General features: G+C 45.3%; 1 protein-coding gene and 1 long non-coding RNA gene across 2 annotated transcripts; one reads left to right on the top strand and one right to left on the bottom strand.

Annotated features, from left to right (window-relative positions):
- Positions 1-26983: 26983 nt before the first annotated feature.
- On the bottom strand, positions 26984-42150 carry LOC132341419 (uncharacterized). The gene is made up of 2 exons (XM_059872966.1): positions 41695-42150; positions 26984-27136 (listed from the first exon to the last, which is right to left on the bottom strand). The coding sequence occupies exons 1-2, from the start codon at positions 42148-42150 to the stop codon at positions 26984-26986; spliced, it is 609 nt and encodes a 202-aa protein (XP_059728949.1).
- A 490-nt stretch (positions 42151-42640) lies between these two features.
- LOC132341472 (uncharacterized) lies at positions 42641-51930 on the top strand. The gene is made up of 3 exons (XR_009490230.1): positions 42641-42722; positions 50698-51546; positions 51693-51930. It is a non-coding gene; the product is annotated as an uncharacterized LOC132341472 (long non-coding RNA).
- Positions 51931-72089: the final 20159 nt, after the last annotated feature.

Here is a 72089-nt window from a genome sequence, read left to right as displayed (position 1 = left end):
ACAAACACCTCTGTGCAAAAGGCCAAAATAATTGCCTGGACCTGTGCCTTAGAATTAAAAGAAATCAATATTTACACAGACTCAAGGTATGCATTTGGGGTTGTGCACACACACAGAGCGATCAAGGCATACCAGAAAGTGAGCTCTGAATTAGAAGAAGGAATCAGCTGGTGGACAGAGAGGCAAAAGAAGCAGCTAAAGGTGAGGTAATTGTTAAAGCAGTTGAGGAAATAGCTCGTGTGGTAGCTCTTGGGCCTGTTTGGACAGGACCAGCTGTGCAAAATATACTCTACACTGCAGCTGGGGAGCAGGGCCTCACCTGGAGCCTCTGGCAAAGAACATCAGAAGAAACCTGAGATCAACCATTAGGAATTTGTAGCTGGGATTATCAAGAATCAGAAGCCCACTATACTCCAACTGAAAAAGAGATATTAACACCCTTTGAGGGGGCTTGAGCCACCTCAGAACTTGTTAGGACAGAAACATGTCTGCTCTTGGCACTGTGATTGCCCGTGATACACTGGATGTTCAAAGGAAACATCCCCTCAACACATCACACAACCAGTGGAACATGGAGTAAGTGGATAGCATTGATCACAGACCAAGCTCAACTGGGTAAACCCAACTACCCAGGAATCCTGGAAGATATTATGGACCAGTCAGAGGGCAGAGATTTTGGAGCATTGCCTGAGAAGGTGATTCATGCCCAAGAAGCACCACCATATAACGAGTTACCAGAAAACAATAGAGGCTATGCTCTATTTACTGATGGATCCTGCCATGTGGTAGGAAACCACTAGAGGTGGAAAGCTGCTGTGTAGAGTCCCACATGACAAGTCAGTGAGGCTGCTGAAGGGGAAGGCGAGTCAAGACAATTTGCAGAGGTGAAAGCCATCCAACTAGCCCTAGAGATTGCTGAATGAGAAAAATGGCTTGTACTCTCTACCTCGACTCCTGGATGAGGCTAGTGCCCTATGGTGGTGGCTGTAGCAATGCAAGAAGACCAATTGGCAATGCAGAGGTAAATCCATCTGGTTTGCTGCATTGTGGTAGGACATCACTGTGCGGGTAGAAAACACAACTTTGAAGGTATGTCATGTAGATGCTCAAGTGCTCAAAACTTGTGCCACTGAAGAATATCAAAACAATGAACAGGTAGATAAGGCTGCGAAAACTGAAATAGCTCAGGGAGACTTAGACTGTGCTTTGGTTTAAGACAATTTAAGGGGGCAGACACTCCAAAATTAGTTACCTCCCCTTTTAGTTTTTTACCAATTCCCTTTCACCAATAATGAGAGACAAATGCGAAAAGATGTAAGTGAAAAAAATAACAGTTTGCGACAAAAACAAAACCAGCAACAACCAAGATAACAGTGATAAACACTAGATACAAAGTTGCTGAATCCCATGGACTCCTTGGGAACCAAGAAAACAAGATGGCAGTAAAGCCCCTCCCCCAAGATGGTGTCCTCTGTGGACAACTGCATGGTCCAGGACACAAAGGCAATATGGCAGAGAAGCCCCTTCCCCAAGATGGTGGCATCCATAGATGACCAAGTGGTGCAGAGGCAAAGGCAAAATGGCAGAGAGGCTCCCTTCTCCCAGCTGTGTGGTGGAGAGAGAGAACTAAGGGAAAAAAACCCAACACAGCAGCTGAACCTCCGTGATTAGAAAACTCCCTCTTCTTCCAAACAACAACCAACAGGGAACAAGGATAAAACAAAAGACCCCTGGAATCCAAAAACCATCAAATGCTGCTGAACTGTTTGCTCCATGCCACCATGTGGTGGCAGCCCCATTGACAATGGCAGCTGGAACTGTGTCAGGGGATGGAACTGGGAACTGGGGCAGCTCTGAACTTGTGGCGCCAACTTCTCTGCTGCTTTTTTGGCTGTCTGAACTCAGTTGGTGTCAGTGCTGCAGTTCCGAGTCATTAATTACTGCCTTGTGGGGGGGGAAGAAACAATCCCACTGGGTGCAGAAACCAACAGGCCCAAACCTGCTGGTCCTGTCTTGGTGCTGTGGCTGCAGACAGGTATTTGAAAAATTTGCTCTGAAACAGTTTAGGATTTCAAAATGCAGTTTCTTGTAGACCTGTGTGGATGTGACAGCCTGGTCAGAGAGTGAGAAAAACTAGATAAGTTTTCCCAGGATCAGCTTGTGAGACTTTAGGGAGTTGCAGAGAAACAATGATAGCTTATTATTATAAACAATCTGCAGGTGGTGGTTTCCTACTCTCTGTTTTCCTGTTTTTCTCAAAGATTGTTTATAAGAAAGGTGTTTTTGTTAATTAGCCAATCAGGTGAAATGTATTGATTAATTGACCAATCTGGTCTGTCTGTACCAGAACAGTATATAAAGGAGAGATTTTCAAAGTAAAGCAAGATGCTGTGCAGACCAGCATTCTGGTGAGTCTGTGTCATTTCTTACTCAACAGCGACAGACCTACACCAGACAACTTCCCACAGAACTCAGAAAGAAACAAAAGAAGGCTTCTGCTTCACTCCACCTGGGCTGGTAGAGGTAGCTGTCTTGGCAGGTGGGCAAAAACAAAAGAGAAAGAGGGCTCTGCATGTTATCTGATGCTTAAAGGGACCCTGGCACCCCCTGCCTCTTGCCAACCCCAGGCAAAATACCCTAATTTTGCTTCCAGCTTAAAGGGACAGTAACAATCTTGGGCGGATTGGTGTAGCACAGATATAAAATACAATATGCATTTTTGGGGTTACCCAGGATAGACCAGGAGTGGAAGGGTGAGCTATTTATAGCTCGATGAACCCATGAAACATCAGGACATCTAGAAAGATATGGAACATATAGATGGGCTTGTGATTGAGGGGTGAACCTGACCATGGAGGTCATCACACAGGTTATTCACAAATGTGAAACATATGCTTCAATCAAGGGAACCACATGAGTAAAAATCTTCCGATATAATGAGGCCTGGCAAATTGACTACATTGGACCACTGCCACAAACACTCCAAGGCAAGAGCTGCATACTCACCATGTGTCTTGGTTCAGGGAAAATTTGGGAGAGAACCCCTAAAGGCATTCCTCTAGAAAAGCAGATTCAATTGGCCCCTCCCCCAACCAGTTCAGGAAAAAAATACCTCCTTGGAGAAAACAGGAAAAAACTGTTTATTAAACAATAAAATCCCTTGCTGCTCCAAAAGAGATGACAATCTCAGAAAAGTCCCCTCCCTGGGTTGCAGTTCAGCTCACTCAGTCTCTTATCAGTCCCTTCCGCGCTGGAAATGTTGCAGCCCAGGCACAGCCCAATGGGCCACAGATGCGAGCTGCTGGCACTCTTCTGGGTGTTCAGTCCAGAGCAGGTTTAAACAAGTCCAAAGAAAAAGGAAAAAAACCCCACAGTCCAGGGAACTTCTTTGCTTCAGCTAGCTAAAACTAACTAAAACAAAGGAGAGCTCTGTCCCACTGTCTGTCCATCCGCAGACAACAACAGTCCAGGAGCAGAAATGTGGAGGAGTGAGTGCAGTGTCTGAAAACAAACTGTGCGCTTCTTCTCTCCCCCTTCACTCTCTGGAACAAGTCTTAAAGGTGCAAAACTTATTATTCAGCATAAACAGAACAGATGATTTGGGATAAAAGCATCATACAGTCAACCCAGGACACCATGGTAGAGGACATGACTGGCAGGCTGGAAACATACCCAGTAAACCATGCCACTGCTGGAAACACGATCAGGCTTTAAGAGACACATTTTGTGTTGACATGGTACCCCAGAGAGAATTGAATCAGACAATGCGACCCATTTTCGAGGTAATCTTTTAAACTCTTGGGTGAAGAAACATGGTTTAAATGGATATATCACATCCCTTATCACCCCCAAGCCTCTGGAAAGATTGAGAGTTATAATGGACTGCTGAAGACTGTTAAGAGCATTACTTAATGAGACATGGAAGCATTGGGATGCAAATTTAGCAGAAGCCACTTACCTGGTTAACACTAGGGGATCTGCTAACTGCCCTGGTCCTGCCCAAACTAAACCCCTACTTAATGTGGGAGGAGATAAGGTCCCTGCACTACACATAGGGAAGTGGCTGGGGAAGTTGGTGTGGATTTCTCCTCCTATGGGTAAAGGCAAATCCATTTGCATTTGTGCAATTGTCTTTGCCCAAGGACCTGGGTGTACTTTGTGAGTAATGCAGAAGGATGGGGCCACCCAGTGTGTGCCTCAAAGAGATTTAATCTTGGGGGTGAAATAACCTGTGGTGTAAATTTTATGTTGCAGGAAGTAAAGTAGCAGGAATGGCATGAACTGATGAAGAGTGATTTTTGTGAGGAAATAGGTGAGTGCGAAGATGACCTGAGCTGGGCCGGCTTCAGTGCCCAATGGTCACGTATGCTGCTTCTCCCGTTCTCAGCACCCATCCTCATGGAATGGAGCCCAAGTCATGGTCTGTTTTTGAACACCTAGAGGAAGCCCATGGAATGGAAGGATAATATCTATCTGAAAGGATGGGGGATAGTTAATGAAAATATATAAATTTGTATATTGTCTAGAACAATGGGTAAAGTATGTAGTTTAAGTTGTATGTGTGTGTAAGAAGGGATTTTGGTAATGAGAATTAAATACAGTGGGATGGTTAGAAGATACATGTGTTAAATTATGCGGGATCTGAGTATAATGCAAATGTTATGGAATAAGGGGTGGAGATTTTATTGGGTCTTGCTGAGGTGGAGCTCATTTCCCCACAGCAGCTCTCCCAGTGCTGTGCTTTACATTGGGAGCTGGAAAGGTGTTGAGAACACACCAGTGTTTTGGCTGCTGCTGAGCACTGCTGGCACAGCGTCAACACTGTGTCTCTAACATTCCCCTCCCCCCCGCCATCAAGATGCTGGAAGTGGGCAAGATCCTGGGAGGGTACACAACCAGTCCAGCTGGCCTGAATTAACCAAAGGGATATTCCATACTGTGTGATTTCAGCTCAGATATAAAAGCTAAGGAAAAGAGGAGGAATGGGAGACATTTGTTATTTGCAATGCTTGTATTCTGGAGCAACTGCTACATGTGGTGGTGAAGCCCTGCTTTCTGGGAAGTGGCTGAACATCGCTTGCTGATGGGAAGAAGAGAATAAAATCTTTTGGGTTTTTTCTTTTGCTTGCACATGTGTGAGCTTTGCTTTTGCTTTAGTAAACTGCTTTATCTCAATCCATGATTGGTTTTTTCCCTATTATTTTCTCCTCCTGTCATGCTGAGGAGAGAAGTGATAGAACAGCTTGGTGGGCACCAGGTGTCCAGCCAAGGTCAACCTACCGCAGCAGCATAGGCAGGATACACCTGCATTATTCACGTAAGGTATGATTGTTTCAAACCACAGTACTATTGGTGGAGTCAAGAGGTGATGTGACTCTTATCTGCATTCAAAAGGCATTTCCACAGTTTGCTGTCACTGCCAGATGACTGGGACCCCACGTGTGGATGTGACAGCCTGGTCAGAGAGTGAGAAAATGAGATAAGTTTTCTCACAGTGGACTTGTGAGACTTTTAGGGAGTTGTAGAGAAATGATGATAACTTCTTATTATAAACAACCTGCAGGTGGTGCTTTCCTATTCTGTTTTCCTGCTCTTCTCAAGGATTGTTTGTGAGAAAGGTGTTTTTGTTAATTAGCCAATCAAGTGGAATGTATCAGAACAGTCTATAAAAGAGAAGAGTTTTTCGTATTAAAGCTGCTGTTGTGCAAACCACCATTCTTGGAGTCTGTGCCGCTTTCTTACTCAGTAGCGACACCCAAGTGTCCTTAGCAGTCCACCAGAGCCAGGGCATTGCTTATGATCCTGCATTTGCTGTCAGTGATTAAGTAAGTAACCGTATGTGTGCACTGCTGCTCATCTTTCCTACTGTCCCAATAAAGCTTTCATAGAATCATAGAATGGTTTGGGTTGGAAGGGACCTTAAAGATCATCTAGTTCCAACCCTCTGCCATGGGCCGGGACACCTTGTCAACTAGACCAGGCTGATCAAACCCCATCCTGAACCAGAATATTCTGTTAAAGCCTAGAGAATTAGATATTGGGAAACAAGTTATGAGACTTTTTTAGAAAGCTCAGAAGCTAGGAGTTAGGAATGTAACCAATAGAGGTAGATAGTTTAGTAGAAGGATTAGAAATTGACCAAGATTGATTGTTTACATTTGGTAATACTTTGAGCCAGCCAAAGCGGAACCAATATACATCTGGTAACATTCAAGTGAAATCGATATACATTGGATAACACTCAGAGCCAGCCCAGAGAGACCCATACGTTATGAATTTTGACACTGAAACTAATCAAGACCAGAATGAAGAGACCAGCAGGTCAGGTAATCCTAGCAACATGGAGAAGATAAAAGTTTAGGGGAGAGGAAGACTTCCTCTTCCTTCATCTTTTAAGCCCACAGACCCATTTTATGACCCCCGACTCAATAAAGAAAAAGGACTACGCAGCTGCAATGAGCATGCAAACTCATTATAATACTGAGCAGGGAATGGGCGGTGACAGGTAATAAATATATATAGGCATCTTAGAATATGCATGACTTTTGCAAAGAAATAGAGGGCTAAAAGCTGCAGAGAGACACCCACGCCTTTGGGAGCGATCCCATGTGTCTGCCCAGCGCTGAAATAAACATCCCCTTTTAACCAAACTGGTTGAAAGGTATTTTGTCCTTGCCTTTTGTGCATCAATCCAACCTGGTCTTGAACACTTCCAGGGATGAGGCAGCCACAGCTTCTCTGAGCAACCTTGTCTAGTGTCTCATCACTCTCACAGTAAAGAATTTTTTCCTAATATCTTATCTAAACCTACTCTTTTTCATTTTAAGGCCTTTATCCCTTGTCCCATCACTACATACCCTTGCAAAAGTCTCCTTCCAGTTCTTTTATAGGCCCCCTTTATGTACTGGAAGTCTGCTACAAGGTGTCCCCGGAGCTTTCTTTTCTCCAATGACTTTGTCATTTACAGGAAAGAATCTTTTAGTTCTTAATATAGAACCTGAGGAAGAGGTTTTATAGTGACTTCTCTGAACCAGAGACAAGTTTGATAATAGGATCCATGTTTACCCCTGAAAGAATTTCCTACCAAGGTCGTTGACATAGAAACCAAGAAAGAAAGAAGGATAAATAAGATAAACCGGCATCTGCCTATTCCAATAAGCACTTTGTTTGTCTTTCGTGACCAATGAGTAAAATGTAAACTTATGAGCTTCGTAAGAATGTATAAAAAGCATGCATGCTATAATAAAAACAGTTTGAAGCCTTCTGAAAATGGAATGTGTTGCTTTGTATTGTCTTCGTCTCAACTACGACAACAAATGGTGACCACTGACCGTGAATGCATTTGGGCTGTGAGGCGAGGCACAGCTGGAGACGGGGCCCAGAGCAGCTTTTGAGAGCAGCAGGGAGATGCTGCCAGTCCGGATGAGATTGATTTTAACACCTGGAATAAAGGCGAGCCACTGGGGAAGACAGGGAGCTCCAGTAAAGTGTAAAACAGCGCAGGGAGCTGCTGTAGGTCCGGACCAAACTTTGACACCTGGAATAAAGGTGAGCCACTGGGGAACATAATGGAGAATCAGTTAATAAGGGAAGAGAAACTGTTATAAAGTTCCTCTTCTGAAGAAGAAGGATTTTCAAGTATTTAATTATGCCCTTTGTGGTGTGCTGTTGTGGAAAAATCATAGGACTTTGAAACTGATACCAGTACTGCCCTTAGTGTCAGAGTATGGAAGACAGAACAAGAAATGGGAGTTGATGGGGAACAGCAGAAAGATGGGATTCAGCTTGTGAATGTGTTTTTCCCTGAGGAGTCTGCTGGAGTTGCTTTTGCGGGGATTTCTCCAGCGTCTGTTATCGTGGGAGACAGGCTGGTGGTGCTCCTTGGTGTGTCTCTGAAGGAATGTGTTAAGCCTGTGTGCCTTTCTTTGGCACAGCAATGAATCAAACTGAATGCTAAGTTATAATATGTTACTTCTGCCGAAATGAATTCACAGAAGAGACAAATACAAGAACAAGCTGAGCTGTTTGTCCCCCTACTCCCCCTTGAGTTGTCTGTCCCTCCACTCCCTCCCAAACTGAAGAGATGAATGGATTCATTAACTCTGTATTCTTCGTTTCCTACCAAGCCAGTGATAAGATCTCCTGGAGGAGCCTCTGCCCTTCCCCCTCCCTATCCTGCGCTGAGTGGCTGTTCAGGGCCCCCCTCGAGCGCCCGAGACCCCCTCCCCCCCACCCTTGCTGCTCTTTTGGAGGTTGTGAAAGGAGGGGGCTGTGTCTGCTGCAGTTGGAAGAACTCTGTGGGGGCAGGGCTGGAGCTGTCCTGTGCCATTTCCCTACCCCCCTTCGGCTGATGGCTGCCCTGGGCCCCTCTCAGGACTTTTGAAAGTGTTGGGAGCTGCTCAGAGCTCTGTGTTGCGGCTGCACTTAGAGGAACCTGGACCCTTCCCTCACCAAGGCCCTGATTTGGCCCTATGGCACCTTGGAGCCAATGACTTGATGGGAATAAATATTTTGACAACAATTACAAGCCTTTCCAGCACTGTGAAGCTATTCATTTGTGAACAATTCTCGGGGGGGCCACAAGGCTCCGCAGGGATGAGTAATTTTAACACTAAGGTGTGACAACAATTATGTGTAATTAGGGCTCCAGTGTTATCCAGTACTGAATATCTATGATTTAAAGCTAAAAAGTGTGAAAAATGCATATTATATGATTGGCTCTTTGCAAATATTAAAAGGAATACTATATGTGTTATGCTGGAAAGGTTTGTTGTATTAATTTGTAGTACTGTATTAATCCCTTTTAAGTAGTGTGATAAATATAGTTTTAGGCTATAACATAATATGAAAATAGAAACTATGCGATGCAAGTTACTTTTTCTAACTAGCTCAAGAAATAGAAAAGATAATCAAGAAATTCTTCGCACAGAGATAACAGCAACAAAACACTAAAATCCCAAGAAAAGAATTATTGCCTCCTTATTGAGAAGAACCAAACTTCGAAGAGCTAAAACATTAATTTACAAGATGAGGGGGGAAGTTGACAATAACCAGAAAACACCCTTTTTTTGAAAAGAATTTTTGAATCATGTATGAGATATATGAATATGCAACAAGCTATTGCTTTTAAAAGTTAATCCTTTGATAGTGAGGTGTGCTTTTGTGTGGCAGAGAGCAAAACACACCCAGACATCTGTCATTCTTTGCTTTTTATTGTCCTTTATTGTCCTAACTGTGATTGTCCAAATTCTTATTGCTCTAATTTTTATTACTATTTTTATAACTATTTTATTACTATTAAACTTTTAAAATTTTAAAACAAGTAATTAGCATTTTTCACAATAAGGATTTCATGTAAATAATAATTCTTATAAATGTTGTTGATTGCTATATCTATAGTTGACATAGTAATTATTTGGACAAGATGTATATGTAAAGTGCTTCTTGATGCCTATGGTCCCATAGGACAGGGTTAGAATGCTTTGTTATTGTGAGTGTTCAATCAATGTAAGCTATAGTAATAAGGAGGAGAATAAAGAGAAAAAATGCAGACATTAGATGTGAGACAAACAAGCAATGACAACCTTTTAAATAACATAGCAAAAGTTAAAATAAGAGCAATTGCTGCAAGCTGTAAGCTTGACTCAACAGTAATAACTAACTTAATGAAGTAGACAGACAGCCTGAAATTACAGAGGACTTTCCTAAAGCTAGAGATATTTGCTTAAACTCAGTACTTCGTCTACTGTCAGCAAGTTTTAATGTGTTGAAAAGTTAAGAAATTTAATAAGAAACAATCTTTAGATTCTAGAGTCTGATAAAGCAGAAAAAATCTAAAGGGAACATTACTGAATATTGTAACAATGAAATGCTTAGTTTAAAAAACTATATAATCAGTATATGTGATGTATTGTATTTGATATTTGTATATTATTTAAGGTATTAATGTACATTTAGGCATTTTTGATTCTGATTATTTGGGACAAATTCATTCTATGGTCTCTGTTAGTGAACCCCCTGTTGCTATTCAAAAAGGAATTTGCATTGTTCAACTTGTTCTTTTTGTGAGTTATGTTCCAATTGCAGTGAATCAGAGTTGTGGTACAGGAGGTCTTGGATCTACAGGACCACCTCAAGTATTTTGGACTCAAAAAGTGACAGATCAATGCCCAGAAAGGGAATGCATCATTACAGCCATGGGACATCATCCAGAGACCATAGTGTCAAAAATAGGTTAGAAACTGTTTTAAAATAGTTGATTATTGTTGAGCATGTACTGTTAGTTTGGTTATTATATTGTAAAAAGGGGTTAATAGGGTAGTTATAAGAAATATGGTACTCAAGTACCGTATTGCACCTAAGTGCACCACCCCCCAGGCAAAACGAGCCAGCCTGGACAGTACTGTAATGGGCCAATCAAGTGCCTTAAACCTTCATGCAAATGAAGGATCCAAACAAACCAATCCAGATGGACAAAAAGCAGGATAAAAAGGGGCATCTGACCCACTGAATCTGTGCCACTCCACCTGGAACATCAGAGACATGGCTGCTGAGAAGACCCAGCGCCAGAGCTGCAGCATCCTCAATGGGACCGCTCCTGCTCGACCCGCAGGCCCCCATGCTTTAGGCCTTTTTATTGTAATAAATGCTGAAATCACTTTTAGTACAGGGAGTGTGGTCCCGTTTTTAACAATAGTAACAACAGGTTTGATTAACATGGGAGCAGATGTAACTATAACTTCACAACTATTTTGGCCTCAATCATGGCCTCCCACTCAAGCAGGTTTTGGAATCAGGGGGCTGGGTGGCTCTACTACAGGTGGTCTGTCTGCAATTGTGATTAATGTAAAAAATGCTGATGGCCAAGAAGCTAACATCAGGCCTTATGTTGCCAATGCCTCATGTAATTTATGGGGACGAGATTGTTTATCCTAATGGGGTGTTAAAATTTCTATGGAATTTTAGTAGGGAGCACTGTGATGCAGGGCCTTAAATGTCCAGTTGCAACCTTGACATGGTTGACAGATAAACCTGTGTGAAAACCACATTTACTCTCCTGCGAAAATTTAAATGTTCAATAAAGGACAATAGGAGACAAGGACCATAGAGCAAAGATTATTACAGCTGGGTGCATCTTGGCAGTCAGCCAAGAGCACAGTTATCTTCAGGGATACCCCTTAAATACTTTTTCCATTACATCAGCCTGTTGCATATTCATAGACCCTTATGCATAGTAAACTTTTCCCCCACACTAGTTCCAAGATATATTTAGCATATCTTCTTCTTGGGTCCACCTTTTTAGAGCATGCATATTCCCTGGTTGTGTTTTTAGTCCATTCTTATCACCTCCAATTTTTGGGCCTTGGTCCACACTGTCTTCAGACAGTGAGTGCTGATAGTTGGCATATCTGTAGCAGGTGTCCTCATCCTATGTTCATTGGATATGATCCCATCCAAGGAGGCGTTTTAACACAAGCATACTTATTTCATTACTATGGCTAAGCTTAATTAACAACAGAAATAAAAGCTATATATTTATAACAAAGTTACTTTAACACCACACGTATAGAATCCATTTTAATATTTGGGAAAAGCCAATATTATTATATGTATCTATAACACCTGTCTGGATTGACCAGTGGCCCCTTCCTATTGAACAGCTTACTGCCCTGCAAGCATTAGTAGCAGAACAGCTGCAAGCTGGACATACTGAAGAGTCATTTACCTCATGGAATACCCCTGTTTTGGTGATAAAAAAGAAATCAGGAAAATGGAGACTTTTGCATGATCTACAGCAGATACATGCTGTAATGGCTACAACGGGACCTTTACAACCAGGTCTTTCAACACCTATAATGATTCCACAGGGATGTGAGAAAATTATCTTTGATTTAAAAGATTGCTTTTTACCATTCCATTGGCTGAACAAGATAAGGAAAAAATTGCTTTTACTGTGCCTTCTCTAAATCATGCTGAACTTAATAAAAGATATCAGTGAAGAGTTCTTACTTGAGGAATGAGAAATTTGCCCACTATTTGTTAATGGTTTATGACACAGACCTTATCAAAGGTGCGAGAGCAATTTAGTAATTGCTATTGCTATCATTACATGGATGATATCTTGTTGACTTCTGATAATAAACAACAGTTGGCAGATCTTGAACAATGTGCTGTAACAAATTTGAAAACTTTTGGGTTTAGTTATTGCCCCAGAGAAAGTATGAAAATAGATGCCTTGGAAATATTTGGGGTTGATAATAACCAATACTTGGATTATGTATCAACCTGTAAAATTAGATATTGAATATAAACCTGTTACTGATGTATAAAAATTGGTTGATGCAATAGATTGGATTAGGTCACATTAAGGGATAACTAATCATCAAATGCAATCTTTGTTTGAATTATTGTCAGGGATTGCTTCTTCTACTGATGGGAGATATTTGATTGATGCAGTAAAAAAAAGGGTCATGGACAAAGTTGAATTAGCTTTGACATGCAAGCTTGTTAACAGGATAAATACTTTTGTTGGTGTGTAATTATTTATTTTGAAAGAATAAAAATACCATGTGGAATATCGTGTCAATGGAATGATGATTGGGAAGATAAATTGTATAATTTGGAATGCATATATTTATCTTTCAGATCCCAAAAAACAGCTTCAGGACTTCATAAATTTTTGCAGATATCATTATCGAGGGTTGCAGATGTTGTCATAAAATCTTAGGCCATGATCCTGTAACTATTGTGATATCTGCAAACCAATAGTATTTTGAATGGTGTTTTCGAAATAATAATGAATTGCAATCTTCTTTATCTTATTTTACAGGTTAAATAATGTATCATTTACCTTCTCATCCTAGTTTGACTTTGACTAGGGACATTCCTTTTTAGGGGATACAAATTTGTTCTCCTATTCCACTGGAAGGTACAACAGTTTTTACAGATGGATCAGGGAAAACTGGAAAAGCATGATTCAACAAGGGTCTCCTTAACTGGTCGATGTGGATTCCCTTGTGGCTGCCTTGGCAGTAAAAACAGTACCTAATGTGTTATCTCATCAATTTTTTCACCAAGGTGCTTAGGCACTGCGGCAATAATTTGTCACAAAGTGAAGCAAAATCAATTATTTCTTCTTGTCCTATAACTCATATTTCATAATATTATGGTACCAATCCTAGACACCTAGTCCCTTTGCAAGAATGGCAAACAGATGTTATAAAAATGCCTGAGTTTGGCCCTTTAAAGTCTTTTTATGCTACGATTGACATATTTTCTCATGTCATGGTTGCATTAGCATTGGCAGGTGAAGCAGCTTGGGATGCTATTCGTCATTTTTGCCATGCCTTTTCTATTTTAAGTGTTTCATCGTATGTAAAGACGGATAACTGCCTGGCATATGTCTTTAAAAAAAATTTAAAAATCTGTAGGTGTCGGGGCACCAGTTATTGATGTTTGTGTTATGTTGGGCCCTTCTGGAGGCTCCCTAGATGGGGGAAACCCTCCTGTAGCAGTTCTATGCCAGGTAAAAGGAGACACATGGGACTTTTTTGGTCTTCAGCTTCTTGTTTATTGTCACTAAAGTTTTGCATGCTGTCCACAGCAGGCTCAGCATGCTGGAAAAGCACCACAAAATGGCCCCAAAATGTACAGTTTCAAGGTCTTTTAAAGCTGTCTTATCCAATTAACTCTTAAAATGTACATTATTTCTACTTATCTACCAATGAGTCATCCTTTGACTGTCCATATCACCTCTGCACTGTGCTTTCCTTGACCAATCACCCTGTGCCACCAACACTGCAGAAAATGGAGTAGATGAAGAAGAAGAAGAAGACAGGGACTACACCCAAATTCCTCCATCTTGCTTCCTATCTACACCATACTAAAAATCCCAAAACCTAAATTTCTCACCCAAGCGACATACTATGCTACTCTCTATTATCTATTTCACACTTTGGTAGATTCTAGTCTATCTCAAAGTCTCGGAAGTCCTCTCCATGGGCGAAGGTTAAAGGCAGTGTTTCTCTGGGGGTCAGAACCCCTCAGAGCAGACAGAGAAATATTCCCTGTTCTCTGGATTCCCACATCTAGGTGTTTTTTCGTCCCCGGGGTGTTGATGGTTCCCCATATTTCAATAGGCCAAGTAATTTTTGAACGCGCTCATGATGTTTCAAAGTTCCAGGTTTAAAAATAAAAGGATGAATGTTGGAAGCCAGGACATCTCTCTGGCTGTCTTGGATGGCTCGAGCCCCTGCCCGGGGGCACTCAGAGACCTTGGCACAGAGCCCAAGACACCTGTGACTTTGATTTTGACCCATGGAGCAAATCACCACCTTTATATGAAGAATTACAAGTCAAGAGAGTTGAAGTAGAGTAATAGTTTGTCACGGGGTGAAAAATAGATTTTTGGGGTTTTAGAATGGGGGCTTGGGGTCCCAAGATGGAGGAATTTGGGTGTACCCTGTCCTTTTTCCTTCTTCTTCTTCTTAGCCTCCATGTTCTGGGTGATGCTGGCACTTTTGGATTGGTTTAAGGTAGAAACTCACTGTCTAACATAGGTGATAGGTATTGGGAAGTTATGGTAAATAATGTACACGTAGTTTTTTGTCTAAAAAGATAACACCGCCCCAAGGGCGGCCAGTGTGCCTCAACCCAACCTGCCAGACAGACCTGCAGTGGGTCAGAGAAAGAATGTTATAGATAAGAAATAATAAACAGCCTTGAGAACGAGAACAGAAGAATCCTGACTCCTTATTCGACTGCCGGGCTGAAAAAAAGAGGCTTGTATGTATCTCAGAGTCACTCTGACCAGCAGAGATTCTGAGAGATGAATGTATAGGGAGTTACCTTAAGTGAGATTAGATAAAGCTGTTTATGTGTTAAACTTCTTACATCCTTTACCTGATTAACAATATTCTCCTATAATCTATCATTTTTCTTCTTTGAATTCTAAATAGTCAAATGTTTGTAAAAATATTAAGGTATGGGTTAAAGATTTGATTACTGGAAGGTGGACTGGCTCAGTGGAATTAATAACGTGAAGGAAGGGACATATGTGTTCTGACAGAGAATTGCCCTTGCTGGGTTTTTGCTCATTGTGGTAAGTCTTATCTGGAGTATATAGGAAGGAACAGGATGGGTGGTTCTACAGCTGAAGTAGAATGAGTGGGTGACACTGGCCACTAGGTAGATTGAAGCATGGACCCTCAAAGAACATGCTGTGAAGATGATAATTCAAGGCAGAGCAAATGGGGATATTGACTCATGCTGAAAACTCGAATTTAAATTGGTGGATGTTACCTTTACTTTTGTTCTTGGTGGATGTTACCTTTACTTTTGTTCTTTGCATTTTTCTACAGAGAGGTTGGTAGTGCTAAGTAATGTGTCTTGTACCGTTTCCCTTTGCATGGCACTGACGTTCCCAAAATAGGGGAATTTAATGTACCTAGGGGAGAAGTGTTGCCTTTGTATAGGGGTGCTGAATTAGTAGTTAAGGTTCTGCACTTTGAACAAGTAGGTTAGTTGCCCATTATGATAGCAGCAACCCTTTGTAAAGTTAAGTGGATGCTACTTAGTTCTAAGTGGTGACTAGGCAGAAGACAGTCTCTAATTCTGTGTGGAGAAAAATCTATTCAACTAAAAGTGAAAGTGTCATCCTTCCATAAATGTGTCATTAAGGGACTGTGGGGTCTGCAACAGCATTTGAAAATTAATTTTCTATGTGCCTTGTTGGTACATCATTATTGTTGGTGCATGGTTATGAACATCAGGATTTTGAGGGTATGTGTTGTATGGGCTTGTTAGATCACAGTGGATCAGTTCACGGCAGTTTTGGATTTGAAGGAAGTAGTTAGTATTTTGCAGGTGAATTGTTGGAGCATCGTGGGGTAGGACGGTCGGGACGGACAGAGACGAGACATCTCTGAAGCCAGGTCTTGGAACTTGCGATTTATTGCAAAGGGCGTGGGTGCAGGGGCCCTGCTTGGAGCTGCCAGCCGCAGCTCGGAGCAGGCCTGAGAGAAGTAAAGAGAGTGGTAAAGAGAGAGAAGGCAAGAGCGTGGTAAAGAGGATGAGAGAGTGAGGAAGAGTTAAGAGAGTAAGAGAGCGAGGTTCCCGTTACAATACAATAAATCTTCTTCTGTGTTGAATATTCTAATTCTCACTAACCAATCTAATACAAGATACAAATCCTATAGCATTTACATACAGCCTATAAGAATCATTACATTACCATACTGTGTTACATTTTAAACCCTAAAAACTCCTCTTTGGACCCCTTCTGCTAAGCTAGCAGGGTCTGCTCTGGCCCTTGGACCTGTCTGCAAGCAGAGGGTATTTTTTCATCAAAAGGGGATTACCTTCAGCTGGCCATACCATTGTTTTCCAGTTGTTCAGTAACTGAGGGATCTCAAAGCTTGCTTTCATTTCAATCTCGTTTATAGTTTCTATATTCTCAAAATCTTTTGCCAGGCAATCATATTTATAAGGCTTTCCTGTTTCATCTTCCCCAACATCTCCCCCGTTCTGATGAACAACTAAGATATTAGACACTGTCTTACTCATCATTTTTTGTACACACTGAAGTATACAGGGTACTGCTACTAAAACTACAATGATTACTATTAGAATAATCAAGCCTATTTTACAGAGTTCCTTTAGCCAAGGTGCAAAGCTCCAACCGTCAAACAAACTGTCTAGCCAAGATGGGTCATCTGTTGTAATTTGGTTAGCTAAATCCCTTAGGTTTTGTAGCTGTTTATGAATGGAAACAGAATGATCAGATAAGTTCATACAGCATAATCCTTCAAAATCTTCACAACCATGCCCATGTGCTAGTAAAAGAAAGTCAATGGCAGCTCTGTTTTGTAAAGTGGAATGTGTGACTGCCTCTTCATCTGTCAACAAATCACTGATCACAGTAGAGGTGGCATTTACTTCTTTGCTGAGCCAACACCCTAACCTGTTTAACTGTTTCAATGCAGCTGAAGAACTCCACTGAGGTAGAAAAATGCCTGCAACAATTGATTTTCCAGAGTTCCAAGGGTGAAAATCACTATCACAGTTGCTCTCATATTGATGTCCCCAGGAGGATTTAATCCTTCTACTTTTCTTTTTGACTACCTCTTTGACACTGGGAGCAATTATTCTAAGTTGTCCCAGGGCAGAAGGGCCACCATCTGTTTTTGAGGGTATACCTTGCCAGGCCCAGTCTCCACAGATGAGCCAAATTCCTTTAGGAAATGGAATTGGAAGCTTGTTAAAATGATCTGCATGAGGTTCGTCATATGTAAGAAGCTTAGTTTGATTACACCAAGAAGTCATATTGCTATAAACTGGGTGATATGGGGTAACGTTTAAATGAGGGATGTTTTCTCCTGGGAAATGAAAGAAGTAACAGGTATCCATAGTTAATGAGCCTAGGATTTCTAGCTCTTGAAGGTCAGATTTATCAACTTTAGAATTATCAATATAAATTTGGTGTTTCTGGCTGGGAGTTGGAGATACATGATGATCATCATATGGCCAATATTTATCAAGAGTAACATTATCAAAACCTTTTGGAAAAGGTACTCCAACTAAACAGGCTGAAAAAGATTTTTCAGGGCTTGTGTCAAATAGACATGGTATCGGAGCCTGTAGACTTGGCTAAAGCAACCCAGACATTCGACTTTGGTTGATTTACAGGTAAAGCTTCACTACAAAAACTAAAACAATAGAATAAAAGCAACATGCACTCGTGCAAATGATAAAACTCCATTATTTTCTTGAGTTGTTTCTGGCAGATCACTTTCTCCTGATGACTCTGCGCAGTTCAGGTCTGGGTGCTTTAATGCGGCCTCCAATGAGTTTCAGGGTGTCCCTGGCGGGCTGCAATGGGGTCCGGATAGCGCAGTCCTGTTCAGCACAGCCTGTCCGAGTTCCCAAACAGCTCCCAGCCGCAGGCCACCTTAGCAAGCTTAGGTGATATCAGCTCTAGTGATTATCAGCTCATTTTGTGATTTCAGCTCTTTGCTTGATATGCACCTTAAGGCAGCCACAGGGAGAGAGAGGAGAAGTGCTGTGTGAGGTTCCACAGGGATATCTTTATTGAAGTCTTCTGCGAAGGTTCTCAGGGACAGCTCTTCTGCCAAGATGGGCAAACAGTAGGGGTTTTTATAGGATGCAGGGGTTTTAGAAATTGTCCAATAGTAAGGGTCAAAGAGAAAGTGACCTTTAGTCTTACAGAGAGATAAGCAAGTGACCGAAGGCAGAAAAAGGGGCTTCTAAGGTCCAGTCATCATGAATCGGCATTTCCTATCTTAGGCTGCTGACCGCCAGGGAGTCATTGCAGGCTCTGGGCTGGCTACAACTCCACTTTCTGCATTTAGAAAAAGGTGTTCCCTATAGTTCTTTTAAAACAATGAACAAGGCATGAGAACATAGCTAATACAATGACAATTACAAGGAAAATCCACAATATTCCCTTAACCAAAGATGCAACCCATCCTGTTAATCCCCATTGACCAAAAAGGTCATTGACCCTGCCTGGGTAATTTTCTACTTTTAAGCCCTTCACAAGTTCTTTCAGTTTCTGGATGATCGCATGGATGGCTTCCGAGTATGAAGAGAGATTGAAGCAGCACATCCCTTCGAAGTCTTGGCAGCTGTGTCCATGGGCAAGCAGCAGGAAGTCAATTTCTGCTTGACTTTGGAGTGAAGCATGTTTTGTGGTTTCTTCTTCCTTTAAGAGATAGCTCAGGGCAGCAGATGTAGCATTGGCTTGCTTACTGAGCCAGCACCAGAGGTGATTTATTTCACCGAGGGCTTTAGCTGCAGCTACCCATGGTGAGAATAGGGAGACAGCAATCTTTTTTGGTTTGTTCCAATCGTATAATTCGGGATCACAATTTTCATCAAATTCCATGTAGGATCTTTTGTGGCGCTTTAATTCACTTTCTTTTTTCCAGTTATGTATCAGGGTGATATTTGGAGTGAGGGTAGAAAGTTTTCCAAGGGTACAGGGACCTCCCTGTAGTCGGGAGGGGATCCCAGCCCATACTCTGTCACCACAGATGAGAAATGTTCCCTTGGGTAATACTTTAGGGTGGAGAGAGGATACAGATATCACACGAGCAGTGTAATTACACCAGTGGGGATAGTAATAGGCTTTGTTAATTCGTGATATGTTTTTTCAGTATGTGTTTTTTGTCTGGTCACTTTCTTGCCAATTGTTTTTCGGACGTCTAAAGTAAAATTTGACACAGTATGTGGTCTTGGAGGACCTCAACAGGTCCAATTCTTGGGGTTCCTCTAGAGCATTAGGCAGCATTTTTGTCCACTAATCCTAAGTATCTACCAGGTTGGGTCTCTTACCTGTGGTGCAGAGGAGCTCTGAGTTATAGACGGGCCAGTCATCGGCTACAAAGGGAATTCCTACTAGGCATGTGGAGAGTGGGTTATCAATGCTTCCCATGGATAGGCACATGTTATCCTGTTTTAATGTCCTTGCTAATGTTACCCAAACATTATGGCTAGGCTGTGGGCTAATCCAGCCGAAGGCATATGGTACAGTGAATGTTGGAATTCAGGACATCCCTTGCTGTCCTGGACTGCCAAGACCCCTGCCAGGGGACTCAGAGACCCTGGCACAGAGCCCAAGATGCCTGTGGTTTTGATTATGACCCATGGAACAAACTACCAACCTTATATGAAGATCTGCAAGCCATGACAGTTTAAGTAGAATGATAGTGAATTTATCACGGGGTGAAAAAATAGATTTTTGGGGGTTTTAGAATGGGGGTTCAGGGGGCAAGATGGAGGAATCTGGGCATGTCCAGCCTTTTTCCTTCTTCTTCTTGGCCTCCATCTTCTGCTGTGATGTTGACACTTTTAAATTTGTTTAGAGTAGAAGCTCACTGTCTAACATAGGTGATAGGTATTGGGAAGTAATTGTAAATATTGTATATGTAGTTTTTAGTATAAAAAGATGACACCGCCCTGGGGGCAGGCAGAGTGCCTCTGACTGTCTTGCTGAGCGGACCTCGGCTGGACAGGAGAAAAAATTTTATAGATAAGATACAATAAACAACCTTGAGACCAAGAACTGAAGAGTTCCGACTCCATCTTTGAGTGCCAGGCTGGGAAAAGAGACTTTCTAACTTATCTCGGGGTCACTCTGACCAGCTAGAGAACCCGAGATTTTGGCATTCCCTGGGTGGTCTCCAAGAGGGCACCCAGGTGGGCTCTTGACAAGCAGCCATGCCACCAGCCATCAGCTGCTGAAACTCAGCCCGAGAAGAGGCACTCTCAAGGAAAAAATCAAGAGAGAACATATCGACCTCTGCCGAGATGACTCGTTTCAATCTCGACCCGGAAGGAGGAGGACCAGAAGCTGGCCTGGAAATCCTCACCTGCGAGCTGCTGGACAGTGACCAGGGCAACCTCCGGACTGACCTTGCTGACGACTCAGCTTTTGGTAAGAAAGGTCAAAATTGAGAACATGGGGGGTACATGCTCCCAGGAACAATTTAGCATCTTGTCAGCCCTGCAGGGCATGGCAGCCGCACATCCTGTGGAAATTTCCGAAGAAGAGCTTAAAGATCTCTTGGTGTGGGTGCGGTTAAATTATCCGCACTCAGACACGTCTGTTGTTTGAGCTAGGCTTTTGGCAAGAGATCAACAGGCACCTTTATCACTTAGCCGCAAGAAGAGATAAAGTAGCTGTAAAGTTGTTGCGTCTGCAAGGGTAATGTTGGAGGCAACCACGAGAAAGAGCAGGAGGGCTGCCAGCCAGCAGCAGACAGCCAAAACTCCCACGGGGCTCGGGGGGGAGGGAGTTGCCCTGCCAGCAGCAGGCTGCACTTTTCCCTACCAGCCCAGAGGAGAGAGAAATTGCTCCCATTGAAGGGGAGCAGGAGGGAATGCCATCACCTCCAACAAGATCTCAAGGGTCCCCAGAATGCCCAGAAACCCCAGAAGCCTCAGGGTCCTCGGACACGGACTCAGACACACCCCTACCAAACCCGGGAAAGCTGAAATTAGCCATTTTCCCCAGTGAGGAGGAGGATTGGTGTGAAAAACACCAATCACTTGTTTTTTAAAATTTTAAAGGTTTAATAGTAATAAAATAGTTATAAAAATAGTAATACACTTAGAGTAATAATAATTTAGACAATTTGAATTAAGACAATATGAGGCAATAAAAACAAAGAGTTACGGACGTCTGGGTACCTTTTTCTGGGCAGCACAAGCTCGAAAAAGGACACCCGTTAACAAAGGATTAACCCTTAAAAACAATAGCCTGTTGCATATTCATACACTTCATACATGATGCATAAATTCCATTCAAACAAAGGATTCAGTCTGGTCATCTGTCAACTTCTTCCTCCTAATCCTAACAGCGCCTTCGAGGCGGGAAGAAGTTAGTTTCTTCTGATAAGGGAGCAATAAATTCTTTTTCTCTGAAAGATTTAGGTGTCCTGTGGCTGCTATCTCACTGCAAGTCCTTTCTTTAAAAAAAGTATCTTACATAGCATAGTTTCTATTTTAACAATTTTTATAACCTAAAACTATATTTAACACACTAGTGAAGAGAATTAATACAGCATTACTTTCTAACACAACACATATAATATTCATTTTAATATTTGCGAAAAGCCAATAGTAAAATACGCATTTTTCACAATTGGGATTCCGCCTCTTTTGAGGCTCTGTATCCTAAGCGGAGAAAGCCAAAGCGCAGCCTCACTGCGGAAACGACAGCGAAACCGGTGGGGGGGGGGTCGGGGACGAGATCGCGGGGCCAGAGGGGGAGGGGGAACTGCCCTTAGGCTACTGGCAGAGCCATGCGGCGGCGGCACCAGACAGCTAGTGGCAGCCTGAGGCGGCAGGATGGGCAGCCTGGGGAGCCACGGGAGCAGCGGTGGTGGGAGGCACAGAAGCTGTGGTGGCGAGCGCATGCGTGGTACTGGCGGCAGTGGCGGTTTCAGGCGGGGCAGTGTGAAAGACCCGAGCGAAGGGGAAAACTGCCATGGTGGGCGATCAGCAGCCGCCCGGGGAAAGCTCACGGGTCGCGGTGGCTGCATCGGGAGGGACTAAGCGAGCCGGGACAGCTGCAGAGTCCATGGCGGCTACAGTGGCGAAATGTGGCAAGCGCGCGATGATGACGCGAAAGTCGGAGCGGGGAGGGTTTTTTCCCATTTCGCGGACGCATCGGTTGTGGGTGTGGACATGGGGTCAGAAGATGAGGGTCCCGATAGGGATCAGGGCAGAGCGGAAATATCAGAGCCGGAATGGGATCTGGGCAGTGAGGGTGTCGATCTGGGAGAGGAGGACATTTCCAAGATCGCGCCTGCTCCGAAGCGAGCGCAGAGGAGGCGCTGTTGGGGCGGGGGTGTCCGCACTCCTGTGACAACACAGGCAGAGATGGGGCATGGTCAGGGTGCAGAGGTTTCCCGAGGTGCCACCCCTTCTCCGGTCCCATGGCAACGGGCATGCAGCCAATCCCAGCAGCCAGCCCAAAACCAAGCTCAGCAACCAGCACAGTTTTGGCCTCAACCAAAATCTCAAATGGGACAGTTGTGGCAAATAAAGAAAATATATGAGGCAGTCAAGGACCCATCAGAGACACAAATAAGAGATTATAGCGAGAATGTACAAGCGTTACAGCCTGTCGCCATGCCAGATCCAACTGGGCAGGGGACAGCATCACCTTGTGGTGGGACCGTCACATTGCAGGAAGTTTTGCCAGACCCAGGCTGTTGGACCACACGCCACCTAGTGGCGGGACTGTAACATTGCAACATTTTTTTCCAGTTTCATATAAAAAGAAAGGCTAGGTCAAAGAAGGCAGCTCCCACACAGCGAGCGGAGCCTCCATCAACTCCAGAAGGTCATGGGGTTCATGACACTCCTACTGAAGCACAGCAACAGGATGACGCAGTACGTATTACTGCTTCAGAGGGTGTTTCAGCCCCGATGCTCTCAACATCGGTAACTGCTGGCTCATCTGGCCAGGGGCTGACGGTTACAATACCAAGGAGTGCGGTCAGATATCTTTTACAGTATTTGGACACAGCTTTGGGAACCACAGCACAGGAATTTCAAATCCCCATTCCTAATCTAGGGTCAAGGGCCAAGGCTACAGCCCGGCAGGGGATGCGGATTCCAACGATGCCGGTGAATTCCAGGATGGGAGAGGCTGCAGCATGGCAGCAGCCACCACTGATGACTCAACTTTACATGCAAGTGCCCATGGAAACACAGGTACCCAAAGCACAAACAGTTGTAGCCATAGATTGGGCAAACATTAAAAAATAATTAGAAAAAGAAAAAGACCTATTACGTGGCTCAGGAGACATCGCGATGCCTGTGAATAACAATGCACAGAGCCAGAACTCAAGATGGAAGAGGCTAGATCACGAAGTAATCAAAGATCTAGCCAAGGCCATCAGAGACAATGGACTGGGTTCTTCATATTTTAAGCAGCTTTTGAGGCGCACTTTCAACATATATGATTTAACACCTTATGATCTTAGATGTCTTGTGTCTTGGTTTGGAAAGACAGCTGCCTGCTAAAGAAGGCAGGAGCCTCCCCTGAAATGAAGAATGTAAACCCTCCCCACCCCTCCAAATTGCTATAAATTTTAAATTAAGGGGCTCTCAGGCAAAAAATATGGGAGCAGGAAATAACAGTTCTTTACTAGGGAAGGAAAAAAAATAAAAGGATAAAATAAAACAATGCAATACACTAGAACAACACTGACAGAGTCAGAACTCAACCTGACACCCTGTTGGTCAGAGTGTTGGTAGCAGTCCAGTTGGAAAAGTGGCTGCAGTCCTCCTGGAGTGTCAGGTGTGGTTCTCTTAGAGCAGGGGGTCCTGTAGAAAAGGGTGTATTCTTCCTCCGAAGATCCCGTGGAAGAAGAGGCAGCTGCTGTTTCTCTGGGAAATCCAGTGGAGAAGCCATGCTGGTGTTTCAGAACCTCAGGATTATATCTGGTAGCAATGCTTGGCTCCTCCCTCTGAGCAGAGCATCTCCCAATGGGATGCTATAGTTCTTATCAGTCATGCAGTGACATTCAATGGCCTATCAGCAGATATCCCCTCCTGAGGGAGGAGAGATTGTGATCACTCAGAGAGAGAGATAAGGAAAACTGCCCACTTGACAAAAGACAACTGCCATACAGATGGTAATAGAATACGTCTTGCCTTGCAATCTGGAACATCTTGTGTCAATGATTCTTACAGACACACAGGTCCTTGTGTGGGACACAAGATGGAGAAGAGCTCTCAGTGAGCTGAGAGCCAGATACCAGGGCGGACCACATGTGAACCTCACCTTGGCACAGTTGGCAGGTGATCCTCCAGAAGACAGCCCGATGCAGCAAGCGGCGAGACTTCCACAAGAGGTGCTGAATGACATCAAGGAAGCAGCACGGAGGGCAATTCTACAAATCGCACCAGCAGGAGTCCAAGACACCATTTACACGGACATCAGGCAAGGTCTTTCTGAACCTTTCTCTTCATTCACAGATTGTCTCATACAAGCAGTGGACCGACAGGTGGTTGATGAGGCAGCAAAACCACACATCATCAAGAGCCTTGCCTTTGCCAATGCCAACCAGGACTGCAGGTGAGTCATCAGTGCGATGCCCAATCAGCCCTCTCTGGCAGAGATGGTGGAGGCATGTAGCAAGGTGGGAACACCTCAGCTTGTTGCATCCATCGTGGAGGAACGGTTGGAAGGACGATTGGGAGGACGGTTGGAAGGACAGATGGAGAGAATGTTCCAAGCGCAAAATGAAAAGCTCAAAAAGGTTTTTGTGAACTTTGAAAAGAACAGCAATCCTCCTGGAGGACAATGTTACAAATGTGGGGCATTTGGACACTTTAAGAGAAACTACCCACAAATGTCAAGGACTGTACAGCCATTGGAGGTCTGTCCAAGGTGCAGAAGAGGAAGACACCTCGCAAGTGACTGCCACTCTCAGACGGATGTGGACGGAAAACCTCTACCACATCCGGGAATCTCAAAAAAGAGCGCTCATCGCCAGCGCGTGACGACACAAGTTATGGCAATGGCACAAGACCAGACAGGAAAATCATCGGGGAACGTCGAGCAGACCCCCTCATCAAAGCAATCTGCGGAATCCCCAGCGACCCAGAGTTGCTGCCACCAGGAGTGCAGTGTACCCTGGCAGCTTCCAAACTGATGTGCTTCATGGATGAGAGCCACACAGTGATACCTACTGGTGTCACTGGAACTTCACACAAGAGACAAGACCTTTTAATAATCATTAAGGACAGAAGCAGTATCCTTGGACTTGTCATTTACCCTTTGATCATCTCAGCAAATCAGAATGAAGAGCTGACAGTTTTAGCCAAAGCTCTTCGACCACCACTGACTGTTCCAGAGAATACCCCGGTAGCCAAAGCTATCGCTTTGCCACTGTCACGGTTTGTCTTTGGCGCAATGCTAGTGCTCTCCATGAAAATACTTCTTCTCTGGTGTCTGCTGTGAGATGTGATCAGAAATAGAGCAAAGTAAGTTCTAGCTTAGGAGTAAAAGGGAAAAAAACTTTATTAACTTACCACTATAAAAGAAACATACAGAACTCAGGATGAAAACTTTCTAAAAACATTCTTCTTCCCCTCCACTAAATTTCTAATACATCTACTCTTCAGATTATCAACTCTCATTCTATCCCTACTTTTTAGATAATTAATTCTTAGTTCATCAAGGAGAGAGGAGTTCTTCTTGTACTATAGGCTTCCCCTGGAAACACAGTTGAAACTTCTTGTGTCTCTATGTCACATGTGGCACCGCCCAGAGATCATTTTGCTATCGTGACATCTTCTTTCTACACCTAGTGTTCTCACCACTGCACATGGACCAGAGCTGCTTCTAGGGTTTTCTTTTTCAAAGGGTGCTTTGCCCAGTTTCAATAAGAGCACAGTTTCTCACTTTTGGGACACCTGTCCCCCCCCAATTTCACCCCCTGGTGCCAAGGGGTCTCAAGAACAGAGATCTTCTTCTTCTCTGAAGACGGAGGGCACTACCACTACTTTCTTCACTCGTCATCTCTGTTCACGCACTCTTTCACATCACATCACTGCACTCTCTTGGCTCCAAGCCATTGCATCCCCCCTAAATGCAGTCTCTGTGTCACAGGAAAAATGGTTCTGTCTATGGCCATACAAGAAAAGTCCAGATAAAGGCCACTCTATCATCTCTTCTCACTTAAGATTCTTCTCAACTTTTCTCGTGGCCCATTTCTTCTTATCTCATCTCTATCTCTCTTCTCATTCAACTCCAGAAGGAATCAGCATTTGTAAGGTTCTCATTATTCAAGAAAAGTGTTAAAAGTCTCAGGCTCTGCCTGTCCAGAACTCTCACACTGCCCTGCCGGGCACCTTCTCGCTGCACCCCCCCCTTCTCTTTCACGCTTGCCGTGCTATCAAATTTCAAGGTGGCACAGGCCCAGACACAGGCTCCCTCTCTCTCTCTCTCTGGGGGGAAGGGGGGGGGGGGGGGGGGGGGAGGGGGCTGCCCGAAGCTTCTCAGGGCTCTTCCACCCTTCCATCTTGCAGGGGCCTTCACCTCCCTTTTCTGTCCAAGGCCCCGGCCTACCTCCTTCGGCCGCATGGCTTCCCCTCCCCCACCCAGCTCAGAGCCGAGCAGGGGAGGTCTGTTCTCTTTCACGAACCGGAACTAAGAAAGAGCTTCCCCCGGGAGTTCTCAGCTTTTAACCCTCCTGCGTTCTCAGAGGCGTATCCATGTCCTCAGTGGCCACACCAGGTGCCAATATTCAAATCTGAGCACTTATTGGTTTGATCACAGCATCCCAAAAAACTGACTTCTTCTCAAACCACAACAGCCACCACATGCAGCGGAACAAGTCATGCCGATGTTTGATCAGCAGGAATTTTCCTCTGGAGACCATGTGGAAGTACACGCTTCTTGGATAAAATACATAGGTCAGGATCGACCCACTGTCACTTGTCAATTGACCTGTGACGAAAAGTTGATCACCATCAGAGGGATGCTTGACACGGGGGCTGACGTCACAGTCATATCATACGTCTTTTGGCCCCGGGAATGGAAGTTGGTTGCTCCCTTGGGTTCTCTCACAGGCATGGGGGGAGTTCCCTGTGTCTGCAGAGTGAGAACACAATTGTTGTCACAGGACCAGGAGACAAAACAGCAATAATTCGTCCTTTCGTTGTGCAAAAGCCCGTCACCGTATGGGGAAGGGATCTTTTAGCACAATGGGGCACGAAATTGGAAGTGGATTTTTAGTGGGGGTCACTGCGGCACTCACCACTCTGAAATTAACTTAGAAAACAAACAATCCTGTCTGGGTGGATCAGTGGCCCCTTGAACGAAAGAAATTGAGTGCTTTGAAGAGCCTGGTCAAAGAACAACTGCAAAAGGGACACATCAAACCAACAAACAGCCCATGGAATTCTCCAGTGTTCGTCATTCGGAAGAAAACTTCAGGCTCATGGACACTGCTGCATGATCTCAGGAAAATCAACGAGGTCATCAAGGACATGGGACCGCTTCAACAGGGACTTCCTTTGCTCTCAGTGATTCCCAGAGATTGGCCACTTGTGATCATTGATCTCAAGGACTTTTTCTTCAGAATTCCGCTTAATCCAGATGATGCTCCTCGACTTGAATTCTCCATCCCAAGCATCAACAGGGAGGAGCCGCTGCAGAGGTACCATTGTGTGGTCCTTCCACAGGGCCTCAAAAACTCACCAACTATCTGCCTATGGTACATGGCACAAGCTTTGTCTCCAGCTCAGAAAAAACATCCGGGGGCAAAAATCATTCATTACATGGATGATTTGCTCATCGCAGCACCAACACAACAGGAGCTGCAAGAAGCTTGTGACTGTGTGATTGCAGAGGTGCAAAAGGCAGGACTGGAAATCAGTGTTTCAAAAATTCAGGAGATCCCACCATGGAAATACCTAGGGTGGAAGATCTCGGAACAAACAATAAGACCACAGAAAATGGAAGTCAGCTCCAAAGTCAGCAATTTGCATGACCTGCAACAGCTTCTAGGAGAAATCAACTGGATGAGACCAATCTTGGGGATCACAAATGATGATATCCTATCATTGCTTGATCTTTTGAGAGGGGACAATGACATTAAATCTCCTAGAACTCTCAGACCTGAAGCACGAAAAGAACTCGAGAAAGTTACAGAGGTCATTCAGCAGAAACAGGCACACTGTTTTGTAGAGTCCCTGCCCTTCCAGTTAGCAGTGTTGGGGGGAAAAGTACAGTTTCATGGCCTGATTTTCCAGTGGGATTCATCTCAAAGATACCCTCTTTTAATCATAGAGTGGATTTTTTATCTTACAGGTCTCCAAAGACGATCCCCACGGACCTGGAAATGGCATCTCAAATTATCATAAAAGCAAGGACAAGGTTGCTGACAATGTCAGGCAGAGATTTTTCAACAATTCACTTACCACTGAAAAAAGATTATTTTGATTGGGCGATGCAAAAATCAAAAGATTTGTTAATTGCATTGTTAGAATATCCAGGTGTTTGTACAATTCATTTTCGATCTCACAGACTGTTGAAATCAAAAATATGTTACAGGGAAAAACCAAGAATAAGTGAGGAACCATTGGAGGGGGTGACAGTATTCACTGACGGTTCAGGGAAGACTCACAAATCAGTAATCACACGGCAGAATTCGGTCACAGGAGAATGGGACTCAGATACAAAAATAGTACAAGGCTCACCACAAATTGTGGAATTGGCAGCAGTGGTCAGAGTCTTTCAATTGTTCCAGCAACCTCTCAATCTGATCACAGATTCAGCACATGTTGCGAATGTGGTCAAACGGTTGGAAGGTTCACTTTTGAAAGAAACAAGCAATGACATATTCATACTTATGTATGAAAACACTGCTGGAAAACAGGGAACACAAATATTTTATTACTCCTATTGGAGCACACTCATCCCTTCCAGGATTTTTAGTGGAAGGAAATGCCCAGGCAGACAAGCTAACCATGTCCATTTCACAGACTCTATCAGATATTTTTGAGCAGGCAAGGTTGAGCCATGCATTTTTTCATCAAAATGCACAGGCACTGATGGAATCCTCTCGCATCTCAAAAAGCCAAGCGAGGGAAATCATTAGTGCTTGCCCAGACTGTCAGCTTGTGCACCCACCTGCATCCACAGGAGCAGTCAATCCGAGAGGATTGCAGAGTCTCCAGCTGTGGCAAGCTGATGTCACAAAATATCCATCTTTTGGGAAGCTCAAAAATATCCATGTCTCAGTTGATACGTTTTCAGGAGCAGTTTTCGCATCTTTACATACAGGAGAAACCGCACAACATGCCTGTCGACACTTTTTGCAAGCATTTGTATCACTAGGGGTGCCTCAGGAAATAAAAACAGACAATGGTCCAACACATACAGGAAAGGTGCTTGACAAATTTCTGAAAAAGTGGGGTGTCAGACATATCTTCGGTATTCCCCACTCTTCCACAGGTCAAGCAATTATTGAAAGGACACACCATACCCTGAAATCCCTTTTGGATAGACAAAAAAGGGGGGAGCCAGAGGCAAAGCTTCACATGAGATTGAACAAGGCATTGTATGTGTTGAATTTTTTAAACAACTCTTTTTTTCAGAACCCACTCCACCAATTATCAGACATTTTTCTAATAGTACCCAGGCAAAACTAAGAGAGAATCCTTTAGTTTTGATCAGAAATCCAGAGACAGGACAGATTGAAGGTCCTTTCAAACTAATTACGTGGGGAAAGGGTTTCGCTTGTGTTTCCACAGGGTGAGGTCCGAAGTGGGTGTCGGCAAGACACATGAAGCCCTACCAGACTCGGACGCAAGAAGACACAGAACCTGGAAACAAAGAGGCAAGCACACAGATGGAAGCAGAAGACAAGACTGTGGACATCTCCTCGAAAAACACATAAAGAGTTCAAGAACTTGGGGTTTCTTTCAGGGTCTTGGGTATCACGGCATTGCAAAGCTTCTCACAAAGAGTGAAGCCATGAGCTTGAGATTCGGTCAAGTGTTGCTCATGTGCCTCATTGTCCTGGTTCAGGGCAAATTTGGGAGAGAACCCCCAAAGGGCCCCCCTAGGAAATCGGATTCTACCACCCCTCCCCCAACCGGTCCAGGAGAAAATACTTCCTTGGAGAAAAGTGGAAAAAAACTATTTATTAAACAATAAAACTTAATATTAAACAATAAAACCCCTTGCTGCTCCAAAGGAGATGACACACCCAGAAAGTCCCGTCCCCAGACTCCAGTTCAGCTCACTCAGTCCCTTTTCAGTCCCTCCGGCGCTGGAAATGCCGTGGCCCAGGCCCGGCCCGGCCCACCGAGGCGAGCTGCTGGTGCTCTTATGGTTGTTCAGTCCAGAGCAGGTGTGAACAGGTCCAGAGAAAGGGGAAAAAAAGGGGAAAAAAAAAAGCGCAGTCCAGGGAACTTCTTTGCCTCAGCTAGCTAAACTAACTAAAAAGCAAGGAAAAAAAAGTGCCCTGTCCCGCCGTCTGTTCATCCGCAGAAAAACACACAGTCCAGAAGCAGGAATGTGTAGGAGTGAGTTCAGTGTCTGAAAACAAAGTGCGCACCTCCTCTCCCCCCCTCAATCCTTGGAGCAAGTCTTAAAGGTGCAAAACTTACTATTCAGCATAAACGGAATGAGACGATTGGGGATAAAAGCATCATATAGTCAACCTAGGACATTCCACCCCTTATCCCCATATCGTCAGCTTACTACTAAAACTAATATATATATTCTAACTCTATAAACACATACATCAGACATTCAATATACAGCTATACACAGACAATGGTAGTAACATTTAGCAAACAGTGATATTTACACGTAGGTCTCACCCAACAATGAGATCTCCCTGAGGTACACATCGTGTTCTTCCATCTCTTTGCATTATCCACCATGTGGAACCTGGTCCCTGAGCAAAGACAACCCCACGAATGGGTTTGTCTGTACTTGAGGCAGAATTGATCCAAACTGTCTTCCCTAATAAACCTCTGACATGTACCACTGGGACTTTGTCTCCATCTACTCTATGCAAAGGCTCAGATTGGGCAGGGCCTACTCGGTTAGTAGAGCCTCGGGTGTTAACTAGCCAGGTGGCTTTTGCCAGATGCTGCTCCCAGTTTTTGAAAGATCCCCCACCCAATGCTTTCAAAGTGGTTTTCAACAGTCCGTTGTACCTCTCCACTTTCCCTGCAGCTGGTGCATGGTAGGGAATATGGTACACCCACTCAATGCCACGTTCCCTAGCCCAGGTGTTGATAAGGCTGTTCTTGAAATGAGTCCCATTGTCTGACTCGATCCGCTCAGGGGTTCCATGTCTCCACAGGACTTGCTTTTCAAGACCCAGGATGGTGTTCCGGGCAGTAGCATGAGACACAGGATAGGTTTCCAGCCATCCCGTGGTGGCTTCTACCATGGTCAGCACGTAGTGCTTGCCTTGGCGTGTTTGGGGCAGTGTGATGTAGTCGATCTGCCAGGCCTCCCCATACCTGTACTTGGACCACCGCCCACCATACCACAGGGGCTTTACTCGCTTGGCTTGCTTGATGGCAGCACACGTCTCACAGTCATGAATAACTTGAGAAATACTGTCCATGGTTAGATCCACCCCTCGGTCTCGTGCCCACTTATAGGTGGCATCTCTACCCTGATGACCTGAGGCGTCGTGGGCCCACCGAGCTAGGAATAACTCTCCCTTGTGTTCCCAATCTAGGTCTATCTTTGACACTTCTATCTTTGCAGCCCGGTCTACCTGCTCATTGTTTTGGTGCTCCTCATTAGCTCTGCTCTTGGGGACATGGGCATCTACATGGCGGACCTTCACAGGTAGCTTCCCTACCCTGGTAGCGATGTCTTTCCACTCATCGGCAGCCCAAATCGGTTTTCCTCTACGTTGCCAGTTAGCTTCTTTCCACCTCTCCAGCCATCCCCACAGAGCATTGGCTACCATCCATGAATCAGTGTAAAGGTAGAGCCTTGGCCACTTCTCTCTCTCAGCAATGTCCAGGGCCAGTTGAACGGCCTTGAGCTCTGCAAGTTGGCTTGATCCACCTTCTCCTTCGGTAGCTTGAGCAACCTGTCGTGTGGGGCTCCATACGGCTGCTTTCCACTTTCGTTTCATTCCCACAATGCGACAAGAACCGTCAGTGAAAAGAGCGTAGCGCGTTTCTTCCACTGGCAGTTCATTGTATGGTGGAGCTTCTTCAGCACGTGTCACTTCTTCCTCTTCATCAGCAAGACCAAAGTTTTCACCTTCTGGCCAGTTTGTAATTATTTCCAGAATCCCAGGGCGATTCAGTTTTCCAATATGGGCGCGCTGTGTGATCAGAGCAATCCATTTGCTCCATGTGGCACTGGTGGCATGGTGCATAGAGGGAACCTTTGCTTTGAACATCCACCCCAGTACTGGTAGTCGGGGTGCCAGGAGGAGTTGTGCTTCAGTGCCTATTACCTCTGAGGCAGCTTGGACTCCTTCATAGGCTGCTAAAATTTCCTTCTCTGTTGGGGTATAGTTAGCTTCAGACCCTCTGTAGCTTCGACTCCAAAATCCAAGTGGTCGGCCTCGAGTCTCCCCAGGCACCTTCTGCCAAAGGCTCCAGGACAAGCCATGGTTCCCGGCTGCAGAGTAGAGCACATTCCTCACCTCTGGTCCTGTCCTGACTGGGTCAAGGGCAACTGCATGAGCGATCTCCTGCTTGATCTGGGTGAAGGCTTGTTGCTGCTCAGGGCCCCAGTGGAACTTGTTCTTCTTACGGGTGACCAGGTAGAGGGGGCTCACAATCTGACTGTACTCAGGAATGTGCATTCTCCAAAAGCCTATGGCACCTAGGAAAGCTTGTGTTTCCTTCTTGCTGGATGGTGGAGACATTGCTGTGATCTTGTTGATGACATCAGTGGGAATCTGACGCCGTCCGTCTTGCCACTTCACTCCCAGAAACTGGATCTCTTGAGCAGGTCCCTTGACTTTGCTCTTTTTGATGGCAAAGCCGGCTTTCAGGAGAATCTGGATAATTTCCCTTCCTTTCTCAAACACTTCTGCTGCCGTCTTCCCCCATACAATGATGTCATCAATGTATTGCAGATGTTCTGGAGCCTCACCCTTTTCTAGTACACTCTGGATCAGTCCATGGCAGATGGTGGGGCTGTGCTTCCACCCCTGGGGCAATCGGTTCCAGGTATACTGCACTCCCCTCCAGGTGAAAGCAAACTGAGGCCTGCAATCTGCTGCCAGAGGAATGGAGAAAAATGCATTGGCAATGTCAATGGTGGCATACCACTTCGCTGCCTTGGACTCTAGCTCGTACTGGAGTTCCAGCATGTCTGGCACAGCAGCGCTCAGTGGTGGAGTCACTTCATTCAATGCACGGTAGTCCACAGTCAATCTCCATTCTCCCTCAGATTTACGCACAGGCCAGATGGGGCTGTTGAAGGGTGAGTGGGTCTTGCTGACCACCCCTTGGCTCTCCAGCTCACGGATCATTTTGTGGATGGGGATCACGGCATCTCGATTCGTCCGATACTGCCGGCGGTGCACTATCGAGGTGGCAATTGGCACCTGTTGCTCTTCCACCTTCAGAAGTCCTACTGCAGATGGGTCTTCTGACAGTCCAGGCAAGGTGTTCAATTGCTTGACGCCCTCTGCCTCTACAGCAGCTATTCCAAATGCCCATCTGAATCCCTTTGGGTCCTTGAAATACCCACTTCGGAGGAAGTCTATGCCTAAAATGCATGGGGCCTCTGGGCCAGTCACAATAGGGTGTTTCTTCCACTCATTTCCAGTCAGGCTCACCTCAGCTTCCACCAAAGTGAAATCCTGGGATCCCCCTGTCACACCGGCAATAGAAACAGACTCTGCCCCCACATGTCTCGATGGGATTAATGTACATTGTGCACCAGTGTCGACCAAAGCTTCGTATTCTTGTGGTTCAGATGTGCCAGGCCAACGAATCCACACAGTCCAAAAAACACGGTTTTCCCTAGCCTCTACCTGGCTAGAGGCAGGGCCCCTCTAAGCCTGGTTATCCTTTTTTCCCTGGACATATGTCTTGGAGGTTCCTTCAAGGGCATCAAAAATATTGTCATTATCATCATATATGACAGTTCGGTTACTGGCTACTGGAGCTGCTTCCCTTTTGGAACTTCCTCTCTGAGTCTTCAGTTCACACACCCGTTGTACCAGAGCAGCAGTAGGTTTTCCATCCCATCTCCTCATGTTTTCTCCACAATCACGCAGGAAGAACCACAGCTCAGCTCGTGGGGTGTACCTTCTCTCTCCATCTGGGGAATGTCTGAGTTGGGCACCAGAACCTCTGATCTGTACTGCTGAGATTTGAAGAAGGTCTTCCTTAATCTCCTCTCTGAGCTTCTTGTGATTCTCCTCTATCTTATCCTCTAACCTCTGCAGACGTGTTTCCACTGCTGCGATTCTGGCATGTGTCGGGCCATGCACAGCGTCTGCATACGCTCGGAGTTTCTTTGCCATATCCAGCACGGTCTCCTCACCGTCATCTCGCTTCATTATTGCTAGAGCAGAAGCATATTCATGTGGCCCGAGTCGTACAAGTTTTCTCCACATTACAGATGTGCATGGTACCAAGTCTGGATTTACAGTGTTTACATCATCCGAGAAGACAATCTCTGCCACTGCCATTTCCCTCAAGCGTTGGATCCCTTGCTCTATGGTCTTCCACTGTGTTTGCTGCATATAGAGATCGTCTGCACACAGGTATCTTTGTGCAACACTTCCCAGGACCCGTGCCCAGAGGCTGTGAGGGTTAGCCCCCCTCATCATTCCTTGGTCAATGACAGGATCCTGTGACAGGGATCCCAAATGCCTAGCTTCACTGCCATCCAAAACTGTAGCCTCACCTGCAGCATCCCAGAGACGGACTAACCAACTAATTATGGATTCATCAGGCCGCCAGGTATAATCCTTCCTTAGGCCACGAAGGTCCTTCAGGGAATAGGACTCCATATTGGCTTCTGAGGCTGTATCAGTTTCATTAACTTTGGGCTTTTTATCAGTAGTTGGTGGTGAGGGTCCTTCCCCTGGATCATCATCGTCAGTCACTGGCCGATTGGTTTTGCTCGTGTACTTCTTTCCTGCAGCAACTGCCAGTGGCTTAGGCTTACTGTCTGGTTCAGCTCCAGCCTGAGCAGCTGGAGTGTTGGCTGCAGCCTGAGTGATTGGAGTAGCTGCTGCTTTATCTCCCTGCCTGCCTGCCTCTGTCTGCTGCCCTTTAGTATCTAGCAGGGTGCGATAAGCGTAGGCCAGGGCCCAGCTTATTGCAATGAGACTTTTCTCCTTACAGTCACCATGGCATTTCTCTTTCAGGTATTTTCCCACCTCAGCTGGGTTCTGAATTTGTTCACATGGAAAATCCCAGTCTACAGGATCAGAAAATTCCTTCAGGGTTTGGCCCATATTTTCCCATTCTCCACACCACTCATCATTTTTCATGCCTGAATCTACTTCTGGGTCAGGGGTCTTGTCAGCTCCTCTGGACATCTCAGCCCTCATTCTAGAGAAGCTGCAGACCATATAGAGGAAGCTTACCACATTAAATGCCAGAAACATGGTCTCCTTAACAGTCAGGGGAAACTGAACATTCTCAAAAAGTGATATAACAGATTCAGAGGAGAAGAAGGAAAGGAAAGGCTGGAAAGTCTCATTCCCTGCTCCTCCTCTAACAAACTGGGTGCAATTACTAATAAATTCCCAAAACATACTGCTGGAACTAGGACGCGGGGTAGGACGAGGAAACCATACACCATACATATTGTAAGCAGACTCCAGCAACCTTGTAAATGCCCTATAAATCATTATCACCAAGGCCAGCAAAATAGTTATTCCAATCCGTGCCCCTGTACTGTGAAACTTACGTCTTCGGGACAGTAATCCTAGTGACCAGAAAGGTACTGAAACCTCAAAAAGGCTTATAGACCAGAACCACATGAAGGCCTCCACCCCAAGAGACATTACGAAATCAAGCAACATGGCTACTGACTGCTTTAACTCACTACAGAGCAAGCACAACCAACATGCAATCAATAATGGTTTTTTCCACTTTCTCGAGCCACGCGTTGGGTGCCAATTGATGTGTTTGTCCTGGTTCAGGGCAAATTTGGGAGAGAACCCCCAAAGGGCCCCCCTAGGAAATCGGATTCTACCACCCCTCCCCCCAACCGGTCCAGGAGAAAATACTTCCTTGGAGAAAAGTGGAAAAAAACTATTTATTAAACAATAAAACTTAATATTAAACAATAAAACCCCTTGCTGCTCCAAAGGAGATGACACACCCAGAAAGTCCCGTCCCCAGACTCCAGTTCAGCTCACTCAGTCCCTTTTCAGTCCCTCCGGCGCTGGAAATGCAGTGGCCCAGGCCCGGCCCGGCCCACCGAGGCGAGCTGCTGGTGCTCTTATGGTTGTTCAGTCCAGAGCAGGTGTGAACAGGTCCAGAGAAAGGGGAAAAAAAGGGGGAAAAAAAAAGCGCAGTCCAGGGAACTTCTTTGCCTCAGCTAGCTAAACTAACTAAAAAGCAAGGAAAAAAAAGTGCCCTGTCCCGCCGTCTGTTCATCCGCAGAAAAACACACAGTCCAGAAGCAGGAATGTGTAGGAGTGAGTTCAGTGTCTGAAAACAAAGTGCGCGCCTCCTCTCCCCCCCTCAATCCTTGGAGCAAGTCTTAAAGGTGCAAAACTTACTATTCAGCATAAACGGAATGAGACGATTGGGGATAAAAGCATCATATAGTCAACCTAGGACACTCATCCTTTCACCAATTGCCTTAGGCAACGGGGCAGATTTGCCCATGGTCCAGCCGAAACAAAATGTTTGGGAAGCTTTGGCCAATGCAGCAGGTTTGGACAGCATCTGCTTGACACATTCAAGGCCAGAGAAACCATTTTCAAAAGGCTTGGTGGGCTTGCTGGTGAATGAGTGGCCGATTCCAAAGAACATCCCTCCAAAGGTTTCTCAGGTCATCTTGAATCCTGTGGACGGATGGCATCTTTGGACACAATTCCTTTCTGTGGCTCCTTTTGAACCTCAGGAACTGGAAATTCTTGGGTCAACAAAAATGAATTTTTGCATAAAATTCAGGCCTTCGGAGGTGACACAAACAGAGAATGAGACAATCAATGTCACTACAAATCATATAATTTATAGAAATGCATCTGCTTGATGCAAATACACCAAGGGGACAGCCAAGCCATCACTCCAGGTACCAGCGCAATTGCCACAAGGAATCTTTTTCATTTGTGGGGACAGAATTTGGCCTGGTATCCCTGCAAATGTCAAAGGATGTCCATGCAGCATTGGGAGAATTTATTTGCTAACACCCGATTTGAAAATTTTGAAAGAGCAAAAACATAGAGAAAAGATCAGTGGAACAATAAAGTCCAAATTGTGATGATGAAGTGCACATATGGGACAAGGCTCAGAAAACTGCAGTTGCAATTTTCTCACCACAGACAGTATCAAGGGTAGCCTTGATTTAATTGGATCACATGGGTTGTTGGCTGAGCAAGCATGCTCGGGCCATTTCTCTTACACTGAGTGACATGTTAAGGTGTGGGAGCTCAGCACATCACTCCCGATGTCCAGAGCTACCGGGAGAACCCTTTGGGGGGGGGTGGGGGGGGGGGGGGGGGGCGGCTCGGGAGTCTTGGAATGTTGCCAAAAGCACTTGGTGGCTTGATTTTGATCCATCTAGGGATGTGCCACCGATGTATGAGGAGATGGAACCTGTGAGAATCACTCGGGTGTGAATGGTGAAGGGAAGATATCATTATAGGGTAAATCACAGATTTTGGGGTTTTGGTACAGGGGGGTTATGGAGACAAGATGGAGAAATCAGGGCGTGTCACCAGGCTCTTCTTTCTTCTTCCTGTCTTCCATTTTCTGTTGTGGTGTTGGCATTTGTGGATTGGTCTAGGGTGAGGGTGTACTTGGTGACGAGGGTGATAGGTATTGGGGATAAAAGGTAAATATGATATACGTAGTTTTTGTTATAAAAGATGCGACCGCCTTGGGGGTGGGCAGAGTGCCTTTGGCTGCCGTGCTGGTCAGATCCTTCGGGCAGAGAAGGGACTTTGTAGATAAGGAACAATAAACAATTCTGAAGACCAAAAAAACCTAGCGTCCAGACTCATCTTTTGAGGCCCAGCGTGCAAGAACCATACTAAGCGTGTGTAAGAGCAGAGACAGACAGCCGACCCCATATTAAGGGACATCAACAGTGTGAGATGAGCAACTCTTCAAAACAGGGCAACAATTGATTATCTGTTGCGGGCACATAGACACGGGTGTGAAGAATTTGAAGGGATGTGCTGCATGAACCTGTCAGATCATTCAAGATCGATTCATGAAAACATCAAACAGTTACAAGAAAGTATTTAAAAGCTTGGGGAAGTCACTGGATCCTGGATGGATGATGTGGTTGGATTTTTTAGCCTTTCACCATTGTGGAGGGAACTTTTAAAAAAAGCTTGTTATATTTTGATAGGGCTTGTAGTTCTTCTGCTCATTTTGCCATGCATCTTTCAGTGCATGCGGCAGGCCATGAACAAAGCTGCAAAAGAGGCATTTTCGGTGCAAACAGAAGAGGGAGATGTCGGAATTCAGGACATCCCTCTGGCTGTCCTGGACTGCCAAGACCCCTGCCAGGGGACTGAGACCCTGGCACAGAGCCCAAGATGCCTGTGGTTTTGATTATGACCCATGGAACAAACTACCAACCTTATATGAAGATCTGCAAGCCATGACAGTTTAAGTAGAATGATAGTGAATTTATCACGGGGTGAAAAAATAGATTTTTGGGGGTTTTAGAATGGGGGTTCAGGGGGCAAGATGGAGGAATCTGGGCATGTCCAGCCTTTTTCCTTCTTCTTCTTGGCCTCCATCTTCTGCTGTGATGTTGACACTTTTAAATTTGTTTAGAGTAGAAGCTCACTGTCTAACATAGGTGATAGGTATTGGGAAGTAATTGTAAATATTGTATACGTAGTTTTTAGTATAAAAAGATGACACCGCCCTGGGGGCAGGCAGAGTGCCTCTGACTGTCTTGCTGAGCGGACCTCGGCTGGACAGGAGAAAAAATTTTATAGATAAGATACAATAAACAACCTTGAGACCAAGAACTGAAGAGTTCCGACTCCTTCTTCAAGCGCTGGGCTGAAAAAAGAGACTTTCTAACTTATCTCGGGGTCACTCTGACCAGCTAGAGAACTTAAGAAGTGAAGAACATCCAGGCAGCAGTGAGGACAGCACCAACAGAGATATTTTTTATCTTTGGACAGGAATAGGGCTTCTGATAGTGAATATAAGCAAAATGTGTTATCTTTATAGAGGGAGGGGAGGGTTAGGGTTTTCTCCCTTGTTCCTTTCCTCCATTCCTTCCCCCTCCCCCCCGTTTTTTTGGTGGTTTTTTTTTTTCTAAGCTATAGGAGGGGGAGTGGGTATAAGGTTAGGGGGTTTTGGTAAGAGTTTAGAAAAGGGAATAATAGGGTTTTTTAGGGTAAAGAGGGGTAACAACATATAATTCAGAGAACAATTTTGTGTTCAGGCTATGTCTGGCTTATGGCTTGACTGATATGGCAGAATGTTGTTCAGCTTTCTATTTTGTCTGCTGATGCGTGATGGGATGGTCTTTTCATCTGCATGTGGATATTCGGTGACGTCTTTTTCTCCAGGCAGAATAGGTTTGGTTTTGAGGAGGTCTCGTGTTTGACTCAGGGGAATTCTTGTCACCGTTTGTAGGAGTAGTTTGCAGTGCCTAGGTATGGTTTTATGTTTTTCCTGGGTACCATCTTGGACCAGATGGTAGTAGAACACACACATACCCTCTCCCCCAAGTAATCAATTGGAAAGGCTGAGAAATTTGATGTGTTTTTTGGTCCTTCATTAGCACAGGTGGTTTTTCAGTGAGCTTTGCTTGGGTGGTATTTGCAAAGTGGCGAAGTATTGGGAGGTCAGGCTCTGATGTTGTACAATTTAGGAAGTTGATGACATAGAGAGCCTTGCAAAGTCTTTCAACTGGAGATATGACTCTTGTTTCCCTTCACTGCTGATTGAGGACTCTTTTGAGGGTTTGATGTGTCCTTTCCACGATGGATTGTCCTGTGGGGTTTGCAGGTATGCCTGTCTTGTGTTCTATTTCCCATTCACTGAAGAAGTCTTTTAACTTACGAGAGGTATAGGCAGGTCCATTATCTGTTTCGATCTCCTTTGGTACTCCCAGTGTAGTGAAGGCAAGGAGGAAGTGTTTTATGGTGTGCTGTGTAGTTTCTCCTGGATGTGATGATGCAAATACTGCTCCATAAAACATGTCGATTGATACATGCACGTATTTTGACCTGCCAAAAGGTATGAAGTGAGTTATATCTGTCTGCCACAGCTGGCAGCTGTTCAGGCCTCGGGGACTGACTCCTTATGCAGCCTCCTGCTGGGTTCAGGTTTGCCCCCAAGCAGGCTGCACGGGTCCTGATAGCTCAGTCCTCTATGGGACAGACTGAGTCCCCAAGCAGTTCTTGGCCACTGGCAACGGTAGCAAGCTTAAGTGATATCAGCTCTTTAGTGATTATCAGCTCTTTGTGATTTCAGCTCTTAGCTTACTGGGTGCCGCAGGCAGGAAGACGCAGGGCGAGAGAGGAGAAGGCTGTTCTGGCATTCCACAGTGATGTCTTTATTGGGTGGTCTGTGAAGGTTCCAGTGACAGCTCTTCTAAACAGAATAGGCTAAAACAGCCCATTATATAGGGTACAGGGGGATCAGAAATTGTCCAATAGCAGGGGTTAAAGGAGAGTGTCCTATAGGGTTACAGAGAGATAAGCAGGGGTCCGAAGGCAGAAGAGAGGTGCTTCTAGCTATTCACCATGACTTGGCATTTCCTATCTTTAGGCCTCTGTTCGCCACGGGGCCCTAGCAGGCCCTGTGCCTGCTACAGACTTCTGTCACCATAGATGGTATCTGGTAGTTTTGACAGTTTGGGCATGTGGTGACAATAGCTTTTGCTTGATCTTTCAGAGCTTGAACATTCTGATAAGGGCAGGTACATTTTGATGAAAAAATGCATGTGACAACTTTGCCTGGGCAAAGATGTTAGGGAAGTTAGGGAAAGGAGGCAGTGGGCGATATTTTTAATATCGTGGGGTACTAAAACATGTGCCGAGAACATAGCTTTTACGAAATTTCTAAAAATATGTGAACTTCTACCATGTTCTTTGGCTATATTTCTTAGTTGTATAAGTTCCTAATTTGTGTTAGGTTCCCACGTCTTTCTAGTAGTGGCCCCACCTCTTTTTCCCTTTTTATAATCTACTGGGAAGGCATTAATTTTCTGAGCCATTTCCCAATCCCCTGCCCGTGTTGCTTCCATTTTTCTTAGAGCCCATGGATCAATGTCCTCTGTATCAGAATCAGAGTCACTGTCACTGCTGTCCTCAGAGGAGGGGTGAGAGTGAGCAGGCAGTGCCCTATGCTTTTTATGGCGTGTTGGAGCAAGATTATGCAGAGGTGTAGGGGGCTGAAGGGAATGTGAGGAGGCACATGGCAGGGCTTGGCTACAGGGTGGTAGCAGTGGAGCTGGAATTGCAGTGCCACTAGTGGCACAGCATGCACAGGATTGGGGCACGTGGGGCAGTGGGGTGCTACCGTGGGGGGTCTCAGAAGTTCCGTTCGGGTGACATTGAGGGTGGGTGAGTGGCTGAAAAGCCTGTGGATTGGGGCAAGGGAGAAGCGGGGGAGAGGAGGCAGTGGAATTGGCATGGGCTGCTGCGGGTACAGTGTGGTTTGCTGGGGCTGGCGGGGCATGGCGAGCGGTGGGCTAGTCGGTGGCTGGACCGCGGCGTGCAGCCACTGGGAGCTCGTAAGCAGGGCTGGGGTGGCTGCTGGCTCGGCGGGCAGGAACGGCACTACCGGAGCCGCGCTGACGGGAGACTGGACTGGAGTGGCGGCAGGCACGGGAGGGGCTGCAGCCACCGGTGTAGACGTCGCGGCGCCGGCACGGGGTGGCTTGGGGGGCTGGGGCGCCCCGCGTCCCAGCGCAAGCGGTGCTTTGCCGGGACCGGGTGATTGCGCCGGAACGCTGGCAGGGACGGGATTAGCCATGGGCGTCTGCCCTGCCGCGGGGCCGGTGAGCAGCTCGAGGTGTGTTGCATGCGCTTGAACGCCAGGATAGGGGGGCAGGGTTCCCGCGGCAACGTGCACAAGGGGCGCTGGAAACGCCAGCGCGGCCGCGACAGGCGTTCTCGGCACCGCAGATCCGGCAGCGGCGGGGGACTGCAAAGACGCAGCAGCGACGGATGCGGACGGGACTTCGGCCACCAACGGCACTGTGTCGGTGGGGGCGAGGGGGATCTGGGGGGCTGGAGGAGCGGTTGCACTCGCGGGTAGCGGGGGGGGAAACGGGGGGGCGGGGCCACTATGATGCCGATAGCGGGGGCTGGAGCCGCGGTGACGCTGGTGGGCGGCCTCGTAGAGGCGGAATTGAGTGGCGGGGCCGCGAGGATGGCGGAACCAGGGGCGGGAACCGTGGTAGCCGGGACAGCAGGGACCAACGGGATGGCAGGGGCGGGGATGGCGGGAGCGGTGGGAGGGGCCGTAGGGTCCGATGGGGTGGCTAGGGCCGGGGCGGCGGGGGTGAGCAGGACCGTGGGTTCCGGAGCCGTGGGGTCCGACGGGTAAGTGGGGGTCGTGCCCCGTTGTAGACTCGCGGCGGCAGGGGGCGGACTCGCAGCAGGAGCGGAGATTGGCGGGGCGACTGCTGTGGGCGGCCCCCTTGCAGCAAACAGCTCAATCAGCGCCCTGCAAGCTGGGACCAGCTCCGCGGCAGCCATATCCCGGCGGGAGATAATATTAGAGCTTAATTCCAATTGTGTCCCAAAAGTCTCTGGTAAAGATGGCTGAAGTGTCAGCATTTGGGAAATCAATGAAAGTCCATTCTAAGAGGTTTTTAAACTCCTGTTTCGGTAACTTACTTGGCTTGGAACTTAAATGCTTTAGTTGCTTATAGAGATCTCTGTCATGGGCAGAGTGAGTTTGTCCCGTTATTAGACCAGTGTGTTACCAACCTCGGTGTCGCAGAAGCAGGGTCCTCAATCAGAGCTCCGTCGTGGGGGGCTGGCCAGGCACTCCAGTCGGCGCTCAGGACGCTGCGTTCAGGTCCCTCCTCAGAGCTCCGGTTTTGGGCGTCGCTTGGCAACGGCTTTCCGTGCTGGGGACCTCACAGGTGGGTCTGCACTCAGAGATTGTGCGGGCGGTGCTTCGCAGCGCTCGCCTGTGCTCGCGGCGCGTGGCCGAGTCCCTCCTTAGAGCTCCGGTCGGCGCTGCTTAGCCATGTCTCTGTGCTCGAGGGATGCCACGGCAAACTTCCTCAAAGAGCTCCAGGTAGCTGCTGCACAACAGCGGCTGCCCGTGCTCGAGGACTGCCAGGCAATTTCCTCCGAGAGCTCCAAGTAATCGCTACGTAGTAACGACTGCCCGTGCTCGAGGTTTGCCTCGGCAAAATTTAGGAGCTCCGGCTTTCACATTGCGCAGCAACGGTATGCCGTGCACACGACACCTTTAAAGCGGCCATAACTGGTCTTTTAGTTACCGTCCATGGAGAAGTCTCACACAGGTGGAAAAGCTGAACTGGCCCTTTAAACACGTTTGGGCGCCAGTCCGTAGGAGCGTCGGGGGGTAGGACGGTCGGGACGGACGGAGACGAGACATCTCTGAAGCCAGGTCGTGGAACTTGCGGTTTATTGCAAAGGGCGTGGGTACAGGGCCCTGCTGGGAGCTGCCAGCTGCAGCTCGGAGCAGGCCCGAGAGAAGAGAGGGGTAGAGAGGATGAGAGGGTAAGAGCGTAAGGGAGTAAAAAGGTAAGAGAGCGAGGTTCCCGTTGCAATACAATAAATCTTCTGTGTTGAATATTCTAATTCTCACTAACCAATCTAGTACAAGATTCAAATCCTATAGCATTTACATACAGCCTATAAGAATCACTACATTGCCATACTGTGTTACATTTTAAACCCTAAAAACTACTCTTTGGATCCCTTCTGCTAAGCTAGTAGGGTCTGCTCTGGCCCTTGGACCTGTCTGCAAGCAGAGGGTATTTTTTCATCAAAAGGGGATTACCTTCAGTCCGGCCACACCATTGTTTTCCAGTTGTTCAGTAACTGAGGGATCTCAAAGCTTGCTTTCATTTCAATCTCGTTTATAGTTTCTATATTCTCAAAATCTTTTGCCAGGCAATCATATTTATAAGGCTTTCCTGTTTCATCTTCCCCAACAGATTACCAGCTCCCTTTCGATAGTAGCCCATCCCTCTTGGCTGTGTCCCTTTTGATTAGTATTATTATTATATTCTGGCTTACCTTCAAGGGAAATATGTCCATAATTACCTCACCTTTTGCTGCTTTCTTTGCCTCTCCATCTGCCAGCTGTCACGATCCATTCTACGAACAGGATTCGTGATGGTTTGTTAACTGATCTCAGAGTGCAAAAAACCAACACGGAAAGGGGATTGCAGTAATAATCAAAAACGAATGCACCTTTATTAAAATGACCACAGCAAATGCGTTAGGGGGATTGGGGAGAAGGAAAGCATAGGGAAAAGAGAGGGAGGAAGTGAAGACGGGTATAGCTACTGTCTTGGTTCAGGGCAAATTTGGGAGAGAACTTCCAAAAACCCCCCCTAGGAAATCGGATTCTATCACTCTTCTCTTAACCGGTCCAGGAGAAAATACTTCCTTGGAGAAAAGTAGAAAAAAACTGTTTATTAAACAAGAAAACTTAATATTAAACAATAAAACCCTTTGCTGCTCTAAAGGAGATGACAAACCCAGAAAGTCCCCTCCCCAGATTCCAGTTCAGCTCACTCAGTCTCTTATTAATCTCTCCAGCGCTGGAAATGCCGTGGCCCAGGCCTGGCCCGGCCCACCGATGCGAGCTGCTGGTGCTCTTATGGTTGTTCAGTCCAGAGCAGGTGTGAACAGGTCCAGAGAAAGGGGAAAAAGGAAAAAAAAAGCACAGTCCAGGGAACTTCTTTGCCTCAGCTAGCTAAACTAACTAAAAAGCAAGAAAAAAAGAGAGCCCTGTCCCACCGTCTGTTCATCCGCAGAACCACGCAGTCCAGAAGCAGGAATGTGTAGGAGTGAGTTCAGTGTCTGAAAACAAACTGCACGCCTCCTCTCCCCCCCTCAATCTTTGAAGCAAGTCTTAAAGGTGCAAAACTTACTATTCAGCATAAACAGAACTAGACGATTGGGGATAAAAGCATCATATAGTCAACCTAGGACAGCTACCAAACGTAGAAAGACGAAGTCCTCGCGACGGAGTTCGCCTGGTCACATCAGAGGAGATCTCAAAGACACTGGTCAACTCAAGGTTCTTATAGTCCTTTTTTGGTGGGGGTAGAGACAGGTCTTGAAATCGCTGAGGGGAATCAGATACAACAAAGAATAGTCTATTGAAATTGCTGAGGGGAAAAAAGGCATTGAAGAAGGTACAAACAGTCCATATTCTCAACTGTAGGCGAGAACCATTGTCTTCTTGGTCCAATGGTCGCACCTGCCAAACACACCTGCAAACAATAGCTTGGCACGCCAGAACTCTGCTCTGTCGCCCTGATTTTCTAGGATTTTCTAAGCCTTCTGATGTTTACCTTCTTGTGGAGAACTTTATCACACACTGTCTGTAGATAACACATTGTTTTGCATTCCTTTATGGAGGAGGAGAGACTTGATGGACTGTTGGTTTGCCCAGTGGTATTGGAGAGGTGGCACTGTCACCCTCCAATCCACTGTCACTTTTGGAAAACTATAAATGTTAGAGTCAGGAAATAAACTTCCCTTTTTTGTTCTTCACCTTGAAGCAGCGGTGTGCGTCTGGTTCTTTCGTGTTCCATAGCGACACTTCTCAGGCCTCAGAATCATTTAGCGTTTATCCACCACTGGCAGGCCAGAATTCCAATCAGGGTGACCAGGGTCCCGATGTCTGTCCTTGAGACGGTCGTGAGGCAAAATGAGGAGAACTCTAGACTGTCTCTCACACCAGCTCATTTCCTTCTTCCAATTCTGAGCTCACTCTCTGGTGTGCCTTAATATGCATAATTGCTACCTTTTCAGGCAGCTGAACTGCTTCCAGCAGCCGGATTATCTCTTGTGCATGTTTGATGTTCTTTCCTTGTGAGGTCAGCAGTCCCCTCTCTTTCCAGATGGCTACATGTGCATGCACGACTCTGAATGCATACCTTGAGTCTGTATAGATGTTTATTCTCTTTCCTTTTGCCATTTCCAAGGCACGGGTCAGTGCAATTACCTCAGCTTTCTGTGCAGAGATGCCTGTTGGTAAGGGTCCGGATTCTATTACTTCTCTGCATGTAATCACTGCATATCCAGCATGTCACTTTCCATTGGCAACGTAGCTACTCCCGTCAGTGAACCAGGTCTCTGCATAGTCCAAAGGAGTGTCCTTTAAGTCCAGGCGGCTGGAGTAGGTAGCTTCAATGGTCTCCAGGCAATTGTGGTGTACTGGTTCTCCTTGATTTCCACTGAGAAAAGAAGCTGGGTTGACAATATTAGTCACCACTATCTCTACATCATCTTGCTCTACCATGATGGCCTGGTATTTCAGAAACCTCTGTGGTGAAAGCCAGTGGCTGCCTTTTACTGCCAGTACTGCGGACACTGTATGGGACACTAGCACAGTCATTTTCTGTCCCAGGGTAAACTTGCGTGCTTCTTGAATATTCAGCACGACTGCTGCTACAGCTCTGAGGCAACTTGGCCATCCTTTGCCTGTTGCAACTAGTTGCTTGGAAAAAGAAGCAACTGCCCTCTAGTATGGACCCAAGTCTTGAGCCAATACTCCCAGGGCAATTCTCCGTCATTCATGGGAAAATAGAAAGAATGGTTTACTTAGATCTGGAAGTCCCAAAGCTGGAGCTGACATGAGGACACTCTTTAGCTGGTGAAAGGCCCGTGTGGCTTTTTTTGTCTACTGGAGATCTTTATTTCTATTGGCAATAAGAGCATAGAGGGGTCTGATGAGCAGTCTATAATTATAAACCCACAACTGGCATGACCCTGCCATGCCTAAGAAGGTTTGGAGTTCCTTTATATTGTTTCCTTGCGAGCCTGCCCTGAAGTCCGTTGCCCAGCAGTAACCTTGTACCCTAGGTAGATTACCTTCTGTTTCACTACCTGTGCCTTTTTCTTTAATACTCTGTATCCTTGGAGTCCTAGGAAATTTGAAAGGCTTCTTCCTTCTTCCTGTGGAGTTTCCAGGACTCGGGATCTTTGCAAGTTGTTCCCCAAACAGTGGGGGAATATTTGAAGCCTTGAGGCACATGGACCGTGTGAGCTGGGTTTTGAGCCCACTTTAAGGGCTTTGCTATTTAAATGCAAAAATTTTCTGGCTGGCTTCGTGGATAGGGAGGCAAAAAAAAGCATCTTTCAGATCTAAAACGGTAAACCAGGTTAGTTCAGGTGTTAAGCAAGTTAATAAAGTATATGGATTTGCTACCACAGGATATAAATCCTTTGTTATCTTATTGACAGCCCTCAATCCTGTACTATCAATTACTGGGCTGATTTCTTCCCTATCTTCTTATTCAGGGGGTACTGCTTAATTCTCACTGGTTGTGTCCTTTCCTTAAACTTGAATACTATGGGGTGGGGGGCGTTCTTCGCCCTCCCTGGTACGCCAGAGGCCCATACCCCCAAAAATACTTGTCCTAATATCTCTTTACTAATTTCCTTTTTAATTTCAATGGCTGTTAATGTTAAGCCTAACACCTTTATATACTTTTGATCATTTACCTCCTGAGTAACCTCCCCATTTTAGAATCTTTAGGGAATTGGTCACTGTCCTGGTTCAGGGCAAATTTGGGAGAGAACCCCCAAAGGGCCCCCCTAGGAAATCGGATTCTACCACCCCTCCCCCAACCGGTCCAGGAGAAAATACTTCCTTGGAGAAAAGTGGAAAAAAACTGTTTATTAAACAAGAAAACTTAATATTAAACAATAAAACCCCTTGCTGCTCCAAAGGAGATGACACACCCAGAAAGTCCCCTCCCCAGATTCCAGTTCAGCTCACTCAGTCCCTTATCAGTCCCTCCGGCACTGGAAATGTCGTGGCCCAGGCCCGGCCCAACCCACCGATGCGAGCTGCTGGTGCTCTTATGGTTGTTCAGTCCAGAGCAGGTGTGAACAGGTCCAGAGAAAGGGGAAAAAGGAAAAAAAAAGCACAGTCCAGGGAACTTCTTTTCCTCAGCTAGCTAAACTAACTAAAAAGCAAGAAAAAAAAGAGAGCCCTATCCCGCCGTCTGTTCATCCGCAGAACCGTGCAGTCCAGAAGCAGGAATGTGTAGGAGTGAGTTCAGTGTCTGAAAACAAACTGCACGCCTCCTCTCCCCCCCTCAATCTTTGAAGCAAGTCTTAAAGGTGCAAAACTTACTATTCAGCATAAACAGAACGAGACGATTGGGGATAAAAGCATCATATAGTCAACCTAGGACAGTCACATACAAAAACTTGTAAATACCCCATTGTTACTTTAAAGGTTTGCAAATATATGCCTTCTCAGACTGGCCAGTTGTTCCCCACACTACAACATAATCATTCTCCACAGGTACTAAAGATTTATTTAAAACTGAATATATGGCCCCTGTATCAACCAAAATTCCACCCTTTTCCTTTCTTCTGGTCTCACTGCCTCTCACAGAGGGGTCTGTTGCCTCCTAGTTCTGGATGAAATTGGACTGCCAGGAGAGGGATGGGTTTGAGTGTGTATACCTTTGGAGCCTGAGTTCTCTTCTCTTTTGGGGAGGTCTTCCTCATCCTCCCTTACCTTAGGAGGAGCCTTTAACAAATCATATGTACTCATTTTGCGAGTTGTAATCATTTTGCATTTCAGCATGATAAACTTTGATTTCATACATTGATGTCTTACACTATATGCTGAACAACACGTTTGATTTGCCTTCTCTTTGCTTTGTTTTCTTTTTCAAGAGCTAACACCAGTGGGTCAGAGGGAGCTCTGAACCCACAGTTACTTTGCCATCCGGGGTGAATTCTTTAAGGTGAAAAACATATCAGCATCCGAGACCTCATCTTATTTGCTTTCCCATCTTAAAACAGCATTAACTGCAATAAGGTATTATAAATCCTTTTCTTTTCTGAGCCGCCCCTACTGGCAGCTTTCTCCCAGTGAGCCCCTCCCAAAGGGGCTAGTTCAGGAACCTCTTTGCTCTGGTTAGTTCTCATTATCTCCTCCTTACACTATCTTGTTTCCACCCAAGCCTCACAGTGTCTTTTCTCAGTTTTTCTCACACACAGACCTCCAGGTGGCAGGCATTAGATGTGATCCTCCACACATGAGCTTTAAGATCTCAGGTTCTGAATCGGCTTGATCAGGAACCTTCAATTAACACTTGGGGCATAGAACAGCAATACCAGCGCCTCTCACAAACTCTGCATTGCACGCAAGGTCCCAGCCTCTCAATGCACCAAAACTCCCGGGAATTGTCTGCAGGCTATTCCATTTATTGCTTTGGCATCTATCACTTAACCTCTACGGCAGGTTGTTTTTAGTCCAGACTTACTATATTACCAGCTGAAGTCCGATGAAGCCTCTTTATATAAACTCATTAGTCTCCTCTATCTTAACTCTGTTTTACAAAATCTCAGTCTTTTTCAGTTCTCTTCCCGCACAATCTAATTAAAGTATTGTTTCCACTGACACTCACTTTACTGCCTTGCAAAAGGCTGTGCCTGTTACAGCAAAAACTCTGATATGTCCACAAACACAGACCCCGCCCCCCCGAATTTCCAATTCACGAGTCATGGCTTGAATTGCTGTGGGAGGGGAATTCCTGGAATTCCTTTAATTTGTTTTACCATAGTTAAACATAAATCATCATAATGTAGTTATTCTGCATAAAATGCTACACTTCTTGCAAACAAAATCCTAAAATCTCCACAAACACAACCATACAATCCTGAGAATCAAATTACCACAATGCGGGGGAGGAACCACACAAACTCACTGGGAAAGGGGTATCTCTCAAAGTGCTCACTTTTCTCAACACAACGCAGCATACAATACTTCAGCATTTACCCACATCAGCTTTCTCTGGTCCTCACACACTCTGGACACAATCAAAATAACAGCACACAGTAAAATTCCAAGGGATCAAGTCCAAACTACTAGGGCAGAGGAACCTCCTGAGTTTGTCTAGCCACAATCTACACAAATTACCACCTTTAAATACAATAAATTTCCTCACCCGCGTTTCTCCCCTCATTCCACTTCTCCGTGGGGCGCTCTCTGCCCCCGCAGCCTGCCCCAGCCAGCGCATCAGGCCTCACCCGGCTGCTTCAGACGCAGGTAGAACTCTCCCGCCCACGCCGTGGATATCCTCACTTGTTCACTCTCTTTTCCATAAACCACACAATCGCACAATTACAAACACATGTCGGCACACCACAAACACACACGGGTTCACTCAACTCACCCCCAGAGTAGCTAGCAGTCGTTCTATCGAACAGTGATCCCCTCTCTAGTCCAGCCACTCTATCGGCTGGGCTGCCTGTAGGCACAGGAATGAGGCTGCGCACTCAGATGTCTCTGAGTGACTTAGCAGTCTTATCTCTCTCTCTCCCCCAGGGCCCTTCAATACATACCGTTTATCCGCACACCAGCCAGTCCTTGTCTGTTTCCGCAGGAGGCAAGCCGAGACCAGCGGAGCCCCTCCAGGGAACATCCCCGGGATGCACCAAGGGGGTCCATTTTCCCCTCTGCCCCTGCGAGGACAGAAAATCTCCTGCCTGTCCTCACCGTAATGAATTGTGGAAAAGTGTTATGAGTGATGCATTGTTCACAGGGGTCTTAGGATGAGGGAAGAGATGAGAAAGTTGACTCCATGTTCAGAAGGCTTGGTTTATTATTTTATGATATATATTATGTTAAAAACTATACTAAAAGAATAGAAGAAAGGATTTCATCAGAAGGCTTAGCCAAGAATAGAAAAGGAATGAATAACAAAGGCTTGTCTCTGACCGAGACAGTCTGGACACGTGGACTGTGATTGGCCATTAATTAGAAACAACCAGATGAGACCAATCACAGATCCACCTGTTGCATTCCACAGCAGCAGATAAGAATTGTTTGCATTTTGTTCTTGAGGCCTCTCAGCTTCTCAGGAGGGAAAAATCCTAAGGAAAGGATTTTTCATAGAACATGTCGGTGACATGAGTAAAAAAAAGGGTTTACCCATTTTTTTTAAAAGGTTGCAGAGTTACAAGTTGAGGTGGGAACTAGTTGCTGGCAGAGTTCTTTGTTAACTTCATGTTGTAATTACCTGTTAAGAGTAGTTCGTTAACTCTCTATTGTTGAGAATTCCCCTTTTTGTATCAGTACCACCCTGCCTGCGGCCAGGTGGATGGCCCTTCTTGGACAGTGCAAGGTGGGGACATCGGAGGACATGTAAAATAACCTCAGACCCAGCATGCCACGGTAAGGACCCCCACCACACTTACTGAAAAAAAACTCCTAAAGCAATAAGCCAACACAGAATTAGGAGATCAAAGTGATGTCTGAACATGAGGAAAAAGGTCCAGAGCCTGCAGAGACCCTGAGAACCTTTGTTGCCCCTCGCCCAGGCCACAGAAGACCTCAGCTGGAGCCAGTACTCTGGACGTCAAACCCGAAGAGTGGAACAAGGGGTATATCCCTACTGCTCTCGTGAGGACAGGACCCCCAGCTCTGCCTCCTAGTGGGCAAAGCTGCACTTTCCTCCTCCTCCATGCCACTCCTGGGAGCGACGACGCATGACCGCGGACCCATCAGGCCTTCCCACCTGAGCTGATCACTTGTAATAAAGGCATTAAAAAGGAGAAAGATCTCCTGCCCTATTTATTTCAAAAAGGAAACAAACTCAACAACTTTTGTGAAAGTTGTGAAGCCGGTATGTTTATTACAGTGCTGGACACGTGGCGTTTGCTCCCCTTAAAAGGACCTGCATGCCTCTGGGAACTCCAGATCTCTTTTTAGCTTCCTTACTAATCCATTTGCATGGAATTTCACAACAGGTTCATAAATATTCATTTTACTGATTTCATGTTACACTTGCAGCTAGATTTTTTATCAGAAAGTACAGAAAGAATTCCTGGGTCACCCTGCCCTGCCTCCCACAGCCTGTCTGTCTGTCTCCCCTTATCTCTGTCCTTCAGCTGAAGCAGTTTCTTCAATCATAGGTTTTTTGCGAGAACAAGCAGTCAGACTAAACAGCTATGTTCACAAGCTACAGATTTAATTCAAAGATGTACTTTTTACCTAAATCGGAATGGATTTCTACTCTGGATAATTTCCACTCTGTCCCACCTACACTAACCTTATGGTTTAATCTAATGTTGTCTCATAATGTTAAGTATTTTTCAGAGTTCTAAGAAAAGCTATTTGAGGTTAATTGAAAGCCTCCTCCAGACTGCTAGTCTTGTCGCTTTCCTCAGTTATGACAAAAGCACTTCATCGAGAGTCCAGCTGCAACATTAATTTTTTTCCTCTGGGTTTCATACTGGGTAATCAGTCTCCCATGCAGCTGCACTTCCTCCACCTTCTCACTCTCAATGTCTAGATCCAGGCTCACAATCCTGTCTGTGACCACTTTCAGATCTTTGAAGAAGAGGTTTGCTGTGTTTGAAGCATCTTTATCCTGAAGGAAACTGGAGGGATTCAATTAAGGTCTTTACTCATAACTGTTACTTAAGAGCCTTGTTTTAAAATGTGTTGAAAGACATCCACCAATTAGAGTTTGGGCTGTGGCCAAGCCCTAATTCTACTTGGATGGGATGTTTAACAACAAACCCAGGTGTTTTCTGCAACAAAACTAGATTTAAGTCATTTTGACTTGACAATTTGATCTTGTTAATATGGCAGCTGAACCTACTTTTAAAGTGAGCTTGGGGAATTGTTTTCCGGACATGATTTTCCAATTCTCCATTGATTTGAGGTTTATCAGCTGTTGCAGACTCTGGGATAATGGTTCAGTGTTGTAATGCTTATTAATTATATAATTTCACATGTGTTATTGATTAGGTGTATTGTCTGATTAACTCATAATTGCTGTCAGTTTCTTCTTCACTACGTGCATTGTTTTGCTCTAGTTTTTCCTCATGCTAATAATCAAAGGGTGTTAGTGGTAACAACTTATGTCATTATCTTACCTATCTCTATAAAATTTTGCAAAGCAGAACTAATCAATATTCTGTTTCTTGTATTAGAGCCCATTTTTCACTTCTAAGGTTTTAAGAAAACCCTCCAGTCCCTGCGGGGGCGTGAGTTTGCTTGTGTTTCTGCAAGTACGGAGTCTGGGTAAATTTCCACGAAGAGCATGAGACCCTATCAAATGCAAGAAAATGCTGACCACTCCATGAGGAGAGAGAACACACAGACGTGAATTGCACGGAGATTTGAACTTGCACTTGACGTCTTGTGCTTCACCCACAGAAAATTGTGGACTTATAAGTGTGAGACTCAGTAGGGTTGTAGAATTTTTGTTAGCTGATAGCTTAAGGGAAATATGGGATTCAATCGAATGTTATACTTCTGCTTTTTGGCCTTATTTGCTTTTAGTAGTGCAACTTTACTGGTTAGCCTTCCAGAACAAATGTTCGGGTGACTTTAGTAAATGCTTCAGGTTTAGATACTTTGTGTTTATCTACTGCTACTCCAGAAAATCCATTCTCTACTTTTTTGGTCAGTGTACCAGTAGAAATTTGGCCTATACCTGAAAAGATCAACAAAGCTATGTAAAACACCTTGCAATGGGCATTGTTGAGCTTTCCAGGTCTTATTAGCACTCATTTTCCTCCTCAAAAGCCTTTTTCTTTGCATCAACAGGTGGAAGAACTGCCTTTGCTATTAAAGCAACCTGTAGAAGGCCTCATGATTTTTACTGATGCCAGTCAATAAAACTTTTAAAGCAGGCCTTATTTGGCAGGGTAAAGGCAAATGGCTCAGTGAAATCATTTAGGTGAAGGGACACAGCAGGTACTGAAAGGACTGACTGATAAACAAGAAATGGGGGAGGATGGGCTGAGCCCAAAGAATAGTGCTGAAAGCAGTTCATGGCATTGTAGTGTGTTTTTATACTTTGTAATACTTTGAAGTAGTTTTGTTATTGTATTCCCGTATTTTTCCCAAATGGTTTATCCCAGATTGTACCCCCTTCCCTTTACCTATGTAATCCCTCTCCCTTGCTGAGATCATCCCCAAATCCCCACCCTGGCTCTCTGTCAATCAGTCAGCATCCCATCCCCTCCATCTAGAAGCTTTGGTCCAGGACGCTGAGTGATTAGCCAGAGGCTAGAGGTCAGCCCCCCAAGCATTACCCCATCCGCTGTCCTAAATGTCTATCCACCAGTATCCATCCCTTAGGGTCACTTATTGGTTAGTAAAATGTTATCTACTTTTGGTTTCCAACTCCCTTTAAATGTAACCTTGGCACATCTCCTGGGGCTTTCAGCAGGAGGCCCCCTGAGGTGTAGGAGCTCCCCAGAGCTCCTGAATAAAACCTTGGATTAACCCCTGCTAAGAGTGGCCCTTTATCTTCTACCGATGTCTCTAGTGGCTCTTCTGCTGCAAAGGTGACTGGCCTAGCTGCCCTCAGCACCCTCAGGGCACGAGACAGTGTCTCCCCTCTGTCAGCCGTGTCGGGGTTGCCCCTCCGGTGTCTGTTGACTAGGGGCTTGCCAGGGGTTCCTGAGAGGCTCCCAGAGGGACAAAGACACATGGTATGAATAATCTATGGTTAGTAGATAATTGTAGTGAACTAATCAATCAGTGCCACCTGAAAACATCCATTGCCCTCAGAACTTTGGATGCTTTAGCTCTCCTTGGGTGAGATTAGAATATATGTACTGTGGATTAGATATCTGTGAATTTACAGGAGGAAGTTTCCCAAGGTGTGGAGAGTGCAGACATCGGCACACCCAAAAGTTCAATACCTGGGTGGTGCTTTCCCAAGTAACAGGAATAACAATTAATTCCCCATAAACCTCAAGAAGCGCTGGGCTTGTTTCCTTTTCATGCATCCTGGTGCCCGTGGGTTGTGGCCCTGCAGGCTGTGCAGGAGGCAGGGTTGTTTGGGCTTTTTGTTGTTTTCTAGGGGTCCTTGTTCTGGATGGTGGATGAACTCTCTGGCCTTTTTCTTCATGGAGTGTTGTTGTCTATCCTTGTTGTGGGGTGCTGTGTTTCTTCTCAGCTTTGGATTGGGTTTGTTGGTGGTGTCTCTTTTTGCTTCCATCTTGTTTTTCAGACTCTGGATCATTTGGTGGAGCAGCTCGTGGTTTTACCTCCTTGCTGGAGCTGATCTTTTTGCACTGGTTGGCTGTGGGGGTCAGAGTGCTGGGTGCTTCTCTAAATTCACCCACCAGGATGGCATTGACAGAATATGTAGCTTACTTGGGCCAATGCTACCAGGGTAGATTCCTTTTGTTTATCCTTAGCCATGCCAAGAGATCCTTTCCGAACATTTTTAATTGGTATCCCAATAAGTGACTTTGCTGGGTTTGCAAAATGGGTAGGATCTGGAGGAAAACCATACGTGGAAGCCAGTAAGCCGAACACGGAGAATTGCTGGTGTAACCTAACCAGTGGTGGTACAAAACTGGACATGTGCAAAAGGTTGGGGATTAAACCAAACGGCGAGGGCTTCCAAGCAGGTACGACAACACAGTTACTGAATGAAAGCGGACTAGAGCTTCAAGAACTAGACTTGCTAGGATCAGTACCTGGAAATTATTACTCGTTTTTTAACTACTTTTTAAACCCAAAATCAACTAATATGATCAATGTTCTAGTCCCATGTCCCAAAAATAATAGTGTCATTCTTAATCCCAATTCTCCATGGTATAAGAATGTGACCAGATACTGCCACAATTGGACTTGGCAGTGCTGGTGCAAATGCAACTGTAAGAAAGCTTCCACCAGGTATCTTTTTAATCTGTGAGGAGTTGGAAGGGATGTGTTGTATGAACCTCTCTGACCATTCTGCGTCCATTCACAAGAAATTCAAACTACAAGATAGCATGAAGAAGTTGACTGTGAATGACTGGGGTTTGGATTAATGCTTTAAGGGATGGGGAGTAACTGGATGGTTGAAAGATATGGTAAAGGGAACTTTGTTAGTATTAGTAGTCATTATTTTATTGCTTTGTGTTGTTCCATGCATAATTAAGTTGGTGACCCCTGTAAGAGCCATAATGGGAGTTGCAGGACTCCAGTCAGCTCTTCATAATGAAGTTTATTACATCCAAGATGTTACAGCAGTCCAGGGTCATGGGCAACAGAGCCTGTGCCTACAGCCATCAGCTCCAGCTGCAGACAAGCTTGAAGACTCTTTAGTTTTGGTTACAATGTGTTATGTACTTTTCTTTGCTGAGCATCTTAATACAGAAGAACCAAACTATACCTTACCTTTTACCTATAGCCTATCATAACTACTATAATTACCATATTCATGTTACTATTCTCCAATCACTAAAAGTTAGTATGTTACAGTTTAAGCTAGAAGTTGTTTTTCAGTTTTCTTGCAGGGGAAAATTCTGAGACCTTTTTTTCTACTTGCAACATTGGCATGTTTGTTTTCTTATGGTATCTATCTGCTTGGTAAAAACATCTTTTTGTTTGAGGTGGGTTTATTCTTTGCTCTAAGCCATAAAAACCCCTTCTAACTTGTCACAGTGCAGGAAGCTCGGGTCATCTCAATGTGAGAATCAGCAAGCTTCGTTTATTGATTAGAGCATCAGACATTTAAGCACAACATGTAATAAGCTCATGCATATTCTGTAAGCTAAGCAGTCTATTGGTTATTCTTACTTCTTCATTCTTTACAGCTTACATCTCCCTTTTCTCATGCTCTGCTCTCGGCTACATCATCCTGTTATCAGACTACAACTATACCCAAGGCCACTGTGGCCTTGCAGGTGCAGGGCCCAGATTAGCTGGGCCAGTACTTTTCCAATTCTCAGCTATCTAGAGCATGTCTACGTGACCTTTGTCATGTAACTAATTCCCAACAATTCCCCTGTTTTCTTTTTGCACAAGCAATATTTGATTAAATGCAGTAAATATTATTTTTTTACACTATTTTTTATAAGCACATGCAAAACCAAAGCAAAACTAATACTATTAACAAAGCTATAATGTTTACTATAATACTAGCTTTAACAATAAAACATAGCTATAATCTTAGGCCTAAAGTTTTGAGCTATCTATCAACACTAAAGCTTAATTTTACTTGTAAGTTTCTAGTTAACCTCTGCAACTCAGAGAGCTGGGAGTAAATAGACTGCGAATGGTAAAAAGGTCTATAGAACACATGCTTTTAGATTCTTTATAGTTATGCAGTTCCCTTTGGTGTACTCACAGGGTTAATTTACAGCTCCTTGGTACTACTCTCACCCCCCCCCACCCTCTCTGGGCTGGGGAACAGAGGCAGAACTTTTAGGAGTTACTTTCTTTACGCCGCTGGGGCGAGCGGAGAATTTAAGTATTTTAAACTTTAACGGGAACTTCTAAACTAGACTCGAATCGGCTTGCGAAAAATGCTGAGTTTTTACACAGGCCCTTGCGGCACCGCAGGGGCAGGATGGCGTCGTCCCCCCTCCCCCCTCCTCCTCGTCTTCCTCCCCGTCTCAGCTGCCCCCGCAGGGGCAGGCTCGGGACAGTTCGAAAAGTTCGGGAGGGAATCTCGGCTGATCACAGGCGCTGGCAGCTACTGCTGGGGGCAGAGGGGCGGCTTCGAAGACGGTTCCGCTTGGTGGTCGCTATTGTCGACTCCAATCTTCTTCACCGGCGCGGCGGGCGAAGGCGGGGTCACCGCGGGAGTCGGTGGGGGCTTCAAAGCTGAAGGAGATGCATCTCTTGTCGGGATGGGGACGGCAGCCGCGTCCTTTCCGGGTGCCGAAAGCAGCAGTGCAGGCGCAGACAGCTGCTGGTGGAGCCGACACGGGAGATGGCAGGACAGCCGCGGCCGGTGCTCTCACGGGCTCTGCTGGGGAGGCAGCCACGGGAGGGGTCGGCACGGGTAATACAGGGTCGACTCCCGCCGGCTGCGATGCAGAAAAAAAAAAAGCACAAAGTGGCCGCAGCAGTTTCTGCTCCCAGCGGGGGAGCTAGATGTTACTTTTACCGCGCCGCTGCTTACTAAGTTGTAAAGTTAGTCTCACGTCCAATTAATAAAGATCTTACTGTTTGTTTGCTTGCTGTAACAGGCTCTTTAACTCTTGTTTGGTTACGTTGCGGCTTGCAGTCTATATGCAAGCAATCTTGGGAGTTCTTTTCCCAGGTTAATACTTTATAGTCTTCACTTTTCTAAAAAGCATTAAAAAAAAAAAGATCAGACGCCGCTTGTCTTTTCATACCTTTCAATTTAAACGTCAGCGCTGTTGCAGCCCTTCCAAGACGTCGGCGGCGTTCATCGGCCGAGACTCTTCTCTAGGGTCGCTCGGGGCCGGAGTACCAGCTCTTTGCCTCCCATGCTGCTTCGGGACCGACACGGATACTGCACTGGACCGTGGCCAACAGGTTCAAGCCGAGACTCCTCTGTAGGGTCGCTCGGGGCACGGAGACCACCAGCTCTTTTGCCAACCCCCCTCTCTTAGGGTCCTTGTTCAAGGCGCGGAGCACCAGCCCTTTCGCCTCCCCCCTCTTTTAGGGTCTCTGTTCGAGGCGCCATTTGTCACAGTGCAGGAAGCTCGGGTCATCTCAATGTGAGAATCAGCAAGCTTCGTTTATTGATTAGAGCATCAGACATTTAAGCACAACATGTAATAAGCTCATGCATATTCTGTAAGCTAAGCAGTCTATTGGTTATTCTTACTTCTTCATTCTTTACAGCTTACATCTTCCTTTTCTCATGCTCTGCTCTCGGCTACATCATCCTGTTATCAGACTACAACTATACCCAAGGCCACTGTGGCCTTGCAGGTGGTGCAGGGCCCAGATTAGCTGGGCCAGTACTTTTCCAATTCTCAGCTATCTAGAGCATGTCTACGTGACCTTTGTCATGTAACTAATTCCCAACACTAACTAACATACCCTTTGCCTTCTTAGTTATCCAGTAAGACTGGCTCAGCAATTATTTTCTTCTGCATCAAAACTTGCTTTCATTTCTATTCCTTCTTCAGATTCTGCATTCAAAAATCTTTCTGCCAAGCATACATATCTGTGAGACTTTCTTGTCAAACTTTCATTCTTCCCAACAGACCCCCTTAGTAGAGAATACAGTAAAGAGGGTCTGACTGGTGCAAGAAGAAGAAGGGGGAATTGTAGCAATGTATCTGAACAACTTAGGCTTCAGTGTGCACTAGCCATACTGTCTGTAACTGTTCTTATCAGAATTTCCTCAGGGCACTGTGGAATTCATCAAGGTTACTAAAACATAAACTGTGCTAAAATAAGAACGAAGAAGCTGAGAAATGGCATACCAGGATCGCAATAACTAGATAACAGTGGACTGTAGAACACCTACAGGGTAACCAATCACGGATGCTGAGAAATGGAGGCAGAGAACGAGGGAACAAGACAAAGGTACCAATCAAGTGTGATCTTAGTAGTTTGTAGAATCTATAAAAGTGTGTATAATGTAAACAATAAATGGATTCTGCTTGATCATATTGGTCAAATGTTCAGGAGTTCTCATTTACCTGCAATAGCAGTTCACTCATAACTATATCAGTTATTACTACTACCATGTCTAAGTTTTTGTTAATAGCAGAAATAAAAGCAAAGTTATTTTAGCATTATACATATAGAATTCATCTTAATAATTGCGAAAAGCCAACAATAAAATAAATATTTATAACAATCCCTCCTTATCCCTTTCTACAAATCATTTGGCTTGAGCAATATTTTTTGTTTTCTAACCTCTATTATTTGCTTATTTTTTTAATAAATAATTTTTGCTTCTTCCAAGGGGTCTTCCATTTTATTTTGTTTCTTTAGCACCGTAATCTTTTGTGCAGTCCCAGATGTAGTTAATTTTGTGTCTGTAGGCATTGTTACCACTTGCATGCCTTGGACTACACTAGTGATTAGCCAAATAAATAGGGGATCAAACAAGGAAGAAATATCAAACCAGCTGTAGTGCATAAAAGGAAGAAGCCTAGCTCCTTCCACCATTCTATTCCCAATGTTATCTCACTAGCTAGTTTTTAGCATTGATTCTCACTTTTGTACCAGTGAAAGGGCTATTTTTCTGATGTCGTTGACTATATCTAGGATGGCATTTCTATTGTCATCTATTTTTAAACAACAATCTGATGTATTAAACTTTCCACAAACACCCCCTTCTTCAGCTAATAAATAGTCTAAAGCCAACCTATTCTGATACACTGCATCTCATGTTTGTGTTTGTTGCCTTGATATTTATTCCATTGCCTGACCAGTTCTGTTTGTTATTATCTCTACAACTGCTTGGAGTCTTATAGTAGGATTCAGCATATAAACTGGGATCCAATATCCCAAACTCCCATCTTGTGCCCAGGTGGCTGGCCCATATGTTTCTAATATGTGTTCAGGGGGTCATTCTTCATCTCTCTATTTTTGGAATCTTCTAATTAAATCACTTTTGTTTCTTTTTAGGTCCTCATAAACTGGTACTTCTAATTGATCTCCATTTGGTCTTGGTAGAAGAAAGAATCCTGGCTGTATAATTCCCAAAGTGCAACTCCCTTTCCACCTGGAGGGGAGTCTTGGGTATGCTCTCTTTCTACATATCCAAAATAAGCTATCTGGTGCTTTCCAATAATAATTTTTCTGTTGATTTATATTCTCCTAAAATTTGGATATTTCTGGGATCCCACAATAAGGATTTTTGCCTGAATCATTACATTGAAAAAGTCTAATTTCATTATTATATTTACAATTTCCCTCTTTCATTTCTCCTCAAGTCCAATACTGAGTTGGTTCCTCAGGGATCCACCATGTAAAAGTTCCATTGCTAACTTTATATCCCTTACAGGGAGTATTTCATACTTAATTAAGAAAATTATTCTCAGTGCTCCAGAGACATTCTTCCTCTATCATTCTTCCTCTATCTCTGTTGAATTTTAAATCCACCCTTCTGGTCGGTTTTCTCCCCTTATATTTGTCTGGTTCCATTTAAGGAGTTCAACAGGGCCTAAGCTACTGCCTTTCTATAGCCATTCTTCTGACATCAAAGCTCTTCCACAGACCCAACAGTTGGTTATAAGTTCCTTACTTATTCTTTCCCCCAGTTCCACAAACAGATTTTTCCCCAGTCTCGAGATATCTATTTCCTTTTCTAATTGCTGTTCAAGTTTTGTATATAAATCCTTTAGTGAAATTGGCACAGATTTTGACTGCTGTACAGGCTTTGCCTTTCTGCTTACCAGTTGTTCTTTAACCAAATCTTGGACTCTACTCTTAGTGGCAAATGTGAAACAAACCCATCGCTCTCCTTTTGGACATTTACTTCCCAACTTGTTACCACTTGTTCCTAAAATTCTGCAATCTAGTATTTTTCTCATTTTGTATACAATTACCTATTTTGGATATGTTATAACAGTGACGGTTGATATGATTGTGTGTAATAAAAAAGGAACCTCGGTTTCTTTCCATATACAGCTTTCAGTAACATCTGTGACATGACTTTGCCAGTATCCCAAAAGGGAAAAGACAAAAAATGAGTGACAGAAAAAGGAATAACAGAGGTCTGGTATGGCTTATACCCCCACCTCCTATGCCTATGGGATTGCTACCCATAGCAGGTGTATATGACCTTTTTGGTGGCGAGTACAGCAGCCAATCTAGTCTTGCCCTCTTTTTCTTTGTCACTTCCTCTTTGCTAATTTCCAGGCAAACTGTCTTTGACACTCCCTAGCTGTAGTTTCCCATTGTTCTTCAGGTATCTCCCATTCAACAGTCACTAGTAGTTTTCATGTACAAAGCAAAGTTACTATTTCAGCTGTTCTTAGTTCTACCTGGATAGGGAATAGATTTGGCACTTGACACTTCATGCAATGAGAGTGTTGTTTTAGTGAACTACAATACTATTTTTTTCCACAATTTAAACATTTACATTTAACTCAGCTAGCATGTCTTGTACTGGGATGTATTAGGGTATTTTGTATGGTACTGATGGAAGTTGTAATTCCTTCTTTGTGTAAGTCACAGGCTAAGGCAATATGAGAACTCTCAGACTGAAACAGTCCTGATCCTCTTGGTTGAAGTGGAAGTATTCCTCCCCAAGGGGGCTGTCAGAGGCATCTCAGAACTTGTCCAGGTGGTACTTGAAACCACTGGTATAAGCTCGGCCTTATTTTCCAATTAAGTGTGATTGTTTGTACATTTCTTGGATCACTTGGGTCGTCTCAGTTCATTACCACCCAGTCCTCGCTTAAGAGTCAATTTGGTATTACCCGGTTTAAATGTCATAGTCCACTCTTTAAGTTCTTCTACAGGTCTTTTGATTCTGCTGGCATGGATCCACCCTTGTTCCCTGGATCGGATTGCTGCCTCAGTCATCAGTAGTACCTGAAAAGGACCTTCCCATTGTGGACATAAAGATAGTTTTTTCCATGTTTTTACTAGTACCCATTCCCCTGGATGGATATTATGAATTTTAAATTTTAACAGTGTGGTTTGAGGGATTATCCCTTTCAACTGCAAATTTTTGAGAGTTTTTGCAATTGTGGTGACATATTTTCTAACACTCATTTCCCCTACTTCATAAGTAGCAGCTTCATGTTGGGTGGTCAGAAAGGGTAATCTGAATATCATCTCATAGGGTGACACTCCCAGGTCTGACCTGGGTTGTGTTTGGAGCCTCAATAGAGCCAAAGGTAGGCATTTTACCAATGACATTTGGGTTTCAATCATTAATTTTGTTAAAGTTCTCTTTAAAGTCTGGTTCATCCTCTCTACCTGGCCTGAACTTTTATTCCTAAGGTTTGAGTTATTTGCTGTAAGACTCTTGACATAAAATGTGTTCTTCTATCTGAGTCTATCTTATTAATCATTCCATACCTGGGAATAATTTGTTCTAAAAGGGTTTTACATACTACATTGGCTGTGGCTCTGACAGTAGGAATAACTTCTACCCAATGATTTAGATGGTCTGTTATTACTAATAAAAATTTCCATCTCTGTACTTGGGGAAGTTCAATAAAGTCTACTTGGATACTTTGAAATGGTCAAAGAGCTAACTCATGGCCTCCAAATGTTGTTTTCCTCATTACCTTTTTATTTACTTTTTGACAGATTAGATACCTTTCAGTTACTTGTTTTGCCAATCTAAAAATCTCAATACACTCATCAGTCCTTAGAAAGGGATCACACAGAGCTTGAGTACCCCAATGTGTTTTTTGATTAATGTCTTCTAATATTTTCCGAGTAAGTGGCTTATTGAGTAATTGTCTCCCATCAGGAAGTTTCCATTCCCCAGACTGATCTTTATCTCCCCCTATCTTACTTAGCTCCTTCTCTTCTGCCGCACTAAACTTTGGAACTTCTAATTCTTCCTTATCTGGGATCAAAATTAACATAACCCTTTTGGTCCCATTTTCTGCTGCATCTCTAGCCTCTTGATGTGTCAAATTATTCGCTCTTATTTTTAAGGTCATTCCCCTTTGATGTCCTTTAACATGTACTACAGCTATTTTTTCAGGCAATTTTAATGCCTCTAAAACCTCTAAAACAAGTCCTTCATGAATCAGTCTTTTTCCTTTTGAATTTAGTAACCCCCTTTCTTTCCAAAATTTTCCAAAGGTGTGTCCTACCCCAAAAGCATACTTTGAATCAGTATATATGGTTCCTTTCTTGTGTGCTAAATATTCCATTGCTTTTTTTAGAGCATATAATCCACAAGACTGAGCCGACCAATTTGAAGGTAATTTTCCTTGTTCCACGGTCTGTATCTTTTTCCCATCAACCGATGCATATCCTGACATTCTTTTTCTTTGTATGCATCTGGATGAACCATCAACGTATATTCTTTCCCCTTCTGGAAGGGCCTGTTCTGTTAGATCTTCTCGAACTTTAGTTTGGTATTGGATAATTTCTAAACAATTATGTGTTAAGTTACTTTTTGGTTCTCTATATAAAAATTGCACTGGTTTCAAACTTTTGTTTACTTCTAGTGTCAAGTAATCACTATCAGAATAGCTTAATATTTTAACATCCTAGAATCTGTTAACCATTTTTCAGCTTTTTGATTTAACACATTTTAGATTGCATGAGGTGTATACGCAATTAGTTTACTTCCAAAAGTAAGTTTACAGCTTTCTTCTACCAAAATAGCAGTAGCTGCTCTAGCTTGAATACAAACTGGCCAGCCATGGCTCACTGGATCCAACAATTTTGATAATTAAGCTACTGGTCTCTTTATTCCCTCCCATTCTTGGACTAAAACTCCATGAGCTACTCCACCTTCCACATTACCATACAGAAGAAAGGGCTTTTCTAATGAAGGTAAACTCAAAGCTGGTACCGAAGCCAGTTTCAACTTCAATTCTTCGAATTTATTGTAGTCTTCCCTGGTCCAATTTATATCGTCTCCTTCTGTCAATTTTTCATATAAAGATTTTACTGCTTGTGTATACCCTTCTATCCATAATCTACAATATCCCAATAATCTGAGCAGCCTTCTAACTTCTTTCTTTGTAGTGGGAGGGGGAAGAGAAAAAATCCCTGCAATCCTCTCAGGATTTAGCTTTCAGCTACCTGTGCTTATTAAGTGGCCAAGATATTTTACTTCTGATTCTACAAATTGTAGTTTCCCTTTTGATACTCTTCAACTTCAGCTTCTCCTGATAGTAAAAGATCATCCACATATTGGGTAATTTGTATTCTAGGAGGGGTGGGGAAAGTTTGCAATATTTTTTTCTAAAGCTTGTCCAAATAGGTTTGGAGATTCAGTAAATTCCTGTGATAATTTTGTCCATCTTAGTTGCTTCTTTCTCTTAGTACTTGGATCCTCCTATTTAAAAGTGAAAATATTTCGACTTTCCTCTGTTAATGGGCAAGTTCAAAAAGCATCTTTAAGATTCAGCACCCTAAACCACTGATGATGGGGTGGGACTTTTCTTAAGAGTATAGGGATTGGGTACCACTGGGTAATGAGTTTAAGTTCTCTTGTTAACTTCTTTTAAGTTTTGTACTAATCTATAACTATTATCAGGCTTTTTTACAGGGAGAATAGGGGTATTATGAGGAGACATACAAGGTTCTAATGTCCCATTCTTTATAAGTCCTTTTATTATTGGCTTTAAGCCTTCACTTCCTTCTAAGGATATAGGGTACTGACAGACACCTATGGGACATTTTTCTCTCTCAATCGTGACCTTTAGGGGGTCAATATTCAGACCTCCCCTATGTCCTTCCCCAGCCCAAACTTCTTTGTTAATCTTTTCCTCATCTTCTTGGCCCAGCTTTAACACTTTAACTGTCATCTTCTAGTATGACTCCTTGCGGTAATCCGTGTTTTTCCTGGGCCTTATGTGAGTCCAATCCGGCTAGCTTAAGACTCCTAGCCCACACGGACCCGCATAGATGAAGGTAAAAGACGAGAGGCGCTCTTCTCCACGTGGATGAAAGTATCTTGTTTATTAGCTTGGTGCAAGACACAGGTGATGGGGTCACCCAGGTAGAATAGAGGGCGGAGAACTCTCACACAGGAGGTTTTATACCCTAGGGGATGGGGGTGGGGGAGAGAGGACTGGAGCCAATGGGATGCCATTGGGAAGGGGCGAATTACCTATGGGACAGACCATGTGTATAACAGGGGGGGATGTGAGGGGGAGACCATGTAATGAGGGGGAAAACCCATCTACTTGACCCAACATGCCCAGTAGAAATTGCCCATCACCAGTGCAACAACAACAACTAAATAAACTATTTAGTGCAATACAACACCTCCACCTTTTCTGTTAACTAAAATTGAAAGGAGATGTGTTGGACTATTTCTGCTACTGATTATAAATTTGTCCACCACCCCGAGAGTCCCCAGTCCTTGAACAGTCCTTGGATTCTTGCTTGACTTGTCTGATCAGGCTTTTTACTTCTCGGAGGGCTGCGTGGATGTTGGGTGATTTTGATGCTAGGTTCATGCAGCACAGTCCTGTTGGAGCGTCTGTGCCAGGGTCACCCAGATGTTTTGGTGTGGCTGAGGAACGATCCATGCAGCTGTCAGACTGCTCAGGGTGAACAGGATCACAACTCTGACGGGGCTCTTCGTGAGGGTAGGTGGGAGGTAGATTTCCTGTTCTACAAAGGAAAGCAGACAATTTTTTAAAGAAAACACATACAAGTTCATGGGTCTGCCGGAATGCAGCTAACTCTTCTATGATGATTTTTCCTTCTTTTTCTGGCGGCGTCTTCTCTTGGAGGCGACAGCTGCTTGCTTCTCATCCCCGTCTGCTGGAGCTGGATTTTTAGGGACGAAAGGTTTTACCCACTTTTGGGGTATCCATCGAGGGCCTGAGGGGGTGGATACACATGCATAACCACTCCCCCAGGTGACTAGCTCATAAGGACCCTTGGTTGTCCAAGTTTCTGGGTCCTTAATGAGAACTGGTGGACGCTGTGACAACTTAAACCGGTTGTTATTACTGAAATGACGTATTACTGGAGGATTCATGTTTTCAAATGAACAATTCAGAAAATTGATGGTAAACAAGGCTTTACAGAGCTTTTGTTGTGGAGTCATCCACACTGCAGAATTTCCCTGCCTAGCCAGGACTTCTTTGAGTGTATGGTGGGCACGCTCGATCACAGCTTGACCTGTGGGGGAGTGGGGAATGCCTGTCTTATGCTCCACTCCCCACTGCTGGACAAACTGCAGGAACTCCTTGGAGGCATACGCAGGGCCATTGTCGGTCTTAATCTCCCTAGGGACCCCCAATACTGAAAAGGCTTGCAGCAAGTGTTGTTTAGCATGCGCAGCCCTTTCCCCTGTGTGGGCAGAGGCATAAACCGCACTTGAGTATGTATCTATGCTGACGTGTACGTATTTCATGCGACCGAAACTGGGAATGTGTGTGATGTCTGTCTGCCACACTTCACAGCTCCCAAGGCCTCGGGGGTTAACCCCAAAACCCAGGGATGGCACTGCCTGAAGCTGGCAATTGGGACAGGTGGCCACAATGGCTCCAGCCTGACTTCGTGTTATCTGGAACTGACGGATTAGACCTGGAATATTTTGATGGTAATGTTGGTGACTTAGTTTTGCCTGTTGAAAGACGGCTGGAAGGCGTGCCATTTCTGCTGGAGCTGCAAGGGAATCTGCTTTATGATTACCTTCTGTGATCTTGCCTGGCAAATCGGTGTGTGACCTCACGTGCATCACATAGAAAGGGTGCTCCGGCTGTGAAACCAAATAAATTAGTTTTGAGAGCAACCCGTGGAGATGCTCATCTTCGATGTTCTTGAGAACTGACTGCTCCGCCCTGGACACTACTCCCACCACGTAGGCTGAATCGGTAACCAAATTAATTGGCTCCGAAAACTTTTTAAAGGCTCTCACAGCTGCGGCCAGTTAAGCAATCTGGGGTGACCCCTCCACAAACTCAACATCAGCTTCCCAATGCTGGGTCTGGGGATTTCTCCAAGTCATCACTGACTTGTGGGATGCTCCAGATGCATCAGTGAACACTGTAAGCGCCTTGAGTGGCCTACGACTCCTTTTCTCAGGAGCAATGAGGTGGAATTCCTCTTTGAACAGCTTGTGTGATGGGGCCTGGACTGATACCTGTCCACTGTAGCTATCCAGGGATAGCTGGAGACTGGCATTGTTCTGGAGTAGGTCATTGAACGTTTTCTTTGTCAACTTCTCAGGAGAACCCTTTCCCTCCTTAGCAAGATGGACTGGAAGGTGAATATATTTAAAGTCACAACCGGCCAGCTCACGGAATCTTAACCTGGCCTTCCAGATCAGCTGAGCTATCAGCTCCTGTGGCTGTGTGATGGTTTTGGATCTCTGATGGGAGAGGAAAACCCACTTTATGATTAGAAGTGGATCTTTTTGTACTTCAAACCACTGGAATATCAGTCCGTGTATGTGTGGTAACTTCCTCAAAACAATGAATTCGAAAGGCAGCTCGGGCTTATAACGATGAGCCTGCCTCTCAGCCAAAGCCTTCTGAACTTTTTGGAGGGCGGTTTTTGCCTCTGGGGTCAGTTCCCTGGGAGAGGCTAGCTCTCTCTCTCCCTTCAGTAAATTGAGAAGGGGAGCTAGGTCCCTGTTGGTGAGACCCAGCCAAGGCCTGACCCAGTTCAAAGACCCACACAAGGAATGGAGATCTGCTAGGGTTTTGGGATCACTCTTAATTTCTAATTTCTGCGGAACAATGGTCCGCGCAGTGATTTGCAAGCCCAGGTAGTTCCAAGGTGGCATCCTCTGAACCTTGTTTTCCTTCAATTGAAATCCAGCAGAGGTTAAAACTTTAACCACTAGGTCAAGTGTGTCTTGGAGTATTATGTCATTGGGGGCACACACAAGCACATCATCCATGTAGTGTAGGATGATTGCCTCTTTTTTCTGGGCGCGCACTGGGGACAGCAATGAAGCCACGTACCACTGGCAGATGGATGGACTGCATTTCATTCCCTGTGGCAATACTTTCCAGTGGTAGCGCTTCATTGGGGCTTTTCGATTGGTGGTAGGAACCGAAAAGGCAAACCGTGGAGCATCTGCCGGGTGTAGAGGAATATGGAAGAAATAGTCCTTGATGTCCAGGACAGCCAATTGCCAATTTTGGGGAAGCATCGTTGGGGAGGGCATCCCTGGTTGGAGAGACCCCATGTCCACAATTCTCTTGTTTATTTGCCTTAAATCTTGAAGGAGCCGCCACTTATCCTTCCTTGGCTTTTTTATTACAAAGACTGGGGAATTCCAGCAGCTAGATGTCTCTTCAATGTGTCCTTTAGCTAACTGTTCTTCCACTAGCTCCTCGAGCGCCTTTATCTTTTCCTTACTGAGTGGCCACTATTTTACCCAGACTGGATCATCTTTCAGCCATCTTAACTTGTGGGCGGGGCGCTCCACAGTGGCCGCTTTTAAAAATCCTGGGGTGTCTTAGGGATGACCAGTTTGACTCCCCACTGGGACACGGTGTCTCTACCCCACAAGGGAGCTTTGTAATTAGTAACAAATGGACGGACACTGGCCAATTTTCCGTCTGGTCCCTCAATTTGCACGATGCTTTTTGATATCTTTGCCAATGTGACTCCTACACCTTGGATTTGGCCAGCCACAGGCTGCAAATCCCAATGTGACGGCCACAACCTTTCAGGTATGATTGTCACATCTGCCCCTGTGTCAAGCAACCCTTCCATGTGGAGATGTTCTGTTCCACGCATTAGGTTGCATCCTATGATGGGTTTGTCCTCGCCAACCACTTCTGCCCAGTATACACCAGGTGCCTTGTCATCTACTTAAATGTCTGCTGGGACAGGAATGGCCTGGGCGATGATTTGCCCCTTGGCCAAATAGAAGGGTGGCTGTGGACAGCGCGCGAGGAGAATGAGGTTAGGTATGTCCCTTTTGATGGTCATGGGAGCCACCTCAATCTCCATGGGTGTGTGTGCAGTGTCCCCAATAACAAAGTACTCACTGTCCAATTTTGTGCAATCTTTTGTCAAGTTCTGCGAGTCCTCTGGTAGGCCCACTCCAATGACCATCCACTGGGTAGACCTGAAAGCAAAAGCTTTGGTGGTCACGAGCTTGAAACGCTTGTGAGACCACCAGATTTTATCCTGTAAATGGCTATTTTGTTTTCCTGCATCCCACTTCCCTTCCCCCCCCCTTTCTGTTTTGAGGGAGGTTTTCCCTTTAGGGGAGCCCGCCGCATTTATGTCGTGGCGCTGGGCGGGTTTGCGCTGGGTTCGGAGTTTTTTGGTGTGAAGGGTGTCTTTTGTTGCTGGCTTTGAGGGCAGTCCTGGGCAAAGTGTCCTGGTTTTTTGCATATGAAGCAAATGACACGTTGAAGTTGTTCTGGTGACATCTGTCGCCTCCTGACTCCTGGAGATACAGCTGCCACCGTCTCTGGGTTTGTGGGCCTTGACAACGCCTCCTGTGCAGCAAACAGTTCCGCCTTCCTAGCACAGGCTTCGATCATCTCTGCCAGTGTAGGCGGGGGGTTGAGAGGCAGTCCCAGGAGCACCCTGATGCAGACTTCATTGGCATTCCTCTGTGCCATCTCTTTCACTATCTCCATTTGTGTCTTGGGGTCCTGTATTTGTCTCTCAACCTGTGCACGGAGTCGGTCGACAAGCTGCAAGAAACTTTCTGAAGGAGACTGTTTAATGTCAAGAAAACTACCACTAGGTTCAACAGTTGGTAGGTGGTTAAAAGCCTTGTATGCAACTTTTGAAATCTTATCTTGAATGAATTTGGACAACACCCGAGCTTGGTCCTCCGGCTTATCCCACTCCCCCTCGCCGCGTAAATGTTCATAAGTAATGTTATTGTTTTCTAAATCTTTGGCACCCTGAGGGGTTTGTTTAAGTTCCTCCACGAGATCTCCGAGAGATCTCTTCCAGGAGCTTTCCCATAGATCAAACTCTGACTGGGTAAGCAGGCACCGGAAAAGATCTACTATATCAGTAGGAACAAATTCAAGGGATGTTAATGTAGCTCTCATCATGCTTCTAAAAATTTCACTATTTCTCCCAAATTCTAATTGACTTTTACGTAACTCGCGCTTTGTGTGATATGTGAAGGGCTGATAGGTTCTAGGACCGGCCCTACCACCTGTGTATTGAACAGGGGCTACCAAGGGGATTGCTTCTTCCTCCCGGTTTTTGACTCCAGGGTTCCCTCTTTCCAGCCCCACCCCCGTGGGACCCGGCAGGGAGACCACCCCGTCCCCAAGCCCCACTCCCATGGGAACCAGGAAGGGGACCAGCCCCTCCCTCAGCCCCACTGTCTTGGTAAGCAGGCAGGGAAACACCCTTCACCCCACCCCCATGGGGAATGAGAGAGGGTACACCCCCTGCCTCTGCCCCCCCCACCCCAGCACCTTGGTAACTAGGAGGGGGGACATCCCCTCCCCCTGCCCCACCCCCGTGGGAAGCAGACAAGGGCTCACCCCCCCCAGCCCTCGGCCCCACCCTCTTGGGACCCAGGCAAGGGGGCGTGGGGAACAGGCAGGGAGGCAGGGCAACCGTGGAAACCAGGGGTGGGGTCACCAGTTGACGTAACAGGGGGCGGGGAGACAAAGGGAGGGGGAGGAGCATCCGAGGGAAGGAAAGGGTTGTGAGACCGGAAAAGGTTGGGGACAGGTGGGTGAAAGGAATTGTAGAGAGAAGAAGGGTAGGTGGAGGGCTGAAACACGTGGATGTCGCCATTTTGGGCTCCGGCCATGCGGTCAGCAGTATCCTGAATGCCAACCATGTGGTCACAGCCATTTTGGGAAGTGGGGGGGTGAGAACGCGAATTCGGGGTAACAGAAATTGGGTTAGAGGGGTGCAGGGAAGGTGCTCTGTTAGCCTGCGCACAACTGCCAGGGCCAGGGTACTGAGAGAGAGATGGGAGGCCAGGAAAGCAGTGGCAGTGCCAGTTACCCTGAAATTGCCGGATAGCCTCGCTTGACTTTCTCAGTTCAGGGGCAGAGGGAGTGGGAGGAGCTGCGGGAGGGGATATTTGTGCTGGCTGTCCTTTAGAATCCCTCTTTAGGACTGCTTTCCGAATCACCAGGAACACAGGAAAAAACTGAGACACTGTCCCATCTCCTTGTTCCGCTTTTGCATTTAACAAGTTTCCTATTTTGTCCCAGGCAGAAACAGAATGAACATTCTGCTGGGAAATGTAAAGAAATTCACCGAACGAACCGTTTCAAAACTGCTTTGGAGACTGTAACGTTTCCACTACTTAGGGTGTCTAAAACTAGGGTATAAATGCCTCTCTGTGTCGCAGAAAACTTACCACCCATTTTTGCTTTCTGCAGCACTCAATCTACCTTCTTTACAGCTAGTACAAACAAAAACTGAAAGCACTGACTCCACAGCCAATCCGGGAAAGAATCCGGGCAGCC

The sequence above is a fragment of the Haemorhous mexicanus genome, chromosome W, assembly GCF_027477595.1.
Source record: "Haemorhous mexicanus isolate bHaeMex1 chromosome W, bHaeMex1.pri, whole genome shotgun sequence".
NCBI lineage: Eukaryota > Metazoa > Chordata > Aves > Passeriformes > Fringillidae > Haemorhous > Haemorhous mexicanus.
This window is presented reverse-complemented; position numbering and strand designations above follow the sequence as displayed.

Coding starts and splice junctions, on each gene's coding strand:
- LOC132341419 (XM_059872966.1), bottom strand. CDS start 42,150: ATGGCTAATCCCGTCCCTGCCAGCGTTCCGGCGCAATCACCCGGTCCC. Junction 27,137..41,694: donor AACTTCTGAGACCCCCCACG/GTAGCACCCCAC, acceptor CTCACTCTGCAG/ACACAGGGAACTCCCCCCAT.